At 42.0% G+C, this 72,089-nt stretch overlaps 1 protein-coding gene across 1 annotated transcript; it reads right to left on the bottom strand.

Moving 5' to 3' along the window:
• Positions 1-14,016: 14,016 nt before the first annotated feature.
• On the bottom strand, positions 14,017-60,692 carry LOC148022822 (protein ALTERED PHOSPHATE STARVATION RESPONSE 1-like). The gene is made up of 4 exons (XM_087695746.1): positions 59,249-60,692; positions 41,804-41,979; positions 41,289-41,512; positions 14,017-15,221 (listed from the first exon to the last, which is right to left on the bottom strand). The coding sequence occupies exons 1-4, from the start codon at positions 60,138-60,140 to the stop codon at positions 14,411-14,413; spliced, it is 2,103 nt and encodes a 700-aa protein (XP_087551872.1). The 5' UTR covers positions 60,141-60,692; the 3' UTR covers positions 14,017-14,410.
• Between the last annotated feature and the right edge of the window lie 11,397 nt (positions 60,693-72,089).

The following is a 72,089-nucleotide window of genomic DNA, read 5'->3' as shown; positions in this document are numbered from 1 at the left end:
GCTTCATTTGGATGAATCCTTACTTCATCATATTAACCAAATCTATGGCGCTACAAGGAAGAACTCCAAGATTTTTCTAAAGCTTGAAAGGCTCTACGGCACTATAGGGAAGAACTCCAAGATTTTTCTAAGGATTGAATTATTTAGCTTGGAGTATAAACAAGGAGAAGAACTAAGTAAGTTTATTTCACATATGAAGGGGCTCAGGGCACAGCTAGCCTCCGTTCAAGCACCAATTCATGATGCAGATGCCATTGCCATCCTTCTGAAGTCTGTAAAGAAGGTCTTTCCAACCCTTGTTACTACCCTTACCAATATCCCGAATCTAACTTTGGCAAGTACCATCAAGTCATGTTTGAATGAAGAGAAGAGGAATCATAACGAAGGCAGTTTAGCAATTACTTCCCGTGAGCAAGTGTTAGTCCATACAGTTTCTACAAAGTGCTCCTTCTGTCATAAAAAAGGGCATATTGTAAGTAATTACTGAAAGAAGTACCCCGAAAAAATGAAGTGCAATAAATGCAAAAATATTGGACATATCACCAGTAAGTGTCCTAGTGTTCCAGAACTACCTAAGAAATTGGAGGCTAACTTTGCCTCCCAATCCATTGAAGATCGACTCTTTTGAGTCTTGCAAACTCTCTACCTATAACCATCTTTTGTAGCCTGATTTATAAAGCCATCTCATTATGGATTAAGGGGGGGCATCCTATCATGCTTTATCCAATGCCACTTGGCATTGAGGGGGATGGTTGAGAATGTAAGCATGTGAACTCTCCTTATACTGGAAGGAATAAGGGTAGCTGAGTGTGAATGAACCTGAGGGGAAGGGGAAACCCTAACCCTAGCCAGTTGGGGCTATATAAACAGCCCATGGGTCTACATCAACTTGTGAGTGAGAGTGACCCAAGTTATACTTTCATGAGCAACTGAATAAGCAAGACTTGTTCTTGTACTTGTGAGCTCTTCTCTCCCTCTTGTGCACACATCAATCTTTGCTTCCACTCAGATTTTCCACAACAATCACCAAGAAAACATGATTCTACAAAAACAAAACAAGAAAAACTAAGAAGTATAATAGAAAGAGCTAACAAATAGAGGACTCAATAGAACATTCCACAAGCAAACCATAGTCCTACGAAAAAAATTCAACACGATATATGCACACATGCAACCAATAGCTTCATGTTGTGCAGACAGATAGGCATCCATAACCCTATCATCAACCACACCAAGAAGAGAAAGATCAACCACACTATGATCAAAACACAGATATTGACCACATTAGAACTAGACTAACAGCCATAGGATGGACTAGAAAGGTTAGGGAGGGACTACCATGATAGATAAAAAGGGACAAGACACAACGACACAACCCATCCCACATTTGCATGTTCGTTTCGTTCAAAATGTACATTGCAATGAGTGCCTAGAGATTAAATGGATTCTTTGTTTAGGTTAAAAATAAGCATTTTGTTCATTATTCAATTTATACCATTAATGAAAAATGATTTGGTCTTCACATCATCCCATCCCACCCAAACATGACTAAACTAGTCTCTACAGTGCAAGTCATATTATAATTACATGGTCAGGGTTGCAATCTTCATGATCTTCATTGAATCCATTGCAATCTCCTACATAAAGACTATGTGGCCCAACAAGAATCCTAAAGAAACTCCAAAAATGCATTTGTCAGGTTTGATGGAGATTTCATACACCCTATATCGATTAAAGCATTGATGTAGCTGTCCTCAGTGCTTAGAGAACAAGTTGAATACACAGAAGTCATCCAGGTAAACTTCAATAGAATCATGCAAATGACTTTGAAAAGCGGCCATCATCACCTATTGGAAGGTGATAGGAGCATTGCACAACCCAAATGGCATCACTTTGTAGGCATAGGTTTCCCATTCTATTGTAGAGGTAGTATTGGACTGATCTTGTTCTACAATCTGCACTTAGTTGTATCCACTGTATCCATCCAACAAGGAGTATAGCTTATGTCCTATGACAATTGTATCTAGTAATTGATCCATGAAAGGGATCGAGAAATGATTCTTCTTTGTTTTTGAGTTGAGCTTTCAAAAGTCCACATAGCTCGAAGCTTCATGTTCTTCTTAAACACAACCACAATGGGTGAAACCCATTCGTTGTTAGCCACTAGATAAATGAACTTTTCTTCTAAGAGCTTCAACAACTCAATCTTCACCAGAGTAGACTAATTGGGATTCATTTTATGTTGGCATTTCCATACATGCTTGGCATCAAGCTCCAACTTAATATGTGTGACATAATGTGCATGTGCACAAGTAAAGAGGGATGTTTCTTTTAAGTTAAAAATTAAGTGGGTGATCGGTGCAAGGTGTTCCTATGATACTGGGGGTTCATTTTACAAAAATAAATGGCATCTTCATTTTATTAAAACTTATTAAGTAGCATTGTATTAATTTTATGGTGCAACAAAAAGGTTGATTTTGTTTTAAAAATTAATTATGTGTGAGAGTACTCATGGAGGGAACATTAAAAAAAACCTAGAGGTGTGTGGCCACACCCTTAAGGTCTAAAGGCATGAAAAGACAACCAGGGAAGTGAGCCACAAGTCCAACCCTATAGCTGCATGAAGAAAGAATAGCCAATCTCCTAACATGTAGAGCTACATGTCCATTGGCAAAAACCATGATAAAACAAAAAACAAAAATCCAGGTGGGTATGTGGGCTAAGAAGTATTTTGGGGAGTGATGTTGGGGATCTTTTGTTTTCATATGTTTTTTCTTTTATTTTTTAATAAAGTCATTTTTTGTGGCTTTTATTTTTTTAATCTCTTATTAAGTTTTTTATTTTGGTCTTTTTTTCTTTTTTTGGGTATTTTTTCAAAAACAAAGTGAAAATAATGTATAGGAGGGAAGTGGTTAGATGTGTGTGTGTGTGTGTGTGTGTGTGTGTGTGTGTGTGTGTGTGTGTGTGTGTGTGTGTGTGTGTGTGTGTGTGTGTGTGTGTGTGTGTGTGTGTGTGTGTGTGTGTGTGAAGTTTTTTTCCCTTTTTTTCTTATTTTATGTGGGGTGGTTATTTTTTTATTATTTAATAAATTTGGGTTTTTTTCTTGTTTTTTTAAACAAATTGAATGCCTAATTTTGTTTATGGTATGTTTTGTGAACCTTGGCAATGTGGCTTATGATATAGGTTGAGGTTTTCTTAACATTTTTGCATATCCCTCTTGGAGTGATGAATGGTTCTTTGTTTATTTTGAAGCTTCTTTTGCTTTAGAGATTCACTTTATGTGCTTTTGTAGTGTTATGGACGGTTTTGTTTGCCTATTGTAAGGTTAAAGTTATCCTCTTATAAGAGTGTATAATGTGGACTTGTGTATTAAAGATTTCTTTTTGGCTTTATTATCTAGTTTAAAATTTTGATATGGTTTTCATGATGATTTTGTGATTCCATTGAGCTCTATTTGGTTATGTTGTGCTTCTTTCCTATAAGGATGCATAAGCTTCTATATGTCATGGGATGTATAGCTTAAAAGTTTTGGGTTCTTGAAATAGGGTAAATTGAGGAGTAGTTCTAACTAGTTAGATCAAAGTGGAAGATGCTTGAAGACTTGAGTAAAGATGAAAGTGATATTGCCTATAGAGACATAAAAGGATATTATAGTGAATGTGATGCCTCTTCATACTAAAAGATACCCGTTGGGGATGTCTCTAATGCTGAGAGCAAATGATAATTAATTGTTCCATTGTACATTGATGTATAATGCATGAGCAACTAGGAGAGCAAGAAAGATTGAATTTTCTGAAAAACAATTCATGATAGAGATTGTGAGAGATAAAGACTAAGACAATTTAACATTGTGAAGAGGATTTTTTCATGGATATGAATTCATTATAATATTTCTCCTTCTTCTTTGTGAGCATATTGTGACATAATAAAGATAAAGATGTGTAACAATCGAAATGAATCCATGAAAGGAATTTGAAGTGATGCTAGAATACATTGTCTACATAGTTCATGTTCTTCTTTTTCCTTGGTCTTAATGCATTAGAAGATATGAACGCATTGCTTCTCAATGTTACAAGATAGATTTTCTCCCTATGTTTCCCTATTTTTCTATGTTTTCTAGGGGGATCCATTCTTGACATGTTGGATCCCACATTTGGAGAGAAAAGCTACTATGCTTGAGAGGTAATTTCTCTAAGAGGAGTTGACATTTGTTGCAAGCAAGATGAAGGCATGGGAATCCCTTGAACTTGATATCAGCTAAAATCTTGCAATGCTTTATGGGGAGATATATGTAGATTACTTAGAAAACTTTCAATGGAGACCCTTAACCATGCTATAAATATGAGGGTACAAAATTATTGCTAAAGCACTAGCTTCAAAATCAAGTTTCTCCTTTAATTTGCTTTTATCAACATGGTTTTGTGCACAAAAGAAGAATACGTGATGCAATTCTTAATGCGACTTTGTATTTCAATTCTTTACAAAATATAACTCCAATGTATTCGCTACTTAAAAAAGGATTCAATTGATGCCTTGCTTGAGACTTTTACTTCATTTTCCACTTCATCTGGATTGGTGATTAGCCAAGGGAAGACAAAGTTTGCCCATCTTTGATGGAAAAAACTTAAGAGATAACCTTATATGGTTTTAAAATGATACATTTTGTTCACGTATTAAATCTATCATCTTCCATTTAGGTATAGGGATTACAATAGAGCAAACAACTAAGTCGATGATGAGCAAAATGCATGTGTCAATTGTGGTATTCATAGCCTTGGTTTTAGATTTCATCAAATCAACTTCATTCAAGATAGAGGAGTTCAAGGCTTTTTTATGGGGCCTCAAATGTAAAAATGGATGGCATTCTATTGCATGAGGCCTAGAAGCTTGGGATTGAACCTTTGAAAGATAAGGCTAAGCTCTTAACCTTACCTTTTCTTAAGAGAATAAAGTCCCTGAAACCTTGGACAATTATTATCAAATCTTGAAAGGTCATCTGACTCTTGGTAGGTAGAGTTGGATTGCATGGTATTTTAGAATATGCACCTTACTCATATGCACAAATTTTGAACCTCTTGGAGAAAATGGCTCCAAATGTAAATTTAAGATATGGTCAAAGGAATGATTTATGGGGTGTGGGAAGCAAGATGATCGGCTAGGTTACATTTAATTCTGTGAAAGATTGTTATAAACAAGTCCCCAACAATGATAGAGTCAAGAAGGCCTTCAAGGCTTCACCCAAAGTGGAGGAGTGTTCATCATTTGTTTTGATATTGTCAAGCAGTAAGACCCTATGAAAAAACTGAAGACCTAGATTAATGCAACAGTGTTTGCAAAAAATATCAATGTTAAAACAGATTTGTTTGGAGATGCTTATACTTTAGTTGAAGATTCAATCAAGATATGGAAAATGTTGAGAGCAATAGTCACTAGGTTTTTCTAGAGGTGAAGGAACTAAAAGATGTTTAAGAGTATCTCTCCTTCCAAGTCCTTGTTAGAAGGGAGTTAGGTAAATAAGTTTTGATTGTTTTCACATGAGCTAAGAATGTTTACTTTGGTTTATAAGATTGTGTGGAAGAATCTCAAAAAGGTTAATGATCCCCTTTCTTGAGGGATAGCCTTTGGCTTAATCTTGATAACATCTTTAAGGAGATTATGTACATATTATTTACTTAGTATATTGCAAATAATTTAAAAAACAATTGTTCACCAATTTTCTAGTGACAGTTATGTATGTACGAGTTAATATTGACCAAAATATAAAGATGTGGGATTTTGAATAAGGATATTTAGCTACTTCTATAAAGCTTACAAAATGATGCAACTAAATTGAAGATTTTAAAGCACATGACTAAAGCAATACCCATTCAAAAGGACAAGGGCAAAGTGATAGTTGCCATTGAGCAACGAAGGATAAAGAAGATAAGTTGTCCTACAAAGAAAGTAGAATTAGACACATCAAGACAAATACAAGTGTGAAAGGACTATATGGTGAAAGCAAAAAGGGTTGTGTGCATTCTGTAAGATGGATCACCCATTATCCAACCTACCATTAAGTGAAAATTTTCCAAATTTTCAATTTGATCCATCTTTTTGCAATTCCCATTCAAAATCGTATTACGATGTGGAAGGTTTCATTCCAACCCAACAATGCATACCTCAAAACAATAGATGATATTTTTGCTTACTATGATTTTCCCTTCCACAAGGTGCACGTGTTGCATTAGACAACATTTGCGACAGAATTAAGCAAGATAAGAGATGATAATTGAAAAGGCAAGGTCATGCAAGGATAGTACTACTAAGTGGTAGCTAGAGAGAACAAATCCAAGACTTCCTAACGAGATAGAGTCTTTCCATTAAGGGTTTTGATAAGCAGTCACCCTATGTCATTTTTAATTTAAACTTGCTTTCATTAGAGGTTTTGACAAGTGGTCTCCTATGCCCTTTTCTTTTTTTGGTGAGAAAAGGTAAACAATGAAAGGTACCTGAAGGGATATATCCAAGGATTGAACTCACGCACCCATATACACACCCACATGCTCGAACCACTTGGGCTGCAACTCTATTAGCAAGTGGTCTCCCTATGTTGTGATATCACAAGATCCCCTATGGCAAATATGTTTTTGGTACATGTAATGACTTGTTTTCATCTTTTCATTTCATTCCCAATGACCAAGCAAGTGTGGAGTTGTATTCCTCAAGGTGGCCTTATGTGACACATCGACATAGAACTAGCCATTCTTAACGTCATGTCGTTTTTGGCCATTTACTTGATACCTTCACAACAGCCCATTCAAATAGAGCCACAAATCCACCAGTTCATCTCTTGGAATTAAACGTGGCTTCTCATGTTACACACACATAACTCATCGACTACCCTAAACATTATTGGTTGACCAACCATTCTTGAGTGCTAGGTAAGTATTGTCAATTGCAAGTTGTTAGCCCAAACATCCTCATCTCCTCCACTTTCTAGTAATACACTACAAGGATATTTTGTCAAATGAATTATACAATGATTGCAAGTGTTGTCCTTGGAGAGGCAATGGTTGTAAGAATAATGGAGAATTGAGCCTAGTACTTGAAGGTTGCAACATTCTACAAAAGGGATTTTACCCTTTTAGAGAAGAGTTGAAAACATATCATGCTTCAAATGAGTGGTAGAAAAATTAAAGAAATTCTTATATGTCCTTCAAGTCCCCTTTTTTAAAAACAAAGAGTTCCTCTGATGCCTTCCTAATAAATTTTAGAGAACCCTTCAAATTTTAGGCCTATTCAAGATCATTCATTCCATTGCATTGATGCTTCCTTCATGATCAAGCTTCAACATGTGTTTCTGTGGCATATTAGGGTGTCTTTTTAGTTATATGGCTACCATTTGTTGTGGCTTTCATTTGCTAGCCAAAAGGCCTTCTATAGCATCTCAAGAGGGAGAGTATGTTAAAGTGTAGATGCAGCTTGAATGGAAGGTGGATGAAGCTTGAGCTCAAATAGAAAGCCTAGATGAAGCTTGAATAAGAGATGCATGAGGAAGAGGGAGAGGGAGAGGGAGAGGGAGAGGGAGAGGGAGAGTAGGCCAAAAGTGTAGATGAGCTTGGATAGAAAGTGTAGACAAAGCTTGAATGGAAGGTGTCCACAGGCTGAATGCAGCCATATGAGAGAGAGAGAGAGAGAGAAAGAGAGAGTGGTGAGAATCGATGGCATCCGGTATGGCTACTATGACTTGACCCTTCGCGTTGCTTTTGTTAGAACACCTACGCAAACCTGCTCTGCATCAGCGTGCAAAGCTGAGGCAGCCACAGAGAGAGAGAGAGAGAGAGAGAGAGAGCAGAACTGTTTTAGGGATCCGTTTTCATCTGTGCTGTTGTTTTAGGGTTTCGAATTCCTGTACAGACCTGTTTTAGGGTTTCAAAATCAGCTGCAAAACTGTTCTAGGGTTTCATTTTCATCTCTGCATGACAGCAGCTGTGTTGACTCTGTTCAGAGAGAGAGAGAGAGAGAGAGAGAGAGAGAGAGAGATCTTCAGCGAGGCAATACTAGAATTCTGCGGGTACATGCAGACTATGGCAGCAGGTTTGTCATTGTGAAAGTGACTGCAGACTGAAGACACATGTGACACAGGATGACAGCAGACTATTAATCTATACCTATTTGTAAATAAGCACAGAGAGAGAGAGCGCGCCATGCAAATAGCTGCAGATCTCTTGTTAAAGTGGTGATACAACATGGCTGGTGTGGGTCTGGACATGGCCTTTATTGACCAAACGGTGGCAACCCTTGGTCCGAATTCTGAAATAGAGGAACCAGAGGATATGGCTCCTTACACTGAGGAGATGCCACCTGGTCCTAACTTCCAGCCTACGGGCAAACGCACCAAGCATACTTTGGAAGATACAATGGATCATCAAGAACGTTCTTATGCTCAAGTTGCTTCTGATTCTATGGATTCTCAGGATGTTGACTGGAAGCATTTGTTGGAGTTTGCCAACACTCTGCTTGGTGATTATGGTCAACATAATCATGAAGCATTTTTTTACTCTGAAACTGAAGATGTTCTGGAAGCCACTATGGATCCTAAAAATGTATTGCGCTCATTCTCAGTGTTTTATGAACGTGCTATTATACTCTTTTTCACTGGTAGGATCCTAGTGCTTTCCTATACTCGCTAGTGGCTGCAAAGTCTACTACAAGGGGAGTGTGTTGAAGAGATTTTTGTTGGGCCCCGAGGCTTTTATGAGGTGCTGTTGAAATCCGAGAAGCATCATGCCGATCTGCTGACTAAACTGCCATTGTTCTTTGATCGCCGTTTGGTCCATGTTGTGCCATGGCGCCCAATGGCTGATTTTCAGCGCTTGCTTCAACACGAATGCCCGGTGTGGGTTGAAGTGGAAAAACTGTTCGGCTATCTATTGGCCACTGTTAAAGGATGCCATGGCCGTTGTGGGCATTGTTTTAGTTCCCCTGAGCCTAAGGGCCATGAATCGTAACCGTTTGTGTATGTTATGGGACACTACTCGGAAAAGGCCTGCTTGGTTACGTCTTAATTGCTCTAGCATGCATCCTTTGCACTTTCGTTTGAAATGTGATAACTTTGCAAGGCATTGTTTTTCGTGTGGAAAATTGGGGCATTTTATGGCCGAATGTCCAGCGAAGCAACTAACTTCAGATGTTGAGCATGTTTTGCCTCCCATGGAAGATATGGTGCTTGATGCTCCGTCACAGGATGCAACCCAGCCACCTAAAGTTTTGGATAAAGGCAAACATGTTTCGGGTTTGGATTCCCGTGACAATGACTGGGTAGATGTACGTGCCAAAAAAGGTAAAAGGTTTGATGCTGGCATGGCGAATACTGTGCCTAATGCTTCACAAGATTCCTTGCGTACTTATATACACAGGAAAGACATGTTGTCTTCAGAGCACACTACTCATGCTATGGTTTCTTCTGCTCCTCGCAATTAGCCCACTAGGAAAGTATATACAGATGGTCCGAAGGGCCCACCTGCTAAGTTGGCTTTTGATGCTAGAGGTAACGTGATTATCCCATGGGATCATCGTTATCCCCATTCCATCCCCAAGACAGTGGATACACCGTCTACCTCTAAATCTAGCCATCGAAACTCTTTTGCCGTGTTAGCTGATTTCTTGGATGAGGGGGTCCTTAACATTCTAGCAGAAAAGGTTACATCGAGGCAAGCTTTGCCTCGTTCCTGATTTTCTTTTTTGAATACACATGAAGATAGCCACGTGGAATGTGCAAGGCATTTGTTCTCGCAATAAGCAACATGCCATGTGGAGTTTATTCCATGAGAATCAGTGGAATGTCTTGTGTGTTGTTGAGCACAAGAGCCACGGTAAAGCAGGAAAAGTTGTGGATTGCCATGGGTTTCGCTTGTTTTATATGCAGGGACACATGCCATGCATTATTCTGGTGTGCTTATGATTGTACATAAGAAATATCAGCATGTTCTTATTAAAAATGATGTACATGGTCGTTTTGTGGTGATTGAAGTTTTATTTGAAGGAGAGATCTTATGGTTACTTGGGCTCTATGCTCCAAATGACCCTTTATCCCGCCAGAATCTTTGAAATACTTTGCAGACCTCCTTGTCACTTGGCAGACGGGGTTTTTTTTATGGGGGATTTTAATGTGTGTTGATCCTTCTCAATCCACATCAGAGCATTCGGTGATGGACGCTCTGAAAAGCCATGTATGGAATGTGTTTGCTCTTGCCGTACTTAAGCAAGATCTCTGGTCATGGCTACACCCTTTTTCTACAGGGTTTACTTTTTATTTTGCGCAGTACACAACTACATGGTCGTGGTTGGACCGCATGTACATCATGTAGGATGATGCTTTTCTTCCTAAGATGCTGGAAATGAAAGTATTGCAACAATATGCCTTGTCGGACCATTTTCCTCTACAACTTGAGATGCTTATTCAACCCATTGCACCTTTTAAGCAATTTCTGGATAGACTCCCCTTGCGTTTCAACTCGTCTTATTTGAAGCATTCAATCTTTCAAGGTTATATGCAGCAATTGATTGATAGATTTTTATTGGACTTCTCCTCTGAGGGCAATGCTTCTTTTTAACGATTGCTCTCTAATGTGTACCGGGTTGTTTAGCGGTATGGAATCCATCATACCTCTCTTTGTCGGTGACGTCGACAAGCAGCGGAGGAATTACTGGCTTTGGTTCGTTCTCTACTGGTGGAGACTCCAGATGATGTATTTTTGCTACCATTGGCTGTGCGTTTGGCTGATCTTATTAAAGAGTTTCAATTGAAATCTTATCAGCAGGCCAAATTGCAAAATTTAACTGAGAATTTGCAAGATAATGCTTGTCAGACTCATAAGTTCTTTCGAGCTCTCCATGCATCTCTTGCTCGAGAGAATATGACTAGACTCCAGGATGCAGAAGGTCAAATGGTCATTGATCCTCAGACTATTGTGAATATGTGTAGGAATTATTTTCTAGACCTTCTTGGTTCTACTCCTTCACCTTTTAACTAAATTACTCATACCCGCTCAGTTTTCTATGATTTGGTCCACAATCAGGTTCCACATGACATGCAAACTACTTTGGAGACAGATATTCGTGAGGCGGAGATTATGGATGTTTTGTTACACTTGCCCAAGGATAAAAGTCCCGGTTGGGATGGTCTCACCAATGAATTCTTTGAGGTTTTTGCTACCCGACTGGTGAAACCATTGATGGCTATGTTTCAACAGGTTTGGAAAACGGGGTTCATGCCTTCCTCATGGAAAGAATGACTTATCAAAGTGCTTCCAAAAGTTCCTTCGTCGTCTATATTGAAACATTGGTGACCAATTTCTTTGATGGGTTCTATGTATAAAATCTTTTCCAAAGTAATGGTGAATTGGCTCCATAAGCATCTTCTTGCCATTGTGCATCCTCTTCAATATGGTTTCATTAAGGGCCGAAACATTCTACATAATGTCTTAAATATGCAAATGGCTATTGACTATGCAAGGCACTCTAATCAAGAGGTGGTATTGATTCAATTGGACCTGGAAAAGGCTTTTGATTATTTAGACCGGTCTTTCATTGCAGAACTTATGTATACTATGGGCTTTGGTACTCAAATGTCTCGTTTGATCTATACCATTAATGCTGCAGCCTCTTCGCGAGTTATGCTGAATGGTGGTGTTACCGAGCCATTTGTCCTTGAACACTCTATGAGACAGGGTTGCCATTTTGAGTCCTCTCTTTTTTGCCCTTGCGACTCATCCGATTCTTTCGATGTTATCTCATATAGCAGCTTCTACTCAATCGGCTGGATTGTCTCTTCCTTTTGGACAGCACTTCATTAGTCAATCCTTGGTTGATGACAGCTTTATGATTTTGCGTGCAGACAAGAATAATATTTGCAGAGCATTAGATGTTTGGACTCTCTTTGGTCATGCTTCTAGTCTTCATATCATGCTTCGAAATCAGCCATTCTCAATTGCACGAAATCAGATTTGCAATCATTGGACTGGCAAGGAATGGTTGTTCCCCGTGGTTCCATTGTCAGACATCTTGGGTACCCTTTGGATATTGATATTCAACCGAAGCAACTACTAGAGTGGATTTCATAGAAACTAGCAGCTAAGTTTCTGTATCGAAAGTCACAGGCTTGGCCCTTCCATGTTCGCCTCAAAGTGGCTCAGACAATTATATTGCCAATGCTCACATATTTCTTGCCATTACTGCCTTGGACTACTACTACATTGAATGCTCTTACCCAGTACATTCGTTTCATGTTATGGAAGAAAAACTCCTTGCATGCAGATATTTCATGGATTTCTTGGTCGCATGCATATACTCCCAAACGCATGGGTGGTGGGGCTATTTTGGATACCGAAACTCATATGCTGGCACTTCGTTGGTCTCTTTTTCATGCCATGTGCTTGGATCATCACCCGTGGGTCTTTATAGCCCGTTATTTTCTTGAGAATCACGAGCTTGTGCATGGTAATACCCAAATTCGAAGCTCCTAGTGGCATGTTCTTAATGTACTCTCGATTTTCTAGTCCTTCATTATCCATGCTTGCTCATTTGATATGTTCCTAAAAATTGGTTCTTCAGAAGGCTCAGTGACATCCAGCTGAGGACCGCTTAGCTACTAACTCTTTTCAATTGGAATTGTTAGCAGCCTCGCGATTACTTTCTTGGGAAGGCAAACATGAGCTCAAACCAAAATTTAACCATATGGCACGTTTGGGCTTGACTTCAGTTGCAAATGCATCCCTTGCCAATCGCAATGTATTGATATCATTTCGTACAGCCAGGAGGCTTTTCAGAATCCCTCGTGGATATCGTGATTTATGGGAACACCTTTTGATGGTGCTCCAGAGCAGACAACCCTTTCCTACCCTTGCTTCGGATCGTTCCTGGCAGGACTAGGACCTTGCAAGCCGGCTGAATTTGGAAAAGGCCTCCGCTAACCAGGTGTATCATCTTCTGATTAAAGATTAATGGCTGGTTACTAAAGCTAATACTGTATGGGGATTGCGTAAATCTCAGTCATGGTGGAAGATAACTGTGATGGAGGGCTGGTTGAACAAGACACCTTTCAAATGCAAGGTATTTCTTTGGAGGGTGATGATTGGTGGTCTTCCTCTTGCTTCAGCCCTTTCCAAGCGTCGAATCTCCAATGGCAATTGTTTCTTTTGCACCACCAGTATGGAATCGGCCCACAATCGATTTATTTCTTGCCCTCTCACTAAGAAAATCTGGTCACTCTTGTCAACGGTTTGGCAAGCAATGGTTGGTTTCTCGCTAAGCCCTTTTGATTGGGTTTTTGTGCGGCCCAAATACCCCACATCGATACAATCGCATATGAAGATCTTGTTTCACTTTCTTAGATACTGGGACAGTTGGCTCAATTGGACCATTCGGAATGCTTTTCTTTTTTATTCAGCCTCTAATGTTCAGGGACATATTGCTAGGCTTAAAGGTCTCTTGCATTGGCAGATAGATCTCATTCGACACTCTAACTTACTCCCTCGGGAGGACTTACTTCCGAGGCATATGGCAATTTCCTCTGTGTCTTTGCCATGAATTTTGTAACTCTTTCGTCATTTAGTACTTTATAAATATAACATCCATTACGAGAGAGAGAGAGAGAGAGAGAGTGTGTGTGTGTGTGTGTGTGTGTGTGTGTGTGTGTGTGTGTGTGTTCATTTTACAAGGGCCCTAACAATAAAGGGAATGGCAAGGAGCGTCTAAGCGCAAAAGCTTGGCTCAGGCCAAAAGAGAATCTGACATAAGACAGATGATGGTGGACCGGTTTAAATAGTAGGAGTCCAAGTGACTCCCTTTCATTAACCCACCATACAAGCCACAACCTGTGCAAAAAAGTATAGCATAGCTGACGTTGGTATAGAAGACTGACTGTAAGGCCTCATATATAACTGGCCATAACTTGCCATAGAACACTAACTGTAAGGCCTCCAAAATACAACTGACTTGACTTCAGAGCAGCCCAACAACGTTCACTTACATAAATTAACTTACAACACAACCCTCACCTATTATATGCCCTCTCGAAGAGAAGGATACAAGTGAATTGGAAGAAAAGGACCAAAGAACACTCACCAGCATACCTTGACTTGCCTAATACCTAAACAAAGATACATCTAACTCCAAAGAAGAGGCCTGAGATAAAGAAGAAAGCATATAGCCTCCAAACCAAAGGAGACAAAAGGACAACCCAAAGCACCTTGTGTTTCAATACTGAGCTCAACTACTCCAAACGAAGAGTCCCAAAGAAAAGTTCAATGGATGATCCGGCACATGCAACACTGAACAGTATGTGTAGTTGTATTCCCTTCCAAACTGGGGAGATTGTCAGTTGATGCAGGCTTTAGAGGATGTGTTTGGAAGGCATTCAGAAGTGATGCTAGTAACTTATTCGCAACTTCGAAACATCCTCCGTCAATGCAAGAGTATACAACTTAGAATAACATTGGGAGCAACTCCTTGCAAACTCTTTGATGGCATTTAACACTGGAGGTAGACCTGTTTGGAGGCTAGTAAGAGTCATACTGCCACTTTTTGAGCACAGCTTATTATATTTATCTGTTTCAGCCTCCACCTTCTCCCTCAGCATCTTCACAGTGTATTCCTTTTCTTGCAAAGGATTTCCAGTTCCTGGTGCCAATGCATCCTTGTCCTCAGGGGTAAGCTGAACAGCATGCCTCTCACCGTATTTAATCTCCTGAGCCTTCAAAGCCTGTTCTTTTTTCTCCAGTTCTTTCTTGAGAATCTCTAATCTTTTTTTCTGTTTCAGCTCCTCTGCTTGCTGCAATGTTAGCTCATGTATTATACCAGAGAATGCCTTAAAGGCGTGCAAAGGCACACTCCCAGGAAGCAGTTCAAGTGCATTCAACCATGCTTTGTAGAGTTCAAATACAGGAGGAGTGCTCATTTTTTTAGGAGAACCTGGAGCATCTTTACCGTCACTTTCAATCTGAATGATGTGTAAGAGCAGCCACTGGTATACTGCATTCACATAATCTTTTTGACTGATGATAAGCCTATCAAAGTTTTGATGCCAAAGATTGATTTCAGCCTCCAGTTGTTCCGTATTCCTTGCATGAAAATCAGTGGTAAAAGCAGGAGCATATGAATTGTCTAGAGATTCCATGTCCTCAATCAGTTGATATTGTTGATTGTGGCAACCCAACAAGGCATTCCACATATTCATTTGTCTGTCCAAGAAGGCCAACAAGCAAGCATTCAAATGTTGTTATTACTAGGAAATACATAACCAAGTAAATTACGCAAGGGAAACTAATTTCAGATCAACTATTCAATTTTCTTTCAATGGTGACACTGTCACCTATGCTCTCTCTCTCTCTCTCTCTCTCTCTCTCTCTCTCTCTCTCTCTCTCTCTCTGTGTCAATGGTAATTGATTAATTACGAAAAAGAAGTCATACTGAGGTCTCTTCACCCAATATTAGCAGTTTACATGAACACATTAAGATGAAGGGTGCTCCTCGTCATAAACGCCAAGAACTCCTGACTAAAAAGGAACTGAAGAAAGGGGCACAATCTAAGAATCAGTATGACCAGGACCAGGCACACTAAAACTCTCCCAAAATAGATTTTTGTCACATGCCCAGCATACCTGGATGGACACGTATCACGTGGCCTCAGATGTACCATCGGCCAGATCCACACTTCATCTCACCAGCTAAAGACACAGACTGGGAAATGTCAGGACATTGTAGCAGAGGACCACATTTGCCAACTATGTGGACTAGAGGCTGAGATGGAGCGCACACATTTGCCACTGCCCCGTTTACTATTAGATTAAGGGAAGATACCATTTCCTCTTCACAAGGGCTTTTGCCTGCTATGGCAGGGTCATGGAACATTATCATAGATCAGATCCATTACCCCGACATAGGAGACACAAACCCAGATACTTTAGCATAGATGAGATAGAGCAGCGGTGATACCATCCCATCATGATGAACATTCTTTGCACTGAGGATTCATGTGGCCATATACACAACTGGGATACTAATTAGCAGGTTCAAATCTTATTTTTCTGCTCTTCTATATGACCTTACTAAGTGTAGGGGTTGAACTTCCGACCTTCTGGTCAACATGCGTTTATTTCAACAACTCTAGTTTGCTCTCTTCTTTTTTGCAGAGATGGGTAATTGTATTAATCACAAAGAATTTACAAGAGTCACATGCCTTTTAAGTATCATAAAAAGTGACTGAAGAGATGGCAGCAGTACACAACAGAGACAGATCATCCTCGGTAAGAAGACACGCACAGTTTTCATTTTCATTGTTGTTCTGAAGTCCAAAAGACATGGCTAGATGTACTCATTTCTTTGTCTCATAGGCATAGTTGTCAGGTACGAAAGGTACAATATGGTACGGTATGATAAAATATGGTACTAAATGGCACCTTATGATTTTATAAGGTATGGTACGATATTAGTACGAAAAATTTTTAAGATGATTTTTAGAATAACAAAAACCATAAATCATTAAATGATAGATCATAGAATACATGTTTAAAGTAAAAAAAGCCATTTCATTACAGAATAAGATGAATACATGAGGGTGACCATCGTGGTCGCATGGGCTGCACAAAACATGGCGATACAACTACAGTCTAGTATATCAGATACGAAAAAAAGAGATACCAATGAATCTATGATGAGGCATCACTATCATCGTCATCATCATCATCAAAACCATATGAGTGCTCATCAAGAGAGTTTGAAGATGACTCCTCGGCATCCGATGATGAGACACACTCATACTCATCCTCACTGATGAGGTTACCATCATCATCAAATGATAGCTCCCTAGGTGGTGGCTGTGTAGGCAAGGGGGGGATGTCATCATGAGGTATAGGATGTGAGCTGCTAGAGCCCCGCCTTACATATGTTTGCAAGCCACTCAAACCACCCCACCTCGATGATGGAGGGCATTGAATGATCATGCCATAGTTACCAGGAACGGGGAACGGGAACGGGAACGGGACCCCCTGGAACGGGGGGAACGCCCAAAGCGAGGGAACGGGAACGGAGGGAACGGTGTGTATATATATATATATATATATATATATATATATATATATCCTCTAGAGAGAGAGAGTCAACACTAGTCTTAGAATCTAGAGAGACAGATCATATCTATTATCAACCATGAATTATAATTCATGAAATTAGACTCTAGAGACATAATAATCAAGTTTCAACTTTCAACAATAATAAAGATTCAAAACATTGTAACCAGCAATGGATTGTCGCATTCATAATTCAACACTGTAATCAACAATGTTGCATAAGTCCAACTGGCAACAAGTGTGCATTGCAAAAACACAAAATATGCACTAAACAGTAAACTTTAAAGCCTAAATAGTAAAGATCCAAGTTACAAGAGCTCCAATTTCCAAGTCAATACTCTAAAGTTCCAAAAGGCTAGCTACTAAGTGCTCTGATTCATGGAAGATGGCTCCACTGTTCCTGAATGCTCATCCTGCTGAACAACATCCTACCCATCATCATCACCATCATCATCATCGTCATCTTTTTCCCAACATATAAAAGAATCAGCCTTTGCAACTGATGTACGAGCTAGCAAGCGAAGATTGGAGCTCACATAAACTAGGTCATTCATCTTCATTGTACCAAGACGATTTCTCTTCTTTGAGTGAATGTGATTGAAGGAGCTCCATAGTTGCTCTAAACAAGAAGAGCTAATTGTTTGGCTAAGAATACGAATAGCCAAACTCTGCAACTCTGGAGCTTCTGCCCCATAGTCCTCCCACCATAAAGCAGCCCCAATATTTGTCCTGTCCTCTAGTGCATCCTCTGTACCAAACATCCCTAATGTTTGTCGATATACAGAGAGCTGATTTTTAATTTTGCGTTGCATTTCACGGCTAGGATAAAGCCTTGCAAGCAATGTGTTCCAAGCCTTGACCACCTCAAGGTCTCTTTCTTGCATCTTTCCTTGAAACTCAGGATCAAGCACATATGCTGCAGCATGCATAGGAGAGTCATACTCATTCCATCTGCTGATGCATAACTCCTTGATTTGCTCATACCTATCTGCATTTGGTTCCAAACTCTCCAACCTCTCAATCATGCGATCCATACCTTCATAGATCTTCCCAATGCATGGATCCATGCCATCTGCAAGCCTCAACATGTGCATAATAGGATCAACCATTTGGTTGGTGCGATTAACCTCATCCCAAAAATCTCTATCAGAAACATATGCATTACATAACACAGCAGTAGCAGTGGCAGCCCCAGTCCAATTTTCATACTCATCACTAGCAAATAGCTCCCTAATTGCACCTTTGCAATAGTGCAATCGACCAAGCATAAGAAAGTTATATGCAAATCATGTATCCGAGTATTTAAGAAGTTCTTTGTCACTTCTCTTGCGAAACTCAGCATGCAAGTACTGATGATTACATATAAATGTGATAATCTTGTTGCCTTTCGCAACAAGAGATGCAATCCATGGCAAGTCCCCAATATCCTTCAACAAGTTATTCAAGCAATGCGCCATGCATGGACTAAAGGTGATATGTGGATACATTGCCATTAAAATGTTTCCTGCTGCCCTGTTTGTAGGTTCACCATCTGCCACAAACTGCACTACATTTTCTGCCCCAACAGCCTGCACTGCCTCGCACCACTCGGATGCCAATACATCTGCACTCTTTCCAGTCTCTGAAGCATCATGACTACCAATGAAGTATACATCTCCACGAGAATATGCAACAATACCATGTATGGACCTATGGCGTATGTCACTCCATCCATCTGCTATCAATGTCACTCCATTTCTTACCCATTGATTGCGAATATTTGCTGTTGCAATCTCTATGGCTACTTTCTCCTTTTGAAGCAATGTAGTCCTGATAGTTTCTGATGAAGGGGGCTTACATGTGGGTCCATACTCTGCAATCTTTGTCACCATATTTAAAAAATAAGGTGACCTGGCTGATTTGAATGCAATATGGTCATGGTAAAAAAAGCGTGTCACTGCTGCATCTGTTTCCTCTTTTTTCTTTGGTTCCCATGAAGTGTGCAATGAACTCTGTTTAGCACCACGACCTGTTGCCATTGATGGCCCACGAGAAGGCTGCGTAGCCACTAATCCTGGTGGTCTTCTGCATGAAGCACCATGCCCTGCTGGTCTTGGAGTCCATGTTGTTGGATCCACTGCTATATTTGGCGTCCTCCTGGCATGTGAATTCCCCATAGATGTGGCTATGCGGTCAAGTAACTCCTGCCTTTTCTCAATTGATACATTGGTGCAAAAACGCACCTCTTTCCCCTCCTCATGTAGAAGATGGGCTCTCACTTTATCAGCCCCACTAGTGCGAGCATAAGGGCAAAGTTTGCATTTCCAAGGGCGAGCCCCTCCACCTCTCAATGGCACCCCTGCATCTACCTCATCCCACCATGACCAAGTAGTGCTTCGACTTCGTCCTGTTGTTGACGAAGTACCTGCTGAGGATGATGAAGATCCCATAGATGTCAATGCTGCCATCTATATAGAAGTGACAAATAATCAGTAAACTGTAAACTTCAATGAAATTAGTAATTACAGAAATTTGCAGCCAACATTTCAACATCCATGCGTCAAAGTTCAATGAAAACCAAGGTCCAAAGTGTACCGTGTACCGCACGCGACGTAGGCGGGAGACTCAGAGGCAGGTGGGAGAGTCAAAGCCGAGCAGCCTGCAGGCGGAGGAGCAGGAGCAGGCGGGGCAGGTGCACGGAGCAGGCGGAGGAGCAGGTCCCAGGAGCAGGAGTAGGCGGCGCAGGTTCACGGAGCAGGCGGAGGAGCAGGAGCAGGAGCAGGCGGGGCAGGCGGGGCAGGCGCAGGGGACAGGCGGGGCAGGCGCAGGCGCAGGGGACAAGCGCAGGCGCAGGGGACAGGCGGGGCAGGCGGGGCAGGCGCAGGGACAGGCGACAGGGAACAAGTCCAGACGCAGGCGACAGGCGGAGGGGACACGCGACAGGCGGAGGGGACAGACACAGGCGACAGGCGATAGCGGGAGGCGGGAGCGAGCTGCGAAACGTCAACAGATTTTTTTTTTTTAATTAAAAATTTGCATGCCTGGGCTGGAACGGCCGTTCCAAACAGGGAATGGCCAGGGAACGGCCAGGGAACGGGATGGAACGGGCTGGAACGGGCCAGGGAACGGGCTGGAACGTTTCACCGGCGTTTCCTGGGCTCGTACCTCCCGGAACGCGTTAATCCGTTCCTATGCGCCGGAACGGGCGTTCCCTGTTTCTATGGATCATGCCCTTGCTACCACCTACTCGCACTCCTCGCCCACGAGCACACTGATTGCAAGTGTTACAAGTATCTGCTGCTATAATCTCTCTATAGAGCTCTACAAAAATTATCTCCTCCTCGTCCACCTCCTTGTGTATACTCGGAAGAGTATCGTCCGTCAACTTGAATGTATCAACATTCACCTACACAATGCAATGATGCACGTAAATTGTAAATGCTGAAGTCTAAATTGTAAAGTATAAACTTTAAAGTTCAAAGTTTAAAAGTTAAAACAACAAATTTTAAATGTTATGGTTAACTGTTTAAACTTTATTTGCTTCGGACTACCAATGCTCATCATAGCCCTCATCATGCGTAAGTTAGTATGGCAATAGACTAGCTGCCCTAAATGTCGTGTGCTAAGCCGAATGCAAATCTTTGTGTGAATGAGAGAATAGGCACTCTAGTTTCTCTCACATGCACCCAAAGAGCAATCCTGGGCAAGGACCCTCGTGGCTAAGGGCTGAAGGGTCTCTAGTGCGTATCCAAAGTTTTACCACCAAAATAAAGGCTTCACAAGTGACTCTCTCCTCCAACAAGTGGAAGAAGCAAAAGCCACATGCCCTCTCTAATCTGCATAGCATCCTAGCTCCTCCATCACTGCATTGTGGTCATCCACAGGGACCACACGAGTCAAATAAGCAAGCTGGTCTGAACGAAACTCTCTATCATCCATGACCACCTATGACTTGTAGGCCGAATGTATCAATGCAGCAAAACCATGAATGGGCTTATGCATCCACGCCCATCTCCTCTTTGCTATCTCTAAAACATGTGCACGCTGTGTCTCTATGATCATTGTACAAGCACATGCCTCTACCAATGCCGCTCTAAAGAAGTGAACGAGAAGACCCATGGTGGACCTCTCGCAATCACTCATATGTAACACCCTATAAAAGGGAGTCACGACAATGACGACGACACGGACTTTTTGCCAAAATTGCTCATTAAGCGCTGCATGGCTTTGGCCTCCTCTGTCTCATGCTCATCCCACTCATTCCATAGAGTGACACCACTGTCTAGCGCAAGGCGGACCGCACCTCATAAAGGCGCTCCAGCAATAACCACATGTAAGCAAAGCAAGTTGAAGAATGCTTCTTCAACTCCAGTGTGCTATACTCATGATACATCGCAAGCACCTTTACCTTCACCGTGAAGAATGTGGCAATTGATGTAGCTTTGCGGAACACCCACTTAAGCTTCCCAATATCCTCCATGAGCAAGTCCAAAGAATGACTTGTACATGGAGTCCACGCAATCGTAGGGAACTCGATCTCAAGCAAACAGGCCATGCGCTGATAATTCGATGCATTGTCGGTAACAACTTGTACCACATTTGAGGGGCCCACCTACAACCACAATTTACAAGTTACAAGTATACTTATTACTAACAATAATTGGAAATTGGAGGTTAGAGAGAGAAAGAGTCTAGAGAGAGTTGAAACTTCAGCCTTTCAACTTTCAACTTTCAAGATTCAAGAATGAAGAGAGATGGGGCCCGAGGATTGGGGGCCTTGTGGCCCCCAAGGAGAAAGAGAGAATCGAGATAGATCATAGATACTAGAGAGAAATTCATTATTAGAATAGGGAGATAGATAGTTATGCATAAATCAAATTTCAATTATGAATCATGATATTATCATAATGAAATAAAGTGAAATAAATTTTAAAGGCAAATTGCAATGTATACCTCAATGATAGCTTGTCAAATGTGGCGGTAAATGAATGCGCCCGTTGTTTTTCTCCCCCTCTTGCCAGTACGTATGGCCCACAAAAACTAAGTGCCGAGTTGATATGAGACGAGTATGTTGATAATGCCCCGTTTCTTACAATCACTCCATTCGTCAGTGAGAATGGAGCAACCATATTTTATCCATGCAGCCCGAATAAGATCAAGGACTCTATCAATCCTCTCCTTCTCTTCATCAGTCTTTTTCGTCCTCATGTCATTGTATGTAACACTCGTCCATCCTTCACCTGGACCCACATTGGCAATGGCTTTTACCATCTTCTTCCATTGCTCTTGCTTTAGGACATTGAATGCAAGATTACACTCAATCACCGTGTGTGCAATTTCAATGTCCGCAAGTCGCTGCCTTTCTCTAAGAAAGGCAACTGATCCACGCACATGACCGAGAGCTTGAGAGAGAGAGAATTGTCTCTCCAGCACCGCATGAGCCTCCACTCTTTGTCTTTTACCAAAGCCGGATGCGAATGTGAAGCCCCCACCACCAATGGTAGAGGCCTCTCCTGCGTCGGTTGAAGATACGCCCACATTTGATACTTCCTCGTTAGTAGGCATAGGAGTTGGTGTCGATAAGTCACTTCCTCCTCCTCTTGTGGATCCCCCTCTCATCTTGGCGAGAATCTCCTCCGCGATGTTTTGAGGGATCTCCTTACATGGAACAACTTGCCCACCCGTCTTGGAAAGATGTTGGAAAAGCTGAGTTGCACCACTTCTATAACGCTTCCCGCAATACTTGCATATCCAATGGTGGAAGTTGAACTTCTTTGTGTCCCTCTCCACATGGATCGCATGCAAATTGAAGGCCTCGTGCTTCTCACAAGTCATGGTACCGATGACGAATGAAGAAGCCCGAGAGAGAGAGAGAGAGAGAGAGAGAGAGAGAGAGAGAGATGCTTGAGTCTCGACTCTTGAAACTTAAGTCTTGAAAGTTGAAAGGGAGGGAGACTCGAGAGACCCGAGGGTTAGGGTAAAGTTGAAAGAGCAAGAGTGAGAGAGAGAGGGGATGGGAGATGAAAATCGCAAATGCTTTGATAGGGTAAGAGATAGAGGGGATGGGAGATGAGATTTAAGAATGGCAAATGCTTCGATAGGGTGCAGGAAAGAGGGGATGGGAGATGAGATTCGAGAATGACAAATCACAAGTCCATTCAAGAATCAAGATCCAAGAGAGGAAGATGAGAATGGTAAGTGCTTGTTGAGTTGGTGTGGAAGCACAAAGGAGAGGAGCACCTTTTATAGATGAGAGAAGGGTCAAAGTTCAAACTGTCAAAGAGGGATCAATGGTCAAAGAGAGGGCTGCCAATTGGAAGGAATCCAAAGAGGGCTTGGGGAGGAGGGGAAGGGAGGGGAGTGCATGGCCGGAAAAGGGGGTGGGATGAGGTATCCAAGGCTTTCCACCCCCCCCAAAAAGTGCCACGCAGGCAAGCGGAACGCGCAGGAGTAAAGGTGCGGGTGCAAGAAACGCAGGACGCGGAATTGAGGACGCACAGGCCAAGTGGCCCAAATAGGCCCAAAATCACGTACGGATCGTATCGTATAGACAGTACCAAACATCGTACAAAGACAACCATGCTCATAGGCCATTTTGGCTTTTTGGAGATATAAATATACATCTTTTTTTTCGTAACAAATAATTGTATTAATTATGAAAAAAGTACAAGATTATAAGATTACAAAATGTAGGGTGGCCCTAGGCCATTGCATAGAAACTCAGCTCTCTTTTATAGAAGGTCAGATAGCTAAAAGAGTAAAAAAATCGTGGCAAAGAAGCAACAAAGATTGTTGTATGCCAAGTGACCAAGTCCTCCCCAGAAAGGACATAAGAGTGCTGAATAAGATCTCGTTGCCAATGCAGAAGACCTTTCAACTTAGCAAGGTGTGTTTGCACCCCAGACATGGAATCAAAAGCAAAAGCATTCCAAGCTGTCCAATTGTGCCAACAATCCTAAAGATAGAGAATGAAAACAGAATCTTCATGCGTAGTTATGCCAAAGTAGGGTTATCATGAGGACATGAAATTTTATTGCTTTGCTTAGCATTTGTTGAAAAGTTAATCAAATGTACTAATGTGACTTGCTGCTTACACATGTGAGATAAAGCTAATTATTTCATAGTATGAGACCTACGACCCTAAAATATCAGTTGATGCCAAACATCAAAAGTTGTAGTAAGTTATGTCTAATAGATACTAGGTGGTATCATGTGTCAAAGTTTAGCCTTGACCAATTTATTGGCCACTAATATCAGTGGGTAACATGAGAGACTAGTCATTAATTAATTAATTAATTTATGTCAATCCAAGGGTCAATAACTACTCAGGGATACTTGGAAGACAAATTGATCAAGCCAATTCAATCATTGGCTGGTGGAATTATTTTTTCGAACGCTAAAATAATTGTTAGATTAATTTTCAAAATTAATATTCTGAAAATTAATTCAATAAGTTTGATAATGCTAAAAAATGGGATTAGAGGGCTGCCACTTGGCAAAAACTTGCCTATACAAGTGGGCAAAACGTTTTGGGAGCCTGGTGGAAGTCTATTTTAGCCATTGTGAAAGAGAAGAAGGTTATTAGAGAGCAAGAAGATGCTGCTCATGTGATTTGCACCCACCTAGGACTGGTTGTACAACAAGTGATAGCAATTTGGAGCCCTCCAAGTGCAAATGATAGTAGCCCAAGATCCTTCTAGTGCAAGTGATAACATAGAGAAGAGGGTAGGAATCTTTTTGGTAGTCCTAAGCTGTAGGTGATGGCTTTCATGGTTGTTTGAGCACAACAGCAGCAATTTTTCAATCATTCTTGCAATGAAACTCTGAAATCTCTCTCTATATCATTCTCCAATTATTTCCCCAACTCCCCTCGGAAAAATCCAACCATTTGAGTCATCAAAGATAGAGATATTGGAGAATCTCTCCTGTAAGCCCTAATTTACAGTAAAAATTAGGATTTGATAACTACCTCTCAGGATGCATGCTCAGAATTGAGGGCCTAGGACTTGAATTCCAATAGCTAAAATTAAAGAATTTCAAGGAGATTCAAGAGGCTAGCCAGCCTATATCAGATTTGGGGCTAAATTTGTCTTTCAAGAAGTAGGGTGAAGGCTAAATCTCAAGCAAACCAAGGGGCAAATTGGTTTGAAGGCTTGCTGGTCACTTATAACAGCAAGAGGCAATTGGAGAGCAAAGGAGATTCAAGGAATCTCATTGTATTTTATCCACATTATAATTCAAGATAAAGAAATATCACAAGGGGAGCCAATTTTGGGATCAATTTAAAGATCGACTGAATATAGCAATTGAAATGCTTGTGCAATTGGTAAAAGATCCTTGGTTTATGCACTTTTTAAGCCCCTTGCGAGATAGCAACAAAGATAAGAAGAGGAAATCATCTTCAAGAGCTTCAAGATAGCAAGATGCACCGAAGGAAGAGCCAATACAAGAGCATGTTCTTCCAAATGTGAGTAGTGGACATAAGCAAATGATACCAATGGGACAATTGATGCATATGCAAGGCCAACTTGAAAGTGCCAATTTAATGCTTCTTGGACAACAAGGAATGCATGCAATGATGGGGCACCCATGGTACTTCAATGATGGCACTAGTTTTCATGCTATGGTGGATCAAGGACCGCATACAAAGATGTATGGCACAACACCTTATAATATACAACAACCAATGTGTGGTGTGCAAGGCCCACTATATCTAAGTATGGTTGAAGTATGATCGGTAATATGCATAGCCCTATATATAACAATATTGGCATAATCCTTGGACACAAAGTGGCAAGTTTGACAATGCACATATACAACTCACTGTGTTTAATGCTCCATATAGTGTTGGTCATGAGGAAAATGCAGCTAGTAATGCATGCATGTATAGGAAAATGTATCTTGGTATGGCTCATAATATGCAAATTCCCATGCACAGTTACATTGCAATGGTCCAAAGTATGCAAATAAGAATGTTTCCTAATACATTTGAAGCTCCTAGCATGTCAATACACATGAGAGGCTAGTCAGTTAGATGCAATGTTGCATTAAAGTTGGAGGTGAAGTTTTCATGTGCTTCTTGATGAAGCTTTAGCATTGTTTCACCTATAAAAGAATGCAATTTGGATAGAGGAGGGCGACCTGCCAAATCATCCTTAGTGATGTACTTTATCTTGAAGTATTTCACTTAGAGCCAATTTTGAATTGGCTCATTCAAGTTCAGTACAGTATAGAAGATCTAGAGTCTTGCTTGATGTTCAAGGGGGAGATTGCACCTCCACTCTTCTAGTGATGGACAGCTTGGTTATGTAGTGGATCTCGGATGTACTTGATTTCCATCTAAGATACTATATGCTGATGGTATTTCTACCATTGGGATCACTATTCAATGTACTAGTCATTGTGAGTTGGCATGCAAATGTGTATGATTTGCACCTAGGCTCTAAAACTATAATTTGCAAGGTTGCTAGTATATATGGAATATATGGAATGTATATTTGGATGTGATGTACATCTGCAAGGCATATATGGAATACATGGAATGTACATTTTGATGTGATATACATTTACAAGCATGTATGGGATACATGGATGGTATGAAATGTACATTTACAAGCGATACAAGAGAATACAATTGCATACGTTACATGTGGTTTGCAAATGATGTATGCTTTACATGAGTATCATGTAGTATTTCATTGCAATGAGGCACCGGTTATGCTTAGTGTATGCATTACTTTGTCTTAGTCGTAAAAATAATGTTGAGTTTTGACATGTGGATGCATCAATTATAATTCTGATAGTGGTTATGCTTCATGTCTATGGATTGTAATTGGGCTAAGTGATTGAAATTTCATATGCAAAGGGCATGAGCATGGTTAAGCAATAGGTACACATGTTATTTGACTACAATATCAACATCATTTTCCAATAGTGGCAACGTATACTTTGGCACATTGCAATGCAATCGAAAGACAATTGCAAGGATTTCAAAGGGATGATCTATCACGAGAACATCAAATATTGCTTTGCTTAGCATTTGATTAAAAGTTAATCAAATGTGCTAATGTGACTTGTACATGTTAGGTGCAAGTTAATTATTTCACAGTGTGGAAATCCAAGACATTGAAATATCAATTGATGCAGAAGATAAAAGTTGTCATAAGTTATGTCTAACAGGTACTAGGTGGTACTGTAATGTCCCCATTACTTAGTTTATTTTAAGTTGCATATATGTGGTGTTGCACGTCCACACATAGAAAAAAAAAACTAGAGAATCTCTACAAGATTTACATGAAGCAGACTAGTTTACTAGAATAGTCTAAAATCTCTACTATTATGTTTAGATGACTTAATTCCCACTTTAGATGGATCCAAATATATACTGTGACTTATTTTGAAGGAAATAAGTCGTCCAAGACAAAAGATGCATAAAAATAACACGATTTACGAAAATCATCATTTTCGATTATTTTTTATGGATTTTCACAATTCTGCTCAGGCTAGCTTGTTGATTAAATGTGTTCCAATCGTTTTGAGTACCCGAACGACTATATTGGGAGTTCATACGACAAAGTTATGATCCAAACAAGTTGCAAGGCAGAAAGAAACGAAAATAGTGGGAAAAAAAAAGCATAAGCTTTAAAGCTAAGCATTAAAAGAAAGTGTTCTCTCCTTGTCATCAATTATGTCATCGAAAAACGCAAAAAAAAGCAAGCATCCCCTCTTCTGCAAAACTATAAATTGAGGGCGACAAAGAGCAATCTTGACAGGACGAGACGCTGATCGAGGAAAAAAAAGACTCTATTTCACGAGACGAAGAGACATTCATTCCGTTCAATCCAAGGAAGAGAATACGCTAAAGGTCTCTCATCCCCTTCCACTCTAATCCGAGAAGAGAAGACACTGAAGAACTCTATCCTATTCTACCATACCTCTACTCTTATCTCTATTCCGTCTTCTAGAGAGAGTAAAGTATTGCTCTCCACAAGGCAAGAAGAATCATCTGTGAGGCCTACATCATTGAATCCCACAATATCCATCATCATCATAGAGAGACTTACACCCTTACCAACTGGTATTACTACCGTATTACTCTTCTTCTTCTACGAATCATATTTCCGTCATGGCCCCAAAGAAAAAGAATTCTGAAGCGAAAATCGCAAATGACCCTACTAGTGTGGAAGCAACAGTTGGAGTTGCGAGTACGGGAGTCACTAACGGAGTCACAGGCGCGGATAACAACCCTTTACCAATCACGATACCAAAACCTATCCAAATAAGATAAGTCTCTTGAGAAATACTGACTTAAGACCAAGAAACTTGATTACAAGAATTGGAAAGTTAGAGACCCCAAAATCTAGATACTCCTAATTAAATTCCAAGGGGAAGATTTCATTATGTGAAACTTAAGTATCGATTGCTACTAGAATTAAGCATCACTTAAAAGTTGCATGATTGATTGAAGTCATAACTGCTTGCAAACATCAATCTTATTTGTGATTTTCTAGATTAGATCCTGATTGAATTAAGAATTAGAACAAATAAGAATTGAGGAGTCCTATATCTCCCCCAAGGATAGGCGTTGAATCCCCATACCAAGAGGGGATGTTTTTACCGCCGTAGAAGCATGGACCAGCTCCGATGGTGAGAGGTCTCCCAGCAGGGATCGTATTAAGTAGGAGATGGATAGGGTGCCAGGGGGGCTCTAGCTAGTAAATCCATTTTCGCACCTAAGAACTACTTGGTCCCTTGTATGGCCCGAGTTCTACTTGGGACACCTATAAACGCTAGCTATAGGTGGATTTGATCTTGGTGATGTGCAAATGCGCCGGATGAGGCAGCCCAAATTGTAATTTTTCTTCTGTATGGGCGAGAAAACACACATTATGTAACATAATCAATGAACTTGTTTTATTCTGATTGTATGTCCGTCAATAAATTACGTTAACAAACAACTGTGCATAACCTATTTTTATATGTTTCACGTAATGTGATAGGTAATTAGATAACTAAGAACTTCCATTGAGGGAAGTGGGTGAATGAATTCCCGACGAATCGAGTCCTATGGAAAGGTGATCTTGGTTAGTCGAGAGGTTTCCCCAAAAACAAACACTAGAAAGAAATTCTAGGAAGGGACGATTCATTGATTTACTTAGGGTTTGGTTCAGAACCCGAACTATAAATTATCTTAGGAGACAGGTACAACAGCTGTGCCAGAGCACTGCAAGGAATTTCATAGATTCTTAGTCTGCTACTGGAAAAAAGTGTTGTACTCCAATAACCAAGGGTAATGGCTCCTTTCGGACAAGAAGCCTCTCGAAGGACACCTTCAGATGTGAGTTAGTTGTTGATAGGTGACTGTTAGGTCATTAGGAACCTTCAAGTCGGTCCTCTATGGGTAACAGCAAGATGCTTCCCTTACGAGGTAGACCTAGGGTTAACTAGCCGGACAAAATCCGATCATTCTGATTAGAGTACGGATAGTGATGGCTAGAAGGTAAACTCTAGGCAACTACTAAAACGTTATCCGTCAAGAAATCAAGGCGGGTACGTAACAAGTGGTATCAGAGTAAAAAGAAATATTAAAAAAAACTTGGTATTGCAGCTTGAGATATGAGTTGTTTTTTTTGTGGCCAAGGCAAAAACGTTGAGGTTGAAAAAAAAATATGGATCGAGTCCATGGAAGATTATTTCATTGTTGTTGGAATTACCCCAGCTAATCAAGCAGTGATCGGCAAGTTAAAGCTAATAGGAGAAGCCCGAATTTGGTGGAAACAATGGTGTAAAGACCAAGAAATCTCCAAAGCATCTGTTAGTTGGAACGTATTAAAGGATGTAGTGCGAGGCCGGTATCTTCCGCTAGCATACCGCACACAAAAGATAAATGAATTCTTTGATCTAAAGCAACTTTGAATGACACTGGAAGCCTATTACTCGAAGTTTGTAACACTTCTCAAGTATGCACCGTCTATGGACATTGCGCAGCAAGTATCTAAGTTTTGCCACGAATTGGATGATCCCCTGAACACACGGCTTGAAGCAATGCGTCCATCCGACCTTCAAGATACATTGATAAGAGTAAGACCGATTGTACAGAAACTCCAGTCCAAACCAAGAAACAATAAGCCTTGGAATAATAAGTTCCAAGACAGAAATATAACTAGGGGCTATGCAAAAAGAGCCCAAGGTCAATTCCAATCTGCTAATAGCAAGAAAGTTAAGACGTTGGCGGTGGAGAACTTTACTGGTGGTAAAAGGATACTTTCAGGTGCTATTATTGTAACGAACCTGGCCACATCCAGAGGCAATGCCCAAAACTCGGACATAATGAACACCAAAGCAAGTTCCATAACAACCAGAGCCGGACAGCCACAGCTAGAGAAAGAGTTACCAACATAACCCTCAAGAAAGTAGAAGATGATGAAAGTCCCACCTTGGAAACCGACATGGAAAGTGCAAGAATTCACGCCTCTCTTAACAAGAATGGACCAAATCAACAATTCTCAGTAATTCAAACATCATCAACCTATAACAGTAAACCCTTTAAAATTTTGATTGACTATGGAAGCACACATTCATTTATCACCAAGGTGTGCTAGAAAATTAGGCATAGACACAATGCATGCACCTGGGCTAATAGTTGAGTTAACTGATGGAAAAGAAGTTTCCTCAACACAACAGACAAATAAGGTGGAGTCTAATCTGAGTGACAATCAGACCAACATGAAATTCAGAGTGATGAACCTAGGAACCTATGAGTGCCTATTAGAAATAAACTGGTTAATTCCCAATGACACTCATATTCATTGTGAAAAGGGCCAAGTCACATTCTTGAATCTTGTAGGACAACAAGTGACCACACAAGAAGAAGCAAAAAAACCGAAGATTCAATTAGCAAAAGCTTCTCGAATCGCTAAAGGTTTAAGAAAAGGCTCACCTATATACCTAATCAAATTAAATAAGACTGAACAGGATAAAGAAGCCGAAGATGAACCGTCATGGCTTAAGGAATATGCTGACGTATTTCCTGAAGAATTAACTAAACTTTCACCACGGAGAGAAGTCAACCACGAAATCAAGCTAGTACCAAGAGCTGCACCAGTTGCAAAACAACCATATCGAATGTCCATTCCAAAACCCATAGAACTAAAGGAACAACTCAAACAGCTCTTAGATCACAAATACATTAGACCCAGTAACTCACCCTAGGGAGCTCCGGTGTTATTTCAAAAAAAGAAGGATGGGACTCTCCGACTTTGCATTGATTATTGAGGGCGAAATCAGGTAACAATCAAGAATAAGTATCCGATTCCAAGGATCAACAAACTACTTGATCGACTACAAGGAGCAAAGATTTTCTCCAAGATTGATCTCAGATCAAAGTATTACCAGATTAGAATCAAGCAAGAAGATCTCCCAAAATCCGCTTTGAGGCACAAGGTACAATCATTACGACTTATCATAATGTCATTTAGATTAACCAATGCCTTTGCTACCTTCAACAGATTAATGCAAGATATATTCAAACCTTAGCTTGATGATTTCGTCCTTGTATTCTTTGACAACATCTTAACATATTCCAAGGATGAAGAAAGTTACGAGTCACAACTGCGGACAGTTCTTGAGACAATGCGGACTCACAAGCTGTATGCTAAGAAGAAGAAGTGTGCATTCTTCAAGAAGTAAATCGAGTATTTAGGGTTTATAGTTTCAGCAAAGGGAATTTCAGTAGATCCGGCCAAGGTCAAGGATGTACAAGACTTGCCGCCTCCAACCACTGTAAGCGAAGTTCATAGCTTTTGGATTTAACAAGATGGTATCGAGTCTTTATCAAGAATTATGCCTTGATTGCTACACCCCTCAGTGACACCATTAAATGGACGCAAGTTGAACAGTCTAGCTTTGACAGGCTCAAGCTAAGTTTAGTCACAGCTCCAATCCTCAAACTACCCGATCTTAGCAAAGAATTCAAAGTGGTGACCGATGCGAGCTCTCTTGCTTTGGGATATGTACTCATGCACTTGAAGATGAACCCAAGCTATCGGAGGATAGACCTCCAACACAGGATCAATTTAAGGCACATAAGACATGGTTGGAAAAAGCTAGCAAGGTCTTGCATTGATTATCCTTATGTGTGTCAGACACAAAAGCTATTCAAATTTCAGAATGTACTTCACCAAAACCCGCTTGGGACTTGCTAATGAAGAATTATGGCCATGTCACTCATGCAAGAAATACACAATTGAAGCACAAATTTAGCCACATATCCAAGAATGGAAGGTCTATTGAAGACTATGTGAGTGAGATTAGAACCATTGCAAATCAACTAGGCTCAATTGGAGTTGAATTTGAGGATGATGATTTGGTGGCCACTACTCTCCATGGTCTTAGAGAGGAGTACAAGCAGTTTGACACTTCCATATTAGTGCATCATGAGTAGCCTGACTTTGATCCTCTAGAAAATTGAAGACTCACGAGAGAAATTATGCTACTCATGACTTGGAATTACTTGCAATTATCCACGCTCTTAAGTTATGAAGACATTATCTACTCGGGAAGAAATTCTCACTGATAATCGACCATAAAAGTCTTAAATGGATCTTTACTGAACCAGATCTAAATATGAGGCAACGTCGGTGAATCGAAGTCTTGCAAGGTGATTTTGAGATCAAATATAGACTAGGCAAAGAGAATGTAATTGCAGATGCTTTAAGCCGCAAAAACATTTCTCTATGCACTTATCTCAGAAGAACCTCTTAGAGCAAACACTAACTACAATGATATCAATGCCTAGCAATCCCATTATCAAGCTAGCCAAGGAGAAGGAAAATATGATCCCAAATATCAACAAATGTTGAAGGAAATTTAGAATAAAGAACAAAATTCTAAGCTTAAGACAAAGTATCTTAACTTCTCTGTTGACGAAGGACTTGTCTACTTCAAGACAAGATTATGTATTCCTTCAAGTCAAGATCTTAAGAAGAAGATATTATGGAAAGCTCATGATTCCCCATTTTCAAGACATCCTGGCTATGCCAAAACTCTCAATGCAATTAGGGAAAGCTATCATTGGGAAAAACTCAAAAGTGGTGTACTTAAATACGTAATCGAATGCTTGAGTTGCCAACGAAAAAAAGCCAAACGAGTTAAGCTACCAGGAAAGCTACAATTACTTGATATTCCTCAGATGAAACGGGAATTCATTAGTATGGATTTTGTAGTTGGATTACTCTCAGTTCAAAGAGGATACAACTCGATCATGGTAATTGTGGACATGTTGACTAAGGTTAGCCACCTTATTTCGGTCAAAACCAGCTATAAAGCCTCAAATATTGCCAGGTTATTTGTCGAAGAAATCTTTAGACTTCATGGACTACCAAAGAGAATTATCAATGATCGTTATTCTCTATTCACTTTGTATTTTTGGAAGGGATTATTTGAAGCTCTCGGTACACAGCTTTGTTTTAGTACACCTTATCACCCTTAAACCGATGGGCAGACAGAGCGTGTGAATCAGGTCATTGAAAACATACTTAGAGCATATTGTTGCAAAGAACCTAAACGGTGGATACAATATCTAACTTTGGTAGAATTTGCTTACAATGCGGCCTATCATCAGAGTATTCAAATGACCCCATTTTAAGCTCTATATGAACAAGAATGCCTAACCCCGCTAAACTTCTCCGACCCTACCTTGAAGGTTGAAGCTTCTAAGAATATGCTTGAAGAGATGGACGAACAAGTTAAAACCATCAAGCAAGATATACAAGCTACCAAGGATCGCCAGAAAGCCTATGCTGACCTAGGGAGAAAAGAGCAAATCTTCCAAGAAAGGGACAAGGTTTTTATCCGTGTACACCCAAAAAGGAGTTCTTTATCCTTGGGAAAATTCAAGAAGCCAAGCCCAAGATATCGTGGACCTTACAAAGTCACAAAGGCTCTTGGACCTAATACTTATAAGCTGCAACTTCCTGAAACCCTAAAAGTCACAAAGGCTCTTGGACCTAATGCTTATAAGCTGCAACTTCCTGAAACCCTAAAAGTTCATGATGGATTCCATGTAAGTCTCTTGAAGCCCTATGTACCTAATCCTAATCATATTCTTGATGATCAACAAGTTATAATGTCGAGCCAAGGTTTACTTGAACTTCAACCTCATAGAATCTTGGATGTAAAAGAAAGAATCCTTAAGAATAGGACCCTTAGAGAATATCTCATCCAGTGGAAGGATTATCCTGAAGAGAATGCCACTTGGGTCGATGAGATAACCCTTATGAAAGAATACCCCCAGTTTCTCTCAAGATGAGGACATCTCTATTTCTCTAACGAGGGGAGAATGTAATGTCCCCATTACTTAGTTTATTTTAAGGTGCGTATACGTGGTGTTGCACGTCCACACATAGAAAAAAAAAACTGTTGAATCTCTACAAGATTTACAGGAAACAGGACTGGTTTACTAGAATAGTTTGAAATCTCTAGTATCATGTTTAGATGACTTAATTCCCACTTTAGATGGATCCAAATATATACTGTGACTTATTTTGAAGGGAATAAGTCGTCCAAGACAAAAGATGGATAAAAATAACATGATTTACAAAAATCGTCATTTTCACCTATTTTTTATGGATTTTCGCAATTCTACCCGCGCCGGCTTATTGACCAAATGCATTCAAATCATTTTGAGTACCCGAATGACTGTATTTGGAGTTCATACGGCAAAGTTATAATCCAAACAAGTTGCAGGGCAGAAAAAAACGAAACTAGTGGGAAAAAAAAAAGCATAAGCTTTAAAGCTAAGCGTTAAAAAAAAGTATTCTCTCCTTGTCATCGATTATGTCATCGAAAAACGCAAAAAAAGCAAGTATCCTCTCTTTCATCCCCCCACCCTTGCAAAACTATAAATTGAGAGCGACAAAGAGCAATCCTGACGGGACGAGACACTGATCAAGAAAAAGGAGACTCTATTCCACGAGTCGAAGAGACATTCATTCCGTTCAACCCAAGGGGATACGCTGAAGATCTCTCACCCTCCTCCACTCTGATCCGAGAAGTGAAGACACTGAAGAACTCTATCCTATTCTACCATACCTCTACTCTCATCTCTATTCTGTCTACTAGAGAGAGTGAAATATTGCTCTCCACGAGGCAATAAGAATCATCCGCGAGGCCTACATCATTGAATCCCGCAATATCCATCATCATCATCGAGAGTCTTACACCATCGCCAACCGGTATTATTACCGTATTCTTCTTCTTCTTCCACGAATTATATTTCTGTCATGGCCCCGAAGAAAAAGAATTCTGAAGTGGAAATCGCAAATGACCCTACTAGTGTGGAAGCAACAATTGGAGTTGTGAGTACGGGAGTCACTAAAGGAGTCACGGGCGCGGATAACAACCCTTTACCAATCACGATACCAAAACCTATCCAAATAAGATAAGTCTCTTGAGAAATACTGACTTAAGACCAAGAAACTTGGTTACAAGAATTGGAAAGTTAGAGACCCCAAAATCTAGATACTCCTAATTAAATTCCAAGGGGAAGATTTCATTATGTGAAACTTAAGTGTCGATTGGTACTAGAATTAAGCATCACTTAAAAGTTGCATGATTGATTGAAGTCATAACTGCTTGCAAACATCAATCTTATTTGTGATTTTCTAGATTAGATCCTGATTGAATTAAGAATTGGAACAGATAAGAATTGAGGAGTCCTATACCTCCCCCAAGGATAGGCGTTGAATCCCCATACCAAGAGGGGATGTTTTTACCGCCGTAGAAGCATGGACCAGCTCCGATGGTGAGAGGTCTCCCAGCAAGGATCGTATTAAGTAGGAGATGGATAGGGTGCCAGGGGGCTCTGGCTAGTAAATCCCTTTTCGCACCTAGGATCTACTTGGTCCCCTGTATAGCCCGAGTTCTATTCAGGACACCTATAAACGCTAGCTATAGATGGATTTGATCTTGGTGACGTGCAGATGTGCCAGATGAGGCAGCACACGTGAAATTGTAATTTTTCTCCTGTATGAATGGAAGAACATACATTATGGAACATAATCAATGAACTTATTTTATTCTGATTGTATATCCATCAATAAATTACGTAAATGAACTGTGCATAAAAGGATTTTAATTAATGAAGCTGTTTTTATATGTTTCATGTAATGTGGTAGGTAATTAGATAACTAAGAACTTCCATAAAGGGAAATGGGTGGATGGATTCCCAACGAATCCAGTCCTATGGCAGGGTGGTCTCACTTAGCCGAGAGGTTTCCCCAAAAACAAACACTAAGAAAAAGTTCTAGGAAGGGCTGATTTGCTGACTTACTTAGGGTTTGGTCACAAAACTCGAATTGTAAATTATCTTAGGGGAAAGCTACGACGGTTGTGCCAGAGTACTGCGAGGGATTTCATAGATCCTTAGTCTGCTACTAAAAAAAAGCGTTAACAGCAAGACACTTCCCTTGCGAGGTAGATCTAGGGTTAACTAATCGGACAAAATCCGATCATTCTGATTAGAGTACGGATAGCGACGGCTAGAAGGTAAACTCTAGGCAACTACTAAAACGTTATCCGTCAAGAAATCAACGCGGATACATTACAAGTACTTTATGTCAAATTTTGGCCTAACCAATTTATCAGCCACTAATGTCAATGGGTGATATTAGAGACTAGGTATTGATCAATTAATTAGCATTAATTAATTAATTAATGCCAATCCCAAGATCAATAAGTACTCCTGGATACTTCGGAGACAAATTAGCCTAACCAAATTAATTATTGGTTGGTGGAATTATTTTTCTAAGCACTAATTTTTTTTTATTAGATTAATTTTCAAAATTAATATTTTGAATATTTAACTTAATAAGCTGGATAATACTGAAAAATGAAATTAAAATATTGTCACTTGGCAAAACTTGCCCGTGCAAGTAGAGAAAACGTTTTTTGGGGGCTAGTAGAAGTCTATTCTAACCATTGTGAGAGAGAAGGAAGCTATTAGAGAGCAAGGAGATGCTACTGATGTGATTTCCAACCACCTAAGATGAGTCCTACAACAAGTGACAGCAATTTGAAGCCCTCCACGTGCAGATGATAGCAACCCAATGTCCTTTTAGTGTGGGTGATAGCATATAGGAGGGTGCAGCATGCTTTCTGGTGGTCCTACACTATAGCTGACAGCTTCCATGGCTGTTTGAGCAAGGCAACAATAGTTTTGCAGCCTTTCTCACGATAAAACTCTAAAATTTCTCTCTATACAACATTCTCTCTCATTCTCCACCTATTTTCCCAACTCCACTCAGCAAAATCCAACCATTTGAGTCATCATAGGTGGAGACATTGGAAAATTTTGTGTAAACCCTAATTTACAGCAAAAATTCGAGTTTGATAGCCGCCTCAAGATGTGTGCTCGAAATTGAGGGCCTAGGACTTGAATTCCAACAGTTGAAATCAAAGATGGAGATTCAAGAGGTCTGCCAACCTATATCAAATTTAGGGCTTAATTTGTCTTTCGAGGAGCAGGGTGAAGGCCAATCCTCCAGCAAAGAGCAAATTGGATTGAAGGCTTGTTGGTCATTTATGGTAGCAAGAGATAATTGGAGAGCAGAGGAGATTTAGGGAATCTCATTGTATTCCATCCAAATTGTAATTTCAAGATAAATAAATATCACAAGGGACACCAATTTTGGGGACAACAAGCTGTCCATTGTCCAAGATTAAAGTAGTAATGTGTGCATTTTCTGTTTGTGTGAATTTTAAGCTTATGGTAATTGTTGATTAATCAAGTCATTACCACCCTATCCAAGGAGGAAAGCTAGTTTTAAGGATTTTTGGGCCAAGCAAAGACCCAATCAAAGGGGCATAGTGACATGTCAACTACCACCAAATAGCAGACAACAATGACCAAATTTTCCACACCAAATGGCACGAAAGAAAGTGGTGGCGAGAAGACTCTACATAGGTAAACCACAAAAATACGGCATTTTGCAAGTGACGCAGCAAGAGACAGCCCACCAACCATGACACACCCAAGGAAGACTTTACTTTTGGACATGTCTTATTGAACCAACCCTACATGACAACCATTTTCCACCAATCGTGAGATTTCTGCACACCCAAACATTATTGGCATTGATGATCAGCCAATGATGGTCCTTAATCATTAGGCCATACACTTAATTAGCCAAACCCTTTTCCAAATGGAGTCGACCTACAAGGCCCCAATCTTACTAGGGATGATTAGAAAGGAGGGTAGGGAAGGGATCTCTAGGCTACAATGTCGTTAAAAGTTGATCCCACAATTCCCTATAACCTCGAGGGAAGCAATAAAGCCTCCTAGCGATGCAAAAGAAAACCATGACAATCCACAATCTTTCCTGCTTTACCATAACTCTTGTGTTCAAGGACACACGAGACATCCCATTGGTTATCCTGCTAGATGCACCACATGTCATGCTACTTGCTGTGTGAGCACATTCCACGCACATTCCAAGAAGCAATTCTCAAATGTAACTAGGAACAAAATTAGGGTTGAGGCTGGTTATGTTGCTAACTTTCTCCTAACATCTCGAGAGTTCCCTCATCAAAGAAATCAACCAATACTACAAATGAGTTCAAATGCTGACTTGATGATTTGGAGGTAGAAATATCATTTCCCTTCTTTGAGATGGACTGTGGATAACAACGATCCCATCGAGTAATCACCTTACTAATGTGTCAAAGGCAAGTGTAGCCAGAGGATCTCTGAAATGGTCCATAGGGGTTTTCACAACAGAAGCATTCCAAGGGTAAAAGAGACCATGTCATTAGATGTACACACCATGGGCAGCTTATCTTTGCATCACATATAAATATACAAGGAATCCTAGACAAGGCTAGACTTAGAAGTTCCAATGTCCACATTAATCTTTTTGCTTCTTTTAGAGCAAGCAATCATCCAACCCTTTTCCGATTGATCATGAGACTACATAGGCTATTTCCTCTTGTCTATATTTATCAATGTTGGAGCCTCATCGTCCTGAGACTTTCAACCATGAGATCTTCCTCAATAATTGGGCTAATTCCCGCTTGTAGAGTTGCTTGTTTTTCCAAGCATTCAGCTAAAATACCCCAACTTTCCACAAGAGAAACAATGACCATCAAAGGTGCCCCATTTCAAATGAAAATGCAAAGATGAAAATTCCAAGATAGTTTAGCCTTAACCAGCTAGGCCTCTTACAAGTAGTATTCCACAACATATATATGGTTACAATTTGTGGCCCTCAAGCTAGGAGGCACCAAGATCATACCGATATCTACCATAGCTTTCTTTAGTAAAACCAAAACACAGCAAGGCAAGCCTCCACTTCCACCCAAACCACGCATTCCTGTTGGCGTAAGTGTTAAAAGTCAACATCGATCTACCCAATACAACATGAGCAAGGTGTCGATCAAATAACAAAGGTACCTTTGCCAAGAGGTTATCACGAAGCATTGTTGATTTGAATATTACTTTGTAAAAGACCTATGAGATTTTCTCCACATTGTCACCCAACAGCATTAAATGCAACCATTGTGGTGGATCCATGAAGGCACCGAGATCCTCCATGTAAAGAAAAGGATGACCCCTCTTTATAAAATGCCAAAAAAGAACGCAATACCATATTTGTACAAATGGTTGCATCTAAAATATCATCCTGATCCTAATCAAAGAATTCTTCACAGTTGTGTTGAACGTAATCACCCAACAAAGTATTGGCAAACTCCAGTAAGTGCTCCCAATCCAAGTCTTGAGATTCCTCAATGGCAAATGTGACCTACACATAGGAGCACACCTAATGGTCAATTTGCATCATTCCTTCAAATTATTCCATCAAAGCATCATAAGCATGTTTGCTGCAGTTGATCGGTGGCTACACATCAAGACCAAGCAAAACTGTGAAAGTGCACAACGAACAAGAATCACAAACACCAAGGAGGGGGGAAGGGAGGTATGGCGAGGTGTGCAGTGGAGGTCCTAGAAATGGATGCGTAAAGTGCAATGGGTGAGTCACTAGCAGACAAATCAGCCAATCCTTCAGAAGTGGTGAAGAAGATAGGCTACTAAGGCTGCCCACGTGCCATATATCCAATAGCCGCTAGGGCAGATAGAGTAGATGGCACAACAGTGAGAGGCGTACGCCCCACTGGACTGCCCATTTTCCAGGAGAAAGACCTTGGGCCTCGCACTCATCCACAAGGCCCAACCTCTGGCAGTGTATGCAAAACCTATTTTTCTTAGAAATTAGCTACCAAAGGGGTCATGTTTCTTTGTTTCCATCAGAGGAAGTGGTGTCACCCTTGTTTTGGCTTGCCTTCACATCTTACGAGTTCTTGCCACTATTGGTTTTCCCTCTAAAGAAGAGGCAATGTATCAAACTTCCTGCGTTACAGCATGCGTCCTGACTTGAACTTCCTGCATCTAGAACATGTCTTTTGCATTTTGACCCAACCAAGGGACCAACTTCTGATCCAATCATCCATAACACCTTAGTAAACCTGTCAGCACAATAGTGCCATCAACTTTGTTACATGCAGCCATCATCATCAGATGCATTTTACCATTTCAACCTACAATCTTCAATTTCCATTCCAGACCTGACTTGGCATCTATGCCCAGCAGCCAATTTGCAAAGCTACCAATCTGTGTTTACAAACCAATGGCAGTCTCAGGAGCTTTCCACCTTTTTGTTCCTAATAGTTTCTGGCATTCACAGCCCATGAACTTGATACCATGCTTAAATTTCCCCATCTTCATTGTGCCGAAAGCAAACAAGTCAGACCATCAGATCGTGTCCAGAGTTCTTAAGGAGTTCAAGAAAAGTGGAGGCTAAGAGCTAATCTAAGAAATGCAACTAATCAGAATCAACACAGGGACCAGTGTAATTGATAAAGCATTTCTGAGCATGTGCCTATCAAGTCTCTTCAAGCCTTGGTTTTCTCAATTCCTTCTTGAATCAGCAGTGTGCAAAGCCATCGTATATCATATCATGGCAATTAGTACATCACTTCCATTTTAAACTTGAAAAATATAAAATATACTTGCACATGCAGCCTCCACAAAAGTTCGCGCTCTTGTAAGTTGTGCCTACTTTGTGCGACTTTTAACAGACACCGCTTGCACTGCATCATCTCTCTTTAAGTTATTTTTGAGAACAACAATGACATGGAGAAGAAGCTCACTCTTTAGCAAGATCCACCATTTGTGTGTGTAAGGAGTCATCCCTCAACTTTTGAACCTCCATAGAGGCGGCATTCACTGCTTGGAACTCAACCAGCCATCTTGTGTGTAAGCTTTTCACTACTGATTTAGTTTTGTTCAATGTCACCGGATCTACTTCTCTTTTCTTCTGACTCTTCAATTGTGCTGATTTCCTTTCCAATTCGCTCCGTATTATTTCTCCAGCCTACAAATATTGAACAGAAATAATTATGGCTGCATATAATATTCCAATAGTCTTGAGCAATAAATTAAAGGGCTTACTCAGAAAGATTAATTCTGCTTTCTTTGATTATGTGCTGAGGTCTCATTTATATAAATGATCTTAGAGTCTATCTAGAAACTGCATGCCAATGAAACTGTAGCATGTCAATCCAAGTCTAGGCTAATGTAGTTTTGTTGAGGAGTTCATTTTATTATAAGCAGCTTCAGAGATACCTACTATTTTTTAAACTTCGAGTTAATGAGCATCCAGTACCTTCACTTCATCATGCAGTTTCTTTTCCCAAGCCAAAAGTTTGTCTAGAGTTGACGCATGAGTTTCTTTTTCCCCACTTTCAAACAAATTGAAGGGTTCTCCATTTGTTAGTGCCATGTTTGGATGTCTACCCCAACTCATCACTCTCAATACTCGTGAAGAATGGTCCAATGTTCCTGTATCATAGAAGTACTTCTGAATTTAAAATGCAAAAACATAAACAAACGTTTATAATAAGTACAATGTTTTAGTCCACCCATCTAACAACTTTTCAATAGTATTTAAGCTTCTTACCTATCTTAACTTATTTGTAGACTGACTAGAAAGCTGTAAATTTGTAAACTAGAGTGCAACTCACTATAGAACCATGTTTGAAAGCTGTGAGCTGTACTTTTTGTGCTCTTTCTTCCATTGCACTTATGGAACAAGAAAATAGTAGTCCATGTAGCAAGGATACACTAGGATTTACTCACAGAACGCAAAGAATGTACAGTCACAACTGACACAATAAACTCAGACAAGAACACAAATAAGAAGAGAATGAATGGTGAAATTAATGGTGATTGAGGCACCAATACAACTGTGTGCTCAAGGAGCAGAGGCTGTCCAACAAACACAGTCTCTCCTGTGAGCAGGCTGAGGGAGAGTGTTGGAGTGTGTCATCCTCCATGAATGGATCCCAGTGGAGCAAACCAGTAACCTGAATGCAAAAATCTGATGTAAAAAACTTTGGGAGCAGCATAGATGAACAGGACTGTCCCACGCAGCAGTTCCAAAGAGGATGGATGATGAAGATGATAATAGAGGACTGATAATAGCAGGGTAGCAAGATGGAATGTCAAGCATGGCTGTGTATGACGACTGAGATGGCAAAACACAGCAAGCTCCAACCTGGCAACAGCTTTTGAAGCAAAGTAAGTGATTGGAGATCAAAACAAAGCAGATTTAGAAGCTGGGAATGAAAATGCAGCATTGAAGAGGGGCTGAGATGGCAGGCAACAGCACATCTGCAGCAAAAACAAAAGAGGGTACAGCCTATAGACAGCAGATGATGAGAATGGTGATCATGATGACAATGAGAGAGGAGAGAATGTTGGCAGCAGGTTATGAAGCTGGGTGGATTAGCTGGTGCAACAAGGTAAGAATCAGGGATGACAATGCAAAGTGAAGACAAGGGATGAAAGTTGCAATGCACAAGGAGTCCTGTTTATAGAACTTTTTGAGCCAATTTCCCTACTAGATATTCTAGATTCTTGTATTAATTTAATCCTTTTTGGGACTGTTTTTTAAGAGCTTGAAAATGCATATAAATATGATTAATTAAGCCGCAATTTCTTGGTGTCTTACCAACCCTCTTAGGACCAAAAAGGGTGGTCAAAGAGTAAGAAGGAGACTCTCAAGGTGGGGCACCACAAAGAGACCAAGGCATCAAGCCAAGGATGTCAAACAAGACTACCAATATCCCAAGGACCTACCAAGATCAAACAAGAGATGGGCACCCTCATTTGAGTCACCAAAGAGGTCACCCTAGTGAAAATAAAGCATTGGACGAAGGGTGCCATGATAGACTTGTAAAGAATTGGCATGGCAAACAAAGAGAAATGCAAAATGTACAACCACACAATGAAACACTCAATAAGAATAACTGAAAGAGAATATGAATGATACAATGAGGAGGCCTTGAGCTTCCATGTCTCAGGGACTTGGGTAGAGGTGAATAGTGTCAATGTGTGCCGTACTCATTGCAAAACCCAAAATGCAGCAACAACAACACTTCACTTGTGATGATGTTGTGGGCAGCAGTGGGGGAGCAAAACGTGGTCATCTGAGCAGCTGCCAGCAAGATGTCAACGTAGGCTTCAAGCAACAAATACACAAGGTCAACTGGCTAGAAAAGCAGCTCCACGAACAGTAAATTAGTGAGATGATAATGATGTCAGTTGGGAGCCTGCTCTCTGAAGCACCAAAACACAAGCTGCAAGATGAACACAAACTCCATTGTTCCAAGACCAATGGGGACTATGTAGATCAGAAGGTGGTAGTTGGGCAGGCTAGCAAAGCACTCTGAATCGCTAGTGGCACCTCCAAATAGTAGGCAATGATCTCCAACAGCAAGGCGGCAGCTCCAAATGATGGCATGTTAGAGATTCAGTCATTCCCTGGGTAGGCACAGGCACTATATTGTTGTACAGTTGGTAATCTCAGGCACAGTTATGCATTTTCCTATGCAAGTCCTACAGTTTTTCAGCAGTCGTCTAATGATTCTACAGTAGTCTAGGTAGTACAGGTCACACCAAATAGGTAGGCAGTGCAGATCACACAGAATAAGTGCCATGAGGCAATGCACAGCACTTTCACTGCAATTTTTGCAGTCAGCCAGATTTTTCGCTGTTTGGCCAATATTTACTAGCTTACCTGTTTTTTTATTCATTTTTAATGGGTATTTATGCTCAAACCCTTCCGGGTCTTTGGCACTTTTCTTTCAGGTGCAAGTAGAGAGATACAGCCAACATACGCGTGTAGCATCCTTCTACATATCTGCCTTCATTTTAATATTCATCCACTGCACATTTCTGAGTTCTACTATTCCTTTCTCTCCCCCCCTTCTCTCCATGTTCATTTCTTTCAATCTAGTCATTTCGCATTCACTACACTTTGACATGGTATCAAAGCAATGTTGAAGGGCTGATTGATCATGGGCAAACCTAAAGGGGAGATTTCAACACAACATGAGTTTGTGTCTTCAGCGTTCAAGGGCAAGGGGGAGGGTTATGCATCAAAATAAGGCTAAGACGAATAGGTAAAGTGTGAGAAAGGAGGGAATTTGTTTTTTGTAGGTTTTCAGAAGCCCTAGCAGGCTACATTTTGGGAGTCAAAGGGGGCTACCCTTGCTTTTGTGCAGGTTACTCAGGTGACAATGTCTTTCAAGGTCGATGTGACATTTCAAGCTATTTTGGACCATAAGGTCCCCATGTTACCGGCTCTTTCTCAAGATCAAAAGCTTGATGGGGAGAATTATTGCATCTAGCACGTAATGATGCTTGCCATCTTGGACTCCTAAGATTTGAAGGAGCTTGTGACAAAGGTCATAGACTGTCCTACATCCCATCACATTCACCAAGAGTTTGCCAGCACAAATACACCTCAAGAGAATGGCATATCAGAGCGAAAAAATCAGTGTGATCAAGATGGCATAAACGATGATGGAGCCTCGGCAAACACCCCAATGTCTATGGGCTGAAGCAATGGCCACCATTATCCACATTCTTAATCCATTATCTACATCAGCCATAGTTGGTATGATACCTTTTGAGGTGCACTTTGGTCAAAAGCCAGATGTCTCATATTTCAGGGTGTTTGGGCGTGATGTTTATATTCACATCCTCAAGAAACAAAGGGATAAGTTTGAGCCAGTGTCCAAAAGATAGAAATTCGTTGGGTACAGCTCGTTGTCACAAGGATATAGGCTTTATGATCCCGTTTCACGAGAGGTATACACGAGTCCAGATGTTTAGTTCATGGAGTTTCCAATTGTAGAGGGGAATGTTGACCATCCCATTCTTGAAGATTTGGGTGACGATTGGGCACCTGAGCCAATGCCTTTGGAGCCTATGCTTCTAAGGCTCCACCATCAATGGAGGAGGAGATTGCTTCACCACCGGGTTCAAGTGTTGAATCAGCACAAATGGATATTCCAAACACTTCATCTGAGGCAGAAAGCGGCGAGCAAAGTATTGGCCTCCTCCTTGTTGGGCACGTGATACACTTTGTGATGCAAGGATTGACTGAGTTCTTGAGAAGTGGCAACTGCCACAAGATGGCCTGCAGTAATCTTGGAGAAACCATGCACATTCCACCAAGCCTGTTTATACTAACTGTTGTTTGATGTCTCGTGCCATACAAGATAGGAAGCCCACCTTCGTGAAGGAGGCTTTGCAGTCACAACATTAAAAGAAGGCTATGGAGCATGAGTTGGATGCTATTGAGCAGAATGGCACTTGGAATCTTGTCCCACAACCTATATGTAGAAAGGCGATTGGAGTCAAATGGATCTTTAAGACCAACATAGTGATGGCACTATGGATAAGCACAAGGCGCAGCTCGTCGCTTAAGGATTTGAGCAATGGACAAGAGTGGATTTCCATGATATCTTTGCCCCTATAGCTTGGATGGCTATCATTAGGGCCGTTCTTGCCTTAGTCAGCCATAGAAGATGGCTGATTTATCAACTTGATGTAAAGTCTGCCATCTTCAATGGTGATTTGAAGGAGGAGATCTATGTTAAGTAGCATGCTAGCTATTCCCCATTAAATGGCAAAGTTTTTAGGTTGAAGAAGGCCCTTTACAACCTCAAACAAGCTCTGCATGCCTAGAACAAGATCAACTCATCCCTCCAAGGGAAGTTAGGGTATCAACATTCCTCTACTAATCCCCAGTTATACGTCCATACCTCAGCTAGAGCACATGCGTTGTTCGTGCTTTATGTGGATGATCTCATTTTGACAAGTGACTATGCCCAAAAGGTTAAGTAGATGAAGGAGAAACTACGCAAGATGTTCAAGATGGCAAAAATGGGTCTTTTCCACTTCTTTCTAAGTCATGAGATTTAGCGGACTCCAAGGGGATTTTCATCTCCCAACAACAGTATGTGCAAGAGCTTTTGACTACTTTTGAGATGGAGGGTTGTAAGGCTCTTTCTACTCCCATGGAACCAAACTAGAAGGCTACGGCCCATGCAGATTCACCAGTGGCAAATGCTATCCGCTATAGGCAATTGATTGGTGGGTCATTGATATTGCTTCTAAATACATAGATCGATTTGTGTTTTCCTATAGGTTTGCTTACAAGGTTCATGAGTGAACCCAAGCTGGTTCATTTGATGGCTACAATGAGAATTTTGCGATTATTGAGGGGGACCCCTAACCTAGGTATTCATTATCCAATCTGTGTACAAGAGATTCAACCTTTGTTCTACATGGCTCGGTGGACAAATTCAAACTAGGCTAGAGATGTTGACGCACAGTAGGTCAACGACAAGATATTGCTTCACTTTGGGTGCAAGTGCTATCTCTTGGAGTAGTAAAAAGCAACCCGCAGTTGCCCTATCATCTACAAAGTCAGAGTATCGAGCGGCATCTTCTACCACAAGTGAAACAGTATGGCTTCAAAGATTGTTAGGAGAGCTTGGCTATCCTCAGACACATCCTACTACACTTCATTGTGACAATGAGAGTTGCATTGCTTTGGCACGAAATTCCATATTCCATGCTAGGTCAAAACACATTGAGATGGAATACCATTTCATTCAAGAGAAGATCTTGGATGAGACTATTGATGTTGTGTGTTGCAAGACGGAGGATAACTTGACAAATTTGTTATGAAGGCTCTTCCTCGAGCCGTTCTTCGACAATACTCCAAATCCTTGAGTCTTATGCCACATCCAAGATCTTGTTAGCAGATATGTTAGCTCATGTGCGAGTCTATGCTTGATTTAGGGCTTAGCATTATTTAGGATATTTTAGGCATTTTTATGGTCTTCATATTGATCATATTTAGCATTTATTGTTGGCCAACCAGCATTAAATGTTGGCCAACCTAATCATATTGAGGATATATTTTTGTTCTATTTATTTAGGCTTTTTCTCCTCAATCAGTCAATCACACATCATCACACTTGTGGATCTTCTGCTTTGTTGGTGCCCACAACCAGTGACTCACCGTTGTATGCGACTGTCCCGTGTTGGATATATGGATTCAATTTCCTAAGCATACATATGAGTTCTCATTTGTATTGTGTTCTTCAGTGTTCTTTCTTTCCTTTCTCTTTTGTCTTATGTTCAGCAGCACATATTTATGCTTCCGTTGCTATATCCACTTCTAACATGGTATCAAATTTCAGCTTCTATGCTCCTGCTTTCCTTTGCTGATTTCAGGACTGTTTTGCCCATTACTGATCCGGCAACTGCTGTTCCAACCAAGTGACCTGTTTTTCCTGCGTTTTTGCTGATGTCAGCATCCATACAGTCTGCATCAGTACCTCTATTGCCTGCGTGTCAGTTCTAGCCTGTGTTTTGGTGTCCCTGCCTCTCCTCCTAGCTGGGTGACAGCATTATCAGACCGTTTTTGCTATTCTAGGCAATTTCTAGCTGGCTTTTTGACTTTTTGCAAAAAAATTCTTCTTGTTTTGGTCAAATTTTGGTGAATACTACATGTGAACTCTCATTTTTTGCCGTTTGTGATTGTGGTTTGGCTGTGTTCCCTCTCCAAATACCTTATTTTCTCTTCTTATTTTCTTATCCTCTATCGATGGCTCCTTTGTGCACATCCACTGATGATAAGTTAAATGAACCTGACTATCTCACATGGACTGCTATGATGAAAACTTGGTTTGTGCAAAAGCGGTTATGGTACATCGTATGTGAAGCTATTCCTTGTCTTTAGCATCCTACTTTGACATCGTATGATTTTGATGAAGACAATCATGAGGAAGCGGTGCTTACATGGGATTTGGACGATACCGTCCCTATTCGGCCTTGCTTCAATGTATTTCTAAAGAAGTCCTCCCAATAGTTACCTCTTGCAGGACATCTTTGGAAATATGGTCAAAGTTGCAATTGTTGTACGCAACACCTTCCCCCATGAGGGCAATCACTCTTTGCGAACAGCTCCAGCAAATTATGTTCAAGGCCAAAGATATTGTCCAATCTTTTCTACTTCGTGTGGCCCACATTCAAGACCAGCTTCGGCAACTGCAGACTGCCCTTTCAGAGACTATCTTATTGGACTTGTACTATCCAAACTCCCTCAGGTGTTTGATGGAGTGGCAAATGCTTTGAGGGCACAAACATCATCCACTCCTGTGAGTTTTCCATATATGACCTCAATGCTACTTGAGCATGAGGCATCTTTGTGGTTACAAGGGCGGCTTTCATCATCTTATAGAGGTTCCAATGAGGCTTTTTTAGCTTCCGAGAGGGGTTCAAAGAAGAAGCCCCAGGGTTACCACTGTGGGACGAAAGGTCATTTACGAAAGAACTACAAAGAGTTAGCAGCTTCCAGGAAGCAAAAGGAGAAGAAGACGAAGCGGGATGTGAACTCCTCCAATGAGTCCTCCTCTGCCTCAAACTCAGACTTTGATCCTCCGGCCAAAGCATAGGCCAAGGCGCAAAAAGAATCAGCTTCTTCGACTTGCGGGAAGGGATTGATGGCCCCTTCCTCTGCTACTTACTAGTGGTGGTGATGATGGCATCCTGAGAGAGAGAGAACACAGAGAGAGAAGGGAGAGAAAGAGACAGTGGACAATGAAGATCTGCTGTATAAAGAATGTTGAATACAAAGATATACACGGGCGCAGTGCGCTGGACTGCGTGTCTCCACCTCGACGATGCGACCTGCTGTCCACCTCGAAGTCTGCTGCAGTCTGCACTGTCTGCTGTCTGAAATCTGTGAACAGAGACAGAGACTGCGCGTCACCGGTCTATAATCTGCGTCAGAGAAGAAGTGTGTAGACTGCTGAAAGTGTCGACTATTAAATAGTCGAAATCTGCCACGAACTGGGGCGCCAGAAACAGGGCGCAGCCTGGAAACAAGTCGGCTGCATTAAATGCAGACGACTGGGCTGCAGACAGTCGGACTGCCACGTGGCAGTTCAACTGCACAGTCCGACTGACTGTGCAGGCTATGATCTCTAACACCCCCTCTCAGAGCCTGGACAGGGCAGAAGCCTGAGGGATCTGAAATGTTGCTGAAGTAGAGCCTAAGGAAGCGCCTTCGTAAACAAATCCGCAAGATTGTCCTCCGTCTTGCAATACTCCACAGTGATGGTCTCATCCAGAAGCTTTTCTCGGATGAAGTGGTACTGAATCTCAATGTGCTTCGTCCGGGCATGAAAAACAGGGTTCCTTGCCAAGGCAATGCAACTCTCATTGTCACATCGCAGCAATGTAGGACGAGTCTGGGGGCACCCAAGCTCCTCCAACAATCTCCGAAGCCACACAACCTCGCAGGTGGTGGAAGACGCGGCCCGATACTCCGCCTCAGTAGACGAAAGGGCTACCGTGGGCTGCTTCTTGCTACTCCATGAAATAGCACCTGCACCCAAAGTAAAGCAGTAACCTGTAGTAGACCGCCTGTGGTCCCCATCACCGGCCCAATCCGAGTCGCTCCAACTTGCAAGTACAAGATCTGACCCATCTGTCCCTGCAGGGTAATGAATCCCCAAATCAGACGTCCCCCTCAGATACCGAAGTATCCTCTGAGCAGCCTGCCAATGCACCGTCTTAGGTTCACTCATGAACCCTGCCAAGAGCCCAACAGCAAAACATAGATCAACCCTGGTGTTGAGAAGCCAAATCAAGGACCCAATCAACTGTCGATAGCGGGACGCATCCGCCAAAGGAGAAGCTGAATGGGAAGTGGCCTTCCAGTTCGGATCCATAGGAGTAGAGAGGGCCCAACAGTCTTCCATCTCAAAAGACACCAAGAGCTCCTGTACATATCTCTGTTGGGAGATAAAGATCCCCCTCGGAGACTGATAAATCTCATGGCCTAAAAAAAAATGGAGTAGCCCCAAATCCGTCATCTCGAACGTCCGATGTAAAGCTGACTTTGTCTCCTGGACCTGCTGTGCAACATCACCTGTGACAATCAAATCATCAACATATAATACAAACAGCACACAACCATCCTCGGAAGTGTGAACATACAGCTGCGGATCGGCCTTGGACCGCCGATATCCCAATTGAGACTGGAGGAACGAATCAATCTTCTCATTCCAAGCTCGCGGAGCCTGCTTGAGGCCATACAGGGCCTTCTTCAGCCTGTAGACTTTCCCATCTGGAGAACCAAAGCCAGGAGGCTGCTCCACATAGATCTCCTCCTTCAAATCACCATTCAGGAAGGCCGACTTCACATCCAACTGATAAACAGGCCATCTCCTATGGCCAACCAAAGCAAGAACAGCTCTAATGGTTGCCATACGCACTGTGGGGGCAAAGGTGTCATGACAGTCAATCCCTGGGCGCTGTGCAAAACCCTTAGCAACAAGGCGAGCCTTGTGCTTATCCAAAGTACCATCACTGAGATATTTGGTCTTGAAGACCCACTTGACTCCAATCACCTTCTTCTTCGGGGGGCGTGGCACAAGTGACCAAGTGCCATTCCTCTCAATAGCCTCCAACTCAGCTTCCATAGCTTTCTTCCATGGGGCGGACTGTAAAGCCTCCTTCACGGAGGTGGGCTCTCGATCCTGCATAACACGGGACATCAAACAATAGTTGGAGCAAACAAGCTCCGAAGAATGCGCCTGGTGCCTCCGTGACCACCGCGGACCATCCTGCGGTCCCCACTCCTCAGGAACCCCCTCGATCCCTGAATCACGGAGTGTGTCACGGGCCCAACAAGGAGGAGACCGAACCTCCCCTCGTCGTTCTCCATCAGCAGAAGACTCTAGAATATCCACCGGTGGTAACTCGTCAGAGGTGTCCGGTGGAACAGTAGACTCTGTGTCAGAAACCGAATCATAATCAAAAGGCACGGGCTCCAGTGGAACTGTAGAAGGAGCCCAACTCTCCCCTGGATCTCCAAGAACGGGATGCTCCTCACCCATTGAAGTAGCCGGAACCTCCACAAACCGCACATCACGGCTAGTGTACACATCCCGCTTGACGGGATCATACAGTCGGTAGCCTTGGGACTGGGAGCTGTAGCCAACAAATACCTGTTTTTGGGAAGCCACTTCAAATTTATCACGGTGAGCCTTGGGAATGTGAACATAGGCATCATAGCCAAAGACTCGAAAGTAAGAAACATCTGGCTTCGCCCCAAAATAAGCCTCAAATGGAGTCATCCCTTCCACGGCCGAAGTAGGGGATCGATTAAGGATGTGGACTGCAGTAGCCACAGCCTCGGCCCACAGAACCTGAGGGGTCTGTTGGTGCTCCATCATGGTGCGCGCCATCTCAATCACACTGCGGTTCTTCCGTTCAAGAATACCATTTTCTTGAGGAGTATTGGTATTGGCAAACTCCTGGTGAATTCCTCTATCTGCACAAAACCGAGCAAATTCATTAGACACAAATTCACCTCCCTTGTCGGATCGCAAGGTCTTCAACTTCCGGCCTGATCGGTTCTCCTCAAAGAGAAGCCAATCCTTGAAGTGCGAGAAAGCTTCTGACTTTAATGCCAAAAAGTAGGCCCAAGTCATCCTGCTATAGTCATCCACGATCAGCATGAAGTACGAGCTCCCACGCAGGGACTCATTCCTCATAGGGCCACATAGATCCGTAGATACTAGCTCCATCGGTGAAGTAGACCGCCGCGAAGCTGTGTGGGGAATGGCATCTCTATGCTGCTTCCCCTGAATGCAGGAGACACATGGCTGCTGGCTCACCACTATATCCGGCAACCCTCGAACAAGCTGTCCACGTGACGCCCTCCGAAGATAGTCATAGTTCAGGTGACCAAACCGAGCATGCCATAACTCAGACTGTGACTGTGAGGTAAGAAAAAGAGTAGAGAGAGCAGTGGAAGACTTCAGTTTGTAAATGCCGTTCTCCTCATATCCAGATGAGAGAACCTTCCTCGATCCACGATCAAGGACTCGCACCGTAGAACTGTCAAACTCCACCAAAAGACCAAGGGAGCAAATCTTATAAACTGAAAGGAGATGGTACCCTAATCCTGGTACATACAAAACCTCTGAGGTATGGGTACCACCTCGTCCATCCGAAATAAGCTGCATCTTACCTCGACCTGCAATAGAAACTGAAGAGCTGTCTCCAATGAGAATCTGCCCACGCGAGAGTCGCAGCTGGGCAACACCATCTGATGAAGGAGTCATGTGCCGTGAGGCACCACTATCAACAATCCACTCTCGAGCTTGGGGAGCCGTCATCGCAGCATCAGAAGCATTCAGTGAAGCGTCCTCAATGACAGCTAGATGAAGAAATGCAGCTGATGAGGATGCAACCACCGCTCCAGAATCCTTGGTGTCCTTCTTCTTGGTGTCCTTCGTGTCTTTGTCAGGGCAATCCTTCTTCCAATGGCCAGTCTTTCCACAAATATGGCATGTGGAGTCTTTGTCCTTGTCCTTCTCCTTGTCCTTCTTGGACTTGTTATCCCCCTTCTTCTTTTGATCCTTCCCCTTCTTCTAAGAGGCTTGACCTGTCAGCGCCTCTGACTTGGAAGCACTCTGTCCCTTTAACTGTTCCTCTTGGTCCAAGACCATAGGAACCAACTCTTCCCACCGAAGAGTAGACTCTCGCCCCGAAGCAATAAGGGCAGAGTAAAATGTACCGAATCGTGGCGGCAACTAGGACAATAGTGTGATCGCCATGTCTTCGGAGGAAATCGGCTTCCCCGCATTCTGAACCTGCATTTGTAGCTGCCTTAGCTTGTTAATGTGCTCCCGTAGCGAAGAAGACTTATTTACGGACAAGGTCCGCATCTGTACCTCCAAAGAAACCCTCTTCATCAGGGTCATCCGATTGTACATTTAATCAAGCTCCAGTCATATCTCACGAGCCACCGTCAAGTGCTCGATGTGAGAGATCACGGCTGTAGTGCATGATAGGAAGAGAAAGGATCGAATCCTGGCATTCAGTTTGTCCCAATGAGACTGGGCCCTGGCCAACTCCGCACGAGCATCGGAAGAGAGTTTGGAATCATCTCTTACCAAGGGCCGGTCAATCTCCTCCTGTACCAACTCCGCCAAATCATAGGACTCAAGGATGGCCAACATCATGACGCGCCAAATGCGGTAGTTGTCGCCGTCGAGCTTCTGATCTGTAGGAAGAGCCGGTAAGACAGGCACCTTCCGGTCCATAATCGCCTGGAACTCCAATCCATCTCTGTAGACATCTTCACCTGCAATGCCTTCTCAAACGCAAAAGCAGCCCCCTCTGACTGGGTAAACTCAGCCTGCTAAGGCTCTTCCGCGTCCTGAAGCTTCTTCACCCGCCGAAGGCGATGAAAAAGCAAAACCTGCACTTTTAGGCTGAAAACTCAAACTTCCTCCACGTCAAACAGCAGTAAACAGCAGCAAATCCACCACCTGTACTCCTTTCCTGTGCGCCCACACTCGTTTCAGCCTTGTTCCAAGGCGCAGCCCTCCTGTCTGCCCTTAAACGCAAAAAAAACGCAAATTTGTGTCACGATGGAAACTCCTCTTCAGGTTGATTCTGCGCTCAGTCAGCCCTCAAACACTGCTCTAATACCATGTCAGAGTGCAGCGGTGCGGAAGCGTAGGACTGAGAGAGAGAGAACGCAGAGAGAGAAGGGAGAGAAAGAGACAGTGGACAATGAAGATCTGCTGTATAAAGAATGCTGAATACAAAGATATACACGGGCGCAATGCGCTGGACTGCGTGTCTCCACCTCGACGATGCGACCTGCTATCCACCTCGAAGTCTGCTACAGTCTGCACTGTCTGCTGTCTGAAATCTGTGAACAGAGACAGAGACTGCGCGTCACCGGTCTGTAATCTGCGTCAGAGAAGAAGTGTGTAGACTGCTGAAAGTGTCGACTATTAAATAGTCGAAATCTGCCACGAACTGGGGCGCCAAAAACAGGGCGCAGCCTGGAAACAAGTCGGCTGCATTAAATGCAGCCGACTGGGCTGCAAACAGTCGGACTGCCACGTGGCAATCCGACTGCACAGTCCGACTGACTGTGCAAGCTATGATCTCTAACAGGATTGACATCCACGTTCATAATGGGCTGTCTGACAGAGAAAGGGATTGGTTCCTAGCCATGAGCTCACATGAGGGGACACTTTGGTAGTCTGGCCAGGGAATCCATGGTCACGTATGTCCTAGAAGCCTTTTTGACAGGCTATTCACGTATGCTACTGCAAGACATTGGGGCAAACACAAAGATATGCTATGATCTTCTCTATTTTCAAGTGTTGGTATGATCGACATCAACATCAAGTTTTCTCCAAGGCACCTTAGTGGTGGCTTGCGCACCCACTACTTGGGTATCCACAGTTCTACGTGGTGGTTCTATGTTACCTAGTTTATGATTCATTATCATTGTACCATTGTATTGTGTCAAATCACCCGTGATCTAAGAGAGGGTGTTAGTAGATATGTCAGCTCATGTGTGAGTCTGTGCTTGATTTAGGGCTTGGCATTATTTAGGATATTTTAGGCATTTTTTATGGTCTTCATATTGATCATATTTAGCATTTATTGTTGGCCGACCAACATTAAATGCTAGCCGACCTAATCATATTGAGGACATATTTTTGTCCTATTTATTTAGGCTCTTCCTCCTCAGTTAGTCAGTCACTCATCATCACACTTGTGGATCTTCTATTGGGAAGAGGAGCCAATACTAGTACCCACAGCCAGTGACTCATTGTTGTATGTGATTGTCCCGTGTTGGATATATGGATTCCATTTCTTGAGCATATATCTGAGTTCTCGTCTGTATTGTGTTCTTCAGTGTTCCTTCTTTCCTTTCTCTTTTGTCTTGTGTTCAACAGCACATGTTTATGCTTCCATTGCTGCATCCACTTCTAACAAACCTAAGAGGGGGTGTTAGAGATTCAATCATCCCCTAGACAAGCACATGCACTATACTGTTGTACAGTTAGTGCTCTCATGCATAGTTATGCATTTTCCTATGCAGGTTAGACAGTTTTTCAGTGGTCATCTGGTGATTCTGCAGCAGTCTAGGCAGTGCGGGTCACACCTAGCAAGGTGAGCAGTGTGGATCACACCAAGCAAGAGCCACATTGCAGCGCCCAGCATTTTCGCTGCAGTTTTTGACTGGTCAGCCAGTTTTTACTGGCCAACCTACTATTTTTTAATTCAACTTTTATATCCCAATACATTGTATCTAGACACGTTATAAAAAAAGTCATGAATGATGCAAGCAATAAGGTCAGTAACTAGGGTTTGTGGCATGCCCCAAGAGTTATGTAGCTGTGAGTGAACACGGAAGTAACAATGCTCTATGAGAGAGAGAGAGAGAGCGATGTTTACGGAAAAAAAGAGAGAGAGAGAGAGCGATGAAAATGAATGCAAAAAAGGCAAAAGAACACGAACCTGAAAAATAATGAAGAAATCACAACCACATACAATGCTAAAGACAACAAACTAGGCTATTGCAGGAGTGCCAATCTAAGGGCAGGATGAGTGAGCACACCAACAGAGGAGAGAGATCTGATAGAGATGAAAGAAAATGACAGCTGGAGAGAGAAGACTGCGATCAGAAGATGGTAATGACAATGACCAGAAAATTTGGACGCAATGAAGGCACATGATGATGAGCACAATGGAGGGAAGCGCTATACATAGGGGATGACAGCTTGAGCTGTCCAAGGAATGCTGCAAATGCTATCAACTGCAGTAAACACTGGTGTTCTGCTGGAGAATGTCGCATCTGCCTTAAAGGCTGGCTAGCCTGGCCTGCCCAAAGAGAGAAATGCCCCACAAATGGTGACAACTGCCTGAAATGATGTCCAACTGCTTTCTGCCCAAAGAAACATCCACCCTGCTCTAAGTAGCCAGAAATGAAAGGGAAATTATGGCAACTGTTAAGGGAGGGCCATGTAACATGCTGGACACTGAGACAGAGTAGACCGGTCTGGACAGACCATGGGCAGGATCTAAGATCATCCATTTGATGTGCCTATGATGGACACTGCTAATGCAAGAAAAGGACTGATGTGTTAGCAAACATGTGTTTTCATGTCTTCTTGTGTGCTCATCTCCTGTTTGTGAGTCTCAATCAAAGTTTGGCAAGGACATCTAGAACTCTAGCACATTCTTTGCCCATTAGTTTTCTTCCATGACAGCAAGAAACTGTCGCAATCATCATTACAGCCCATCATTCATATTCTCTCCTCTATCAGATTTCTCTCTCCTACCTTTCAAAGTTCAGCATCCTCACTAACATGGCTAGACCACACAGCGACACACGCAAGGGCTGTTGTATCAGCTTGCGTTCTATTTATTTCAGTCAGTCTTTAGTTTCCTTCATCATCATCTATGCTCCTTTTTTTCTCTAAAGGGTAAGTATATAAATTACTGAAAAAGTACAAGAGTCACAGATGAGCTAAAAGGACAGCAGTGTAATGGAGGAAATTGTTGTATGCCATAAGACCAAATCCTCCCACGGGAGCAGCCCCACATGTTGTACCATATCAAGCTGCCCGTGAAGAAGGCCTTTCAATCAAGCAACATGAATTTGAATATTTGAATGGGAGTCAAAAATAAAGGCATTGCGAGTGACCCAATTATGCCAACATCCCCAAAAAAGCAGAAAGTGGAACACTATTTTCATGTGTGGCTGGACAAGGTCTGAAAATCTTGGCTTTGCCAAACTCCCAATTGGACAAGCGCAATACAAGTCCATCCACTTGTCACAAGATGTCTAACAAAAGAGACCAAATCTTTCTTGCCAGCTAACAAGAAAGAAACCTATGACATGAAGACTCCACACTTGTAATGCAAAAGAAGCAAGAACCATTAGAGAAATTTCATCTAGAGAGGCAGGGCTACTGATCAGATTTCTCCAAAGAAAGACCTTGCATTTGAATGTTGTTAATTAATCCATCCCTCCACAATAGTCAACATCCACGGTGTCCTGCTTTTATGAAGGCACCAAAGAGAGTTGCCCTTAGCTGCAAAACCAATGATGATCCCTAAGTGATAAATCTGATTAACTGAAGTAGACTACAACTGCACTCGCCCCATAAGTCTCCAATCTTGCCAAGGATTATCCAAAGAGAGTTCAAGAAAAGGATGTTGATTGCACAAAGCTAAGGAAAGTGTGTCCCATAAGTCAAGGTATCCTCAAGGGATATGAAAAATCCGTCGAATTGTGCAAAAGGACATCAACACACATCATGCTATCAATGTTGCAGCAACAATAGAAAGCAATACAAGTCATGCCATTCAATTAAATCTGGGTTGAGCATCTTGTATTCCTTCCCATGAACTATCTTAGAAATGCAGGCAATTCAACCTGCATAGGATTGGCATACAATCTATTGTCCATTGGATGCTAACCCAATTTCTCTTCTCTCTGAGTTTCTTTGCCTATGCACATGCACTCGCATGGTATCAGAGTTGAGTGTGTTGTGGCATAGAGAGACTCCCACACGCTCTGTTCTCTCCTATCTGCTGCATTTCCCCTCCTTTCAACCCTCTATACCATTTGTTCATGCAAGATCAAGGCCATCCTCTACACATTTGACCTTGGGGATTTCATTACCAACAACCGTCCCTTGTCCCTAACCTACTCTAGATCCCCATTCAAGTGCTTCTGCAAATTGGGTAACCTTTTGGGACAAGCTCAATGGAGCCTCCCACTTAAAGGCCAATCCATCCATTTCTTCAAATTTTTGTTTGCAGAGGGGCCACACTTTTCTGCTAGATTTCATCTTCAATAGACTCCACCAACATCGACACTTTCCAATCTTCCATCGAACCTTCTTCTACTCTTGGATCCATGCAAACTCTACTTCTCTGGCCTTCAGCTAGACCCAGGATCTAAGAGGGTTTGTTAGCAAACATATGTTTCTCTATCTTCTTCCATGTTCATCTGATGTTTGTGAGCCTCAGCCAAAGTCTGCTGAGGACATCTAGAGGTCTGATACAATCTTACTTGCATGACATAGCTTTCATCATAGGTACATCAGAAGGAGATCAGGGTTTCTCAGCCTGCACAGTCTTGTCTTTTGTGCTCTAAGCCCTTCTCAGGAAGCCCACATGGCACTCAGCAGCAGTGTCCCTTCTCTTCTACTGCTGCAGGCAACAAGTTTCTTGCACTTGTGTGCATGCTGGGCAACCATTCCTAGGCTAGGTGGACAGTTCCAGTTTAGTGCAGTTACACACAAAGACAGCGCCTTATCTGCTCTGGCTTTGTGTTGACTCTCGACACCTTTCACCTTTGATCCCAGGATACATATGAGTGCACTCTTGGAAGTTGTACATACAATTTGAGAAATCAGTTGATATTTAGAGATCCAACTCTGCCTTGCAATTCATCCAAACTGAGGCAGTTTTTCAATTGGATCGGTTTAGAGCATGTCTTGCACAATCATAGACAACTTTCTTGAGGAAAAAATACTCCCAAGCATCTACAGCATGTTGGCATGCACACAAGTTTTCTGATCACTTCCTATGCCTATCAGTCACATTCTCAGGTTAAGCTTAAGAGAGTCCTGCAGTATAATATCTTAGGCTCTAATTGAGATATGATTGCTTTTGAGGCATGTGCATGGGATCATGGATCATCTCTATTTGCATGGTTTCCACATAACACGCAAAATTCATCAATTTCGAGTATCAGTTTGTCTGATTTTATGCAAACATTTGTACATTTCCTAAACGTAAGGATTATATGTCTTACAATGCACACAGTTCCAGACTACCAGCAGAAAGACCCAAAGTGTGGAAGCATATGCATAGCTTTAGAATCGCCCCTACTTACCATTGAAATCTGCAATATTCGAATGATAGTGCACTTTGCGAGCCTCCAAAAGTCTAGATACCTCCTTTCCATTTTCAAATGCACGTAAGAATTGTTCGTCCAGCTCTCTCAGGACATCAATAAAGTTCTTTCCTCCTTCTGCCTTCCCCTTTGGCGGCGTATCAGACGCAGCATGGCCATCCATCTCTTCAATGACAGGATGCTCCTCTGCATCTTGTGGGTGCTCGTCAAGTGTGTCCTCATGAGGTGGCAACTCATGTGTCTGGCCTTCACTCTTCATGTCCTGCTCTGCACTTTCAGACGCTGGAAACACATTAAAGATCTCCCAGCGGGAAGCAGCGGGAGGTGGAGGTGGGGGCGGAACCTGTGGCTCATCGGGAAGAGGTGGAGGGGGCTTGGCCTCAGCAGAGGCGGCCTTCTTTGAGACCGCTACTGATGTTGCTGCCGCTGCGGCTGATGATGATGATGTTACAGTTTGTTCATCATCCTCTTCTTCATCGTCCTCCTTTACAACTTTGGAAGACGTCATGCTGGGGCTATGAGAGGCGGCGGCCAATGTGGATGCAATGGGGATGCGCATGGGAGGCAAGCTGGAGGCCCTCCCAAGGGCAACAGCTTTTCTGGGCTTGGCCAGGAAGTGAGGCAGGGGAGGGGGCTGCAAGTAGGGGGGGTTTGAATTGTCCGGAGGGATGGCTGCCTCATGGATGTCTTTGACCTCCCCTTCGCCGAATTGCCTGATGGCAGCCCCTGTGTTCTTGAGGGACTGCATGTACGCAGCATGGGCCGCGGCGAAGGCGTGCCGGTGCGTCACTGCGAGCTTGATGTAGTGCTTGCGATCCCTGCACCTGGCCACGACCTGATCACTGTCGAGCTTGGAGGCAGAGCAGCCCATGCTACTCTCTCTCTCTCTCTCTCTCTCTCTCTCTCAAAACAAAACAGCTGATTTTAATGAGTCAAACGGGATCAAGGGAGAGGCAAATTGCAATGCAAGCGCACGGACGCAGACATGGATGGAAGCCTGGAAACATGAGCTAGAAGAGGGTGGGGGGAGAGAGATAGGCAGAGAGACAGAAAGAGAGAGAGAGAGAGAGAGTGTGTGTGTGTGTGTGTGTGTGTGTGTGTGTGAATGAGTGAGGCTTGAGAGTGAGTGAGAGGGAATGTGCCCTTCCTAGGAATAGAGAGAGAATTCCAGTCTTTTCCAGAGCCCCACAGAGAGAGAGAGAGAGAGAGAGAATGTGGCTTCCTGTGAATAGAGAGAGAAGTCCAGAGACCGAGACTCAGTCAGAGAGAGAGAGAGAGAGAGTAGACGGTGGTGGCTGGCAGCTGCTTCAGTGGACAAGGAAAACTGTTGTTTTTTTGAAGCGTTGAGACCGAGAGAGAGAGTGTGCGTGAGTGAGTAGTAAGTACCTTCTCTCTCGTGAGCTGGTGATATAATACAAAGTGAGATGAGATACGATACAAGCGTAGTACAAATATAACCATAGAGGCCTCGGGGCAGTTGCCGCATGAGAGAGCTATGATGGGTTGGTTTGCTTTTCTGCTTCGCCTTTCCACTTTCTACTTGTCTAGTGTAGCCTGTAGACACACTTTTTGTTTATTCAGCTCTCTCTGTGCCTCCCTCCCCCCAACCATCATGATTCCTTGTGCCTTCCAAGTCATGCATGCTTTCATATCCCCTGTTCATCAATTTGCCCCTAGGAAGGATTAAAGCTGTCCGTTTGTCACATGACCTAGGAGGCCACGCTTCATAGTTGGGATCTATGCTACTAAGCTAGGGTGCCCAAAAGCTTCAACCCAATGGTAGTGGTTGTAGCTCAAATCAAACATTACTTGAAGAGGTTGGTGGGACCTAGATCAACCATCAAAAGCTTGGTTGTAGTAGCTAGAATAGTCTTCCTAATGACTTAAACCTAAATAGTTAGAACCTAGCCCAACTTAGAAAACAACTACACATGGGGTGAATCACCCCCCCCCCCCCCCCCCAAAACCTTTGGCATTAGAAATCCAAATCTATTCCATATGCATAGTTTGAGGCCATGGTGTATCAAAATAAACACAAGGCTCTCATAGTTTGATAGACCATGCAATATCAAAAAACAATGCCGTAATGTTATATTTGTCTTTCAAGTCTCAAAGATGACTTATAAAACTGTATTCAAAATCATTCAACAAGCATGCACAAATAAGCATCGTTGAACTTCCAATGTTCTAGTATCCACAAAGCAAGGCTTGTGATGGTTTCTAAAGGAAGGGTTCACATACTTAAGACCCTCCCTTTCAATGCTTACGAGCGCAAGTGTGCCAACTAATGAGAACAAAGTATAGAATAAGTGCTTAAAAAACTAATCTTGCATTTCTAGTGATAGAATAAAAGAACCAAGAAGAAATTGTCAACTCTTTTTAGATATTGAGACTTGAGAAAACAACTTGCTACTTTAGCTTTAAAAACTATCTTATCTGTGCACACGCATGCATGTGTTTATGCATACACTTATGCAAGTATGCCTACATGCTATCGAGGTTTATTGAGTGCTAAGTCATGATGGAGATTGATGTATTTTGTAGGCTATATACAAAGCCTTGTATCATATAGATCCAACACATCTTATTGGAATGGAATACATTATCCTTATGTCAACATCACTCTGTCATTAATCCAATGCTAAACCTTATGAAAAACAAAAGTGATTCCAATATATGTTGACATTACTTACAATATTTTCAGCTTTTGGAAGCTGTAAGCAACCCAACTTACTTATGTCACCACATGCTTCAATAAGCTTTTCAAAACTTTAAGCAATCCATCACCTTTTGTACATATACTACATAAATGCACAAGTGAAATTTTGTGGGTATCCTTCTTGATTGAAGAGTTGAATGGGTGAGAATGAGTGTTCTTTATTCAATGTATTGATACCATAAGAGATTGTACTCTTCTTTCCATGTAAGTGACCATGTGAATGACCTTCTCACAAGTCTAGATGTTTTTTGCTTAAACCATATCATGAGACTTAGGAAAGTATTTTATTGGGCCACACAACTTGAGTTAAGAGGACTTTAGTGCCACAAGGATTTGTCCATCTTTCTCATATTATTGTATGAAAGGATCCTATTAACATGTATGTTGGATTCATGTGTATATTAGTATGTGGAATGAGGTCACTTTCTATTTGCAAACCTCAATCCACAATATTGTATATGAAAGCTGCACTACAGTGCCTATAATAATCCATAAGGCAAGAAAAGACTTGATATTGACTTTGGACTTGTTTAGCTTGTAATGTGAATATAGCCCATTTCATTTGGAAAGAAATTTTTGGTGTTCCTTTTAGGGCTATGATTAGCATATCAACAATAGAGCAATGTCCTTATGGGGCCTAAACTAGAAGCTTCACACATTGAAATTCATGATGGAATCCAAGTCTTCTAGGTCCTTAAAAGATCACATCATTTAGATTCAATCTTCAAAGTTATGCAAAGACTCCTCCAATGTGCTAAATTTGAAGACTTTGAAAATATGGGCATGTGACCCAATTTTTCTTGGGGAATACTAAGTTCAAATTTGAACTTATGAAATCATAACTACAACTCTACAATACAATAATCATTTCTAGTCGGTTGCCACTTGTTTAATATAGCTATAAAGGTGGTAAAACTTTTATTTGTACTACATACTAGATTGTTGGCAAAAACATTTGAGAATCATTTTGGTGACGTTCAATGCAAGGCACTCCTTGGGGCTCGAATGTTAGTGGACCTAGCCTATTGCAAGAATGGATAGTTGGGCATTGCATGGAATCTCATGGCTAGGGATCTTTTGAAAACTCAAGCTTTTAAAAGCTTAAATGTCATGATTTGATATTGTAGTGGGAGCTCACACTCATCTGCTAAGACCCATGGACTACTTATTGCTTCAAGCATTTCAAGCGAGCACAAATGGCTATCTCTCACCTAGCCGATGCACATTCAATCCTACGGGGTGTAGTGAGCTTACCTTGATGGCCAAATGAGTAGCCTCCTCCTATAAGCAAACCAATAGCTCCATGATTCGAGATACGAGCTCAAGCAACCTCAAGCCTCCACCTTCAAGCTCCATCCTCCATAGTCATGTGGCGACAAGAGATGATAAGAAGAATAGAAGAGATGATGGAGAGCTTCTTCTCCAAGATCCCTCTCTGTCACACACTCACTCCGTCACACTCTCACACTCCCTCTCTCAAGCACACACAAGCAAGCAAGAAGAAGAGAAGAAGAAGAGACCACTTTTGCCACACACCAAAGAATGAGCTTCTCATTCACTTTTTGAGTTTATATACAAGCTCTAAATCCCTTGGGCATCCATCCCCTTTTTTTACATGACCAGGCATCTTTCCCTATTCCCTTCTAGTTGCCTTATCCCTTCATCTATGTCCGTTTAGGATTTATAATTTGCACAGGACGGAGCCCGGTACTCTTATAAACCGAATTACATTGTGCCCTATGCTTTCCTTGCTAGGATGATCGAAGCACCTTGCTAGAATCTTTGGTGCTCTCCCATGTTCTTTCTGAGCTTGCCTTCTCCTCCACTTTTCTCGCCTAGGCAGAATGAGCTTCTCCATTCACTTTTTGACTTGGGCTTCCTTGGTCTTCCTCTACTTCTTTTTGGTTGCATGGCCTGTGTCCGTAACATGTCTTAACATTACCCCCCTCCTAGATGAGTTCCAATCTCATAGTAGTTGTGGGTCTGAGTTGATGATGATTCGATGATTCAAAAGGCGATTGTGTGAGTCGATGATGATGGGGCCTCTGAAGTTGGTGGCTTGCATTGTTTGTAGTTACTTGTAAAGAAAAGAAAGTGCACTGCTTGGGGATGTGTCTACCTTACCGTGTGGTGCATTGTGCTCATGCTAGTGGAGCTAGGAGTTGGGTTTTCCAACACTTGAGGATCCAGTTCTTGCCTAAGGGGGTGCAGTGAGTATGGCTTAGGGAGACACGTCTAACCATAGGCGAGGGTGACCTCCCTAGGTATGTCATGCCCTTGATGTGTCGTAAGCGTGATGTGGGGAATCAAAATGGGCTAAGGGCTTAGGGACGGAGCCAGTCAACTGAAGCCACCGGGACGCACCTAACTTGAGGACCCCTAACTACAGTGACTATGGCCTACATGTAGTGAGATGATTTGGTTGCTTTCTCCTGTGATTTTCTTCTCGTGATCTGTTATTCTTTCTCTTTTCTTTGTCTTTTCTTCTCTCTCTCTCTCTCTCTCTCTCTCTCCCTCTCTCTCTCTCTCTCTCTCTCTCCTCATTTTTTTAATAGACGGAAATCTAGTCTTTGTCATTAGAGTCATGAGAGGGAGGAGTTGGGGGCTTAAGAGATTTGTTAAGAAATCTCTAGCTTTGCATGTATCCTTTGAGGTTCATTCACGTCTAGAGAGGAGTATTGGAAAGAAATGGATGATTACAGCAAGCGCAGCTATCTATGCCATTTGGATCAAAATAGAGTGGCCATAGGCAGTACTATTGTGATATAGGCTCTTACTTAATAGTACCCTAAGTAATTTAAGATAATTACATGTAGTTAGGAAGGTTGGGTCTGGGCATGAAGTGCATTTGTTAAGGTAGTGGGCTATGGAGTCATATAGATCTTGCAGCATGAAAGTGAGGGCTTCCTCAAGCTTGGTAGTGTTGACATTGTATACTCTAGGGAAGTCATATCGACCATGGATGTCGGGATTGTAATCCACTTCTACCCTTCTTGCATATGCAATGAAAGTGGGGTTATTTCTTTCGAAGGGTAGGGTGTTGCAAAATGACATCCAAGCGCTAGTGTTACCTTCCCAGATGTGCCTCCTTCACTTCAATTGTTGGCACTCATAGCCCTTCACTATTTTAGGCACTTCATAGACTCTGCTCTCCCAGTGCTCAGTGCAGTGGGGAATCGAAAATCAGAGTCAAATGGCTCACGGTTATTCTCTCTCTACTCCCAAAATATGAGATCAGCATTATAGTTCATTGGGAAGCAGTCTTCTCTCGGTGGGATAGACACTACTGGCATTACCACCGGTTGACCATTTAGTCTTCTTTGAGCTTGCTCTAGTATTTGCTTCCTCTTCTTCTTGAACTTGGCTTTCCTAGCTATTGCTCTTTAGGTCATGGGGAAGGAGGTTATGGGACTAGCTCCTCCTCTTTTTGTCCCATTTCTAGGCTTGGCCATGTCTCTTCAACTAACCTTTGCATCTCCTCTCTTCTGTGCTCTTGTGGCCCTGCTTCCTCGGGCCCTACTATGTGTGCTTGTATGTGCAGACCATGTTGGAGGGCCCTACGGGCAGTTTCTAGTTTTTCCCTTAATGATTCAACGACCTCCTTCTCTTCAAATTACATGGTGTCTAAGAGAGTGTTGAGGAAGGTGCATTGTTGGCTTCCAAACTTATTTGTGTGGCCTCTGCCCTACTTTCTGCTAACACCTTGTCGCCTTCTACAAGGGCTAGCCAACGTGCCAAGTCTCTCACCCTTCCTTCGCTCCTCTCCACCCATTTATAAGCTCTTATGTTCATTTCCTCCAAGCTCTCATTATGCCTTTGGGCTAATGTCCTTAGCCTCCTCTCTTGTTCCTCAATTTCTCTTTCCAAGCATTTCTACTCTTCTAGCTTCGAGGCTACCCTCTTTTCCAAATCTTCCATGTGCTTTTAGTGCCTTCGGCTTCTCTCTTCTTCTTCTACTAGCTACTCTGCGGTGTCCTAGATCTTTTCATTCTCCTTTTGCAAGTCTTTATACAACACTACTAGCTCATCATAATGGTGTTGTAGGCTCATGAGGTTCTGTGTCTCTGCAGCTAGCTTTGCTTGCCACCTTTCTTCTTCTCCTCATGTGGCCTTGAGCTCCTTCTTTAGCTCATTTATTTCTCTTTGACACATGGCCACTTGGTAGGTTTTTTCTAGCTAAAAGGTTGCCAAAGTATCCTTTTTAGTGTCAAACTCAGCAATAACTATTTTCTTTTCTCCTTTTGCTCACTCCAACTGTGACAGGAGTTCCTTGACGTAGTCATCGTAGTTTGTAGATGACGGTAGTGATGTAGGAGTAGTCGTTGTGGATGCTTCTATCTTCTACCTTTTGGGGTCCTATCTAGACTCCACATCCGCAGTTGCCAGTCTTTTTGCTCCAATCACTTCCACCTTGAACTATTTCTTTATTGATTAGAAACGGCACCCATGCCATAAGGCTATTGGCATCCACCGTGGTAGAAGAGCCTTGAGTGGGTGCAGAGACTGGGATGGTGGGCACTAGGACAGGTGGGATGGGGTTAAGTAGACCCTTGCCCTTGCCCTGTGCTATTGGGGGTGGCATGATTTTGGGTGCTTATGCTTGGGCATTCTTCTTCATGAGGGCTCATGGCAGCCAGCTCTTCTTCCCTTGAGGGCTACTCCACTGATAGGTAGATGGCTAGGGCTATGTCTTCTTCTTCTTTCCTCCTTAGCTCCTCGACTTCTTGCTCTGCTTTCCTCCTCCTCTCCTCTTCAGCTTTCTTAGATTCCTCTTTTATTCTTTTTGCATCCTCTTTTTCTTTTCTTTTCCTTCTGTCCTCGGCATTTTTGGACTCTCTTTGGGCTCTTTGCAAGTCCGTTCTCTCTTTCTTTCTGCTCTCTTACTTGTTACTATCCGTCCTCTCGCCAGATTGCTCCTATTCTTGGTAGGGAGGGGATCTATCTAGTGTCTCACCGACTCCCTCATCTTCTTGCACTTCCCCCAAAGCCTCTCTAATGATGGCTGTCAAGACCCCTCCGAACCCAATGATTAAGGCCTTCGACAATGACTTCTTCTTAGCTTTGGAGGCCAGGGATTCTCCCCCCACAAGTCTTCCACCTATGGCCAATGCTTTTACCAACGTTTCTATTGTCTTCTACTCGAAGCTATTTAAGTTCACCTCATTGGAGGACTTGGCAGCAATGCTCTCCAGCATTTGCACATTGATTCTGCTCATCAATGCATTGTACCTTTGATTGGAGAACAATACATGCACAAAATTGGCTTGTAGTTGGACTTCGGGGTTGGGGATGTCAACTAAGTTGATGCCATCATTAGTGTGGACCATCACTTTGTCCATTCCCAACATGATGTACACATTCCTTTTTGTCCATCTTTCAACTTTGTTGGCCAGTCCCAGTGCTTTCTACACTAAGTCGGGGCTTAGCTTGATTTCTACCTGGCGGGTTTTATTTTCTTAACGCTGTGATGGTGTCACAATTCCTGTTGAGAGACCAAAGGAATTCCACGCACTTCTCATAGTCCATGGCTTGGCCCACTTCTCCACATACTTGTGTAGATTACACTGCTTTTCAATTTACCTGATAGTTGGCTCCTCCATGACTATGTCTTCCAAATTAAAGATATGCCTGAATTTGAATTGGTTGTAGGCCCTTGTCTCCACTAAGAGGCCGTACTTTGCTTGCTCTTCCTTTGAGAACCGTAGCTTGCTAGTTTTCTTATGTCCTGCCATTGTAGGTGCCTGTCATGAAGCCATAGGTCACCACCAGTATCCTTCAAATAATTTTTGCAGAAAGACACATAGGAGATGGAACAAATGCTTATGGAAACTAAAATGCTTAAATATCGAAAGATAATTTTCCTTTAAATAGTCATGCATTCCACTAAAATTTCTAACACTTTTACTCAACCATGAGTTGATTTTTATGCATTCTTTTGTATTTTTGAACATTGATTGAGGTTTTAGGGTTTGTTTTTATGTTCCACACCTTTTATGTTCCATTATGTCCTACCCCCCACCCCCTTAGAGACGAGAAGAATCCTTCCTAGGATTAGGGGTTGAAGGGTGGAGGCTACTCGATGTGTGCTGCGCATGAGCCAAGTGTAGAAATTTGGCTTGTACTCCATTCGAGCATAATGGTCCATGCCAATAGGTCATACACTTACGTGGGTGAGGTAGGTGAGGACATCCATTAGAAAATCACTGGAGCCTACTTGGCTAGCAATGTGTAACTCCTTCTCTGTCAAAAGGCAATCTAGGTAGGGGTGAGTCATGATGTGCTCTTCAAGGGGCCGATTGCGAATGGTGGTCAATACCTTATAGGAGGTTGGGGCTATGTAAGTCGGGTCATATTCCAAGGTCTTGATTGCACATCTCTGCTTAGCATTGGCCATGATTTGGTAGCCCTCTTGCTCCCATTGAAGTCTGAGAGCATACCATTGTTGCAAGAAAGAGGAGCTGTTGCCAACTAGTTGTTTCAGCTTCGTAATTTCTTGGTTGGTGGTAGGGATCGTGCCCTGGTGTAAGACATAATGAGGCATTGCTTGAGTGCTTGTTCGTAGGAAATCTCAATGACAATGAGTTCCTCAGCTGCCTGGGGAGTCTTAATAAATATAAATTATGATTCTTCCCATGAGCAAGGCAGCGTGCATACCCCTGTTGCTAAAGGCTTGTCTAAAAGTCCTAGGTCTAATCAGTCATAGCTTTTAGCAATTGTGGTAAACGTGGCATCCAAATGTCGAAGGCAACCAACCAAGTCATCCCCTGTATTATCAACTAAATCTGCAGTTAAGGTAAGGATCTATCATCGTTCATAAGAAGGTTTAAGACCTACTGGAGATTGGGGTTTAACTGGACTCGATAGCTCAACGGTTGTGACTACTGTTGTGACTGCTCTCCTGACTGTGCAGTTTGGCCTCTCATGCACTAATCTTGGTTTGGGATTTTGAAAAAAGTGTACTACCAAGGTCAGGCTCTTCGTTTTCGCAGTTTGTACTGGGTTTTGCCATATCTGCGGTCTCCTACTCCACTAAGTTGTCGATGAGGTTGATCAAGTTGGGCAGTGTCGTGCTCCCAATGGTGTCAATCCTTCTATGTGCGTGGCTTTCCGTATTGCGTCTCTCACTGGGTCCTAACAATTGGGGCTCTTGATCACTCATCTAGGTTTGAGGGTCGTCTCTTTTTACTGGTGGGTTCATTCTGTTCGTTAAGTCTGAGTGTGTTCCTTTTTATTTACAGAGAATCCTCAATTTACGTTCACTCATGGTGCTCTTTTTTGTACACTATGAAAAATCAGGCTTTTAGTTTTCTTCAAGTGCACTCTAAGTTTTGAAAACAATGTGGGTGTAGACACAATGTAATGAATGCAGCTTCTGCACTTCGGTCTAGGTTTTCAACCGAATAGGGCTTTCCGATTTCCGTGTATCCGATTTTCAACTGTCCAATTTCTGTGTATCTGATTCAAACTAGTTTGATTCTGGCATCCGATTGTTCTGTGCCTGATTTAGATTAGTTCGATTATCACATGTCTGAGTGGCCAATGGGCAAACGTTCGAGTTTGATTTTGGAGGTGTTTGATTGTGATCCATCCGATCATTCGAATCGGACAAGGTGAACGTTCGATCGAAGGAGCAAGGGGCAGTCCGATTTTCACGACTGGACAAGTAGCATCCGATTGGATAGGTCGAGGAAGTCCAAATGTCGGATAGGATCAGACATTCGATTGTATGATTCTGGGAATTAGACCTTATGAGCCGTATTTAATTTCGGCGGCATGCAAATAGTGAAGACAAAAATTGACTTGAGGTGACAATTTTGGTCACACCAACATGCAAGGAGCTCCAGAATACATGAATGGATACACATGAAGGTTTCTATATACCTAGTATGTGCAAAAAACTCTTGTGGAAGTCGATCATTTTGGTCAAAGTTCAAAGTCACTTTCTCTCTCAAGCTCTCTCTCTCACCTGTTAAAAGTGAAAATAAGCTTTCCCCTTGCCCTTTGGAGCCTTAAACCCTTGTTCCGCTTAGCCTTGACCTCTCTGATTGCTCCCCTTGTGGTATTAACACATTTACGCACTCTTTTTCTCCATTTTTTCCTTATTTGTGCCGTGTTTGAGCGTGCTTCATAATAGCAACCCTAAAGCGATTCACTCCGATTTCTTGATCCTATCCTACTCTAAATGCAACAAAAATCAAAACCCAAATATTTAAATGATTTATCCTACTTGTATACTCATTAAAAACCCAAAATACTTACTTCATTTGAATATTAAATACCCCAAATCTCTTACCTACATCAAGCACTGATGTTCGGGGGTGAACCCTACTTCGACGCTCGATTTGAGAAGTGCAAGTGCTCAAGCTTGAATTCGTGGTCCCGGCAACATAATCAAAATGTAGTGGAAGCTCACGCTCATCTGCCAAGACCCATAGACCTCTTATTGCTTCGTGTTTCAAGTGAGAACAAATGGTTATCTTTCACCTAGCCAACACACCTTCGATCCTATGGGGTGTAATGAGCTTACCTTGATGCTCGAATGAGTAGCCTCCTCCCACAAGCAAACTGGTAGCTCCACAAATTGAGATGCGAGCTCAAGCAACCTCAAGCCTCCACCTCCAAGTTCTATCCTCCATAGTCGTGCGTAAGACAAGAAAAGAGAAGAAAAGAGAAGAAAAGAGAAGAAGAAGAAGAGAGGAGATGATGGAGAGCTTCTTCTCCAAGGTCCCTCTCCCTCACACACTCACTCTCTCACACTCACACTCCCTCTCTCAAGCACACAGAAGCTCGCAAGAAGGAGAAAAGAAGAGATTACTTTGCCACACACCAAAGAATGAGCTTCTCATTTACTTTTTGAGTTTACATACAAGCCCTAAATCCCTTGGGCACCCATCCCCTTTTTTTACATGATCGGGCATCTTGGCAAGGTCCTCTTTTCCTATTTCCTTCTAGTTGCCTTATCCCTTCACCTATGCCCATTTAGACTTTACAATTTGCATAGGAGGGAGCCTAGCACTCTTATAAAATGAATTATATTGCACCCTACGCTTTCCTTACTAGGACGTTCAGAGCACCTTGCTAGAATCTTCGGTGCTCTCCCATGTTCTTTTTTAGCTTCCCTTCTCCTCCACTTTTTTTGCCTAGGCATAATGAGCTTCTCCATTCACTTTTTGACTTGGGCTTTCTTGGTATTCCTCTACTACTTTTTAGCTGCATGATCCGTGCCCGTAACATGTCTTAACAGATATCGAGTCTCATTGACTCTTGAAAAAGAGTGCTAAATAATGTTTTAAAAAATGAGAATATCGAATGAACTAAAAAAGGAAGATAAACTATTTTTGTTATGGGTATTGGATCCACCCCTAGCCAAAATAGTTGGCAAAAGAGAGATGCACCTAGCTCAAAGGGTACTTAGTAAAGCAACCCATTGGATTGAGTCGAATGGTAGCATTAGATTGTTTGGAGAAGCAAAACACGCTTGGAAACAAGTGTCTAAGACTTGCCAAACATGTTGGGAGGTAGTTGTAAATGTTGAGAGGGAAGTAATGGTGCAATGTGAGGTAGAAGCTATGGAGTGTAAGAGGGTCAAGAGAGAGAAGCACACAAAAGAGTTTTTGTGGGAAAAAAGAATGGTACCCTTATTCTTTGTTATCTTCACTTATATATGATTGTATAGCATGTATTCATACAAGGGGTGCCTAGCAAGCTATTTGATATTGGCTTTTACCCCAACAACCTCCTACTTAAAAGGCCAATCTTTATGGGAATGTAAGAAGAAGGTGGAGATACTATATAATACCTTTCAACACTATTTAGTGTATCAAAGTGATCAAATGGAAAACTCTTAATGAGTGTTGCTACCCTAATCTATACAGAATGCATAATAGGACAAGTAGGGCCTCATATGGAAAATACATAATCCTATATCAGGCATCTCATAGGAAACTCAAATATAACCACACAGAAATATGAGAACACATACTTCATCAATAATACGCAAAGAATCTGAAATAAAACATAAGGAACATGTTGAAAAGAGGGTAGAAACATAATGAATGATGGTGCCAATAGTCAGATCTCATATATCATGATAAGAACCTA

Source organism: Lygodium microphyllum, chromosome 16 (genome assembly GCF_053477565.2).
Source record: "Lygodium microphyllum isolate KBCC chromosome 16, Lygodium_microphyllum_v1.1.10, whole genome shotgun sequence".
Classification (NCBI taxonomy): domain Eukaryota; kingdom Viridiplantae; phylum Streptophyta; class Polypodiopsida; order Schizaeales; family Lygodiaceae; genus Lygodium; species Lygodium microphyllum.
This window is presented reverse-complemented; position numbering and strand designations above follow the sequence as displayed.

Excerpts from the sequence above, each read along its gene's own strand:
- LOC148022822 (XM_087695746.1), bottom strand. The coding sequence starts at position 60,140 with ATGGGCTGCTCTGCCTCCAAGCTCGACAGTGATCAGGTCGTGGCCAGG. Across the intron at positions 41,980-59,248 it reads GAATATTGCAGATTTCAATG|GAACATTGGACCATTCTTCA; the intron begins GTAAGTAGGGGC and ends TCTATGATACAG. Across the intron at positions 41,513-41,803 it reads AACTGCATGATGAAGTGAAG|GCTGGAGAAATAATACGGAG; the intron begins GTACTGGATGCT and ends CAATATTTGTAG.